Below are 72089 nucleotides of genomic sequence, written 5' to 3'. Positions count from 1 at the left end.
ATATTAAAGTCATTCTTCCGTGGCAGTGTTCGACTTGCCGAACAACGTAGAAGTATTGATGGAAGTCAGTCCTGATAGTAACACGGAAGCTTCTTTGGGAAGCGAACAAAATCAGACTGGTGAAAACAATAATAATAACAATGCTGGCATGTATCTTTTACAGATACTTTTTGGAAAATTACAAAGCTAATATATAGATATACATATATATATATATATATATATATATATATATATATATATGTATGTATGTATATGACATTTCTAAACTTCGTATCATTGATAGGAAGAACAAATGGAAATGGTGCTGGCATATTTCCTTGGGGTTCGGCACCCACGCCTGACTTTTTACGAAATTTGATGCAAGCAGTCGCTGGACATATGGCGCAAGGTGGTATAGCCACTGTTCCAATAACAACACGCACCACAGCTACGACTTCATCAGGAGTCCAACAAACGGTTGCCGCAACCGTGGATAGTACATCTACTAATGCTGCTCAAAGCACACAAGCTCGGTAATGCCAATGATAGTAAAGTATTCAATATTTATGTTTTAGTCGTGAGTACGTTGTACTTTGATGATTGCTAAATAATACATTTTTTCAATATAGAAGTAATGTAGGCACTCATCCAACTACTGCAACTCAAACACGCAGTACCTCACGTCCACATGTTTTCCATCCATCGCACCCGCTTGGTGTTGGAATGAGCATGGGTCAAGGACTCGAATTTGATCCTTTTCTTCCTTGCAATTCTCATCATGTACGTCGTACACCAACTAGTACACCGAATGTCACGGCCACTTCACAATCTACCCGAGCCAGTCAAACGCCTGCACAAGAAACTCAACCTCAGGCGCAAACGGGTAAATACGTATATTAAGTATGGTAAAGGTGATGTCAAAAAAAAAAAACAAAAAAAAAAAAAGAAACTCACTCATGTATATCTACAAAGTATTTGAATTCGTTTCTATATTTTACAGCAACAACATCTACCGCAAGCAGTACCGCTAGTTCTACGAGCACAACTTCAGCAACATCGAGCCAAGGTGCCGCAAATAATCCTTTGGCGAACTTATTACGTCAAATGCTAGGAGGTACCAGTGGACAACAACAAACCAGTATAAGCATTAACAGTAACAGTAGTAATCCAATCTTTTCATGCGAACAATATCGCATACCAAATGTAATAATAATAGTGAATGAAAATATTTTTTACTTTAGGCCCTGATCTACCGGAAAGCTTTGGAAATATAATGCAAATGGTTGGCAGTGGAAATATTCATATAGGAATCATGGGAGATGGGTATGTTTCCTTGCTTTTCAAATGTACCGTATTAAAGAGAGAAAGAGAGAGAGAGAGAGAGAGAGAGAGAGAGAGAGAGAGAGAGAGAGAGAGAGAGAGGTGGGGGGGGCGGGGGAAAGAGAAAAAAGAATTACATAAAAATAATTTTATTACAGGGGTACTAATGTAGTTGGTGGAAATGTAACTCTTGCTAATTTATTAGAAATTGGCTCTCTACAATCTCGTGAAAATATTACGGAAGAAAATTTACTCGCTGAACTTGCTTTGCTCATTGTAAGTATATATGTAAAAATCGTTGCATTAATAAAAAAAATAATTATGTGCCTAGAATAATATAAGTAATATTGTTCTAGGCACGTTATATGACTTTGGAAGATTTAATTCGACTAAGACGTGGAAGATCGGGACCGATCGCTAGGCTTCGAGTACCGTTAAGATTTTTATGCTGCGTGATCATGAACAATTCGTCTATGCCCGAAGAACGAGATCAAGTAGTAGAACGTTTAATATTACAAATCAGACCACATCTTCAGCAACTTTTGGAAAGGGAAGAGGATGCCAGTGGCAGAAATAGTTCGTCCATAGACATTTGTGCTACGATCGAATCATTATTGTCACGTCATTGCAAAGACATGTTGAGACTAATACTCGATGTCGGTTAGTTCATTATTTCTATACATATAAAATATAGCGTATGAAATTTTTTTTTTTTGTATACAATATTAATATATATTCATAGCTATCGACGACAGAAGATTCGGAGAAGAGACATTAACTATCATAAATAATTTGGGAAGACAATTGTGCGCTGTACTTCGATACTCTCTTCGTGGAGGACAAGCAGGTTTAGAGGCTGTTGCTTGCAGTTGTATGGTTAGTTATGATGATAATATTATTTAAAGATAAATGTAATTATAATTTTATATCCATAATTCCTTTGCCATTCCTTTAGTGCAATATGTTGGGTGCCGTTAATCCCTCTTTTCGGCAATGGATGTTGAATAGTTTTATCGTTCACTTTCGCACTTACTCGCTACGTATTCCGCAACCTCCGGATTCAGAAATTCTTCCACTTCTCATATATAAAGAAACTAATGCACAAACAACATCGTCATCTTCTACGGTATCGCACGAATCGACATGTTCAACGCAAGAACAGTCACAGCAACAGCAACAACAACAACAACAACAGCAACAACAACAACAACAACAATCGCAATCGCAATCGCAATCGCAACAGCAACAGCAACAATCGCAACATGAGGTAAATTATTTACCTTGTATAATAAAAGTAACATTTTGTAGATGCGTATGAAAAGATGTTAGTACGAAAAAAATAATTCGTGTTTTTTTTATTTTTTTTATTTTTTTTTTTTTTTTTTTATTGACCCAGCCAATGGAAACAGAAACTGTAGAAGAAAAGTCTAACAATGAAGCGTCCGCACCCGATGAAGGGGAAGATATTCCAGAAACATTTCCAGGACACGAGGCATTACCTTCGGTAATCTATTAAATTCTAAAAATAAATAATTTGCTAAAAATAAAAAACAAATTTAAAAAAGAAAAAAAAAACATAAAAGGAAAAGAAAAAAAAAGAACTTTGATGAGAATTAAAATTCTACTTTGGGGTGATTAAAATGATAATTGTAGGAATGGATACCTATAATCGCACGTGATGGAGTAAGACAACGACGACAATTACAGATGCAAGGAATGGCGAATGGTGCCGTAACAACTTTCAGTGATGCATACATAGGTGGTTTACCAACAAAACGGCGCAAACTTATCGAACAACAAAAACCACGATTATTAGTCAGTCCTACCCCTAATCATTCGGCCATAACTGCATCGGTCGAACGTTTAGTCAGAGAAGGCGTTAGTCGCGCTGGTATCGAGGAAGTCGAAGGGGCTGCCGTTGCTGTGGCAACAGATCCTGGAGTTAGGCGTGCCTTTGGTCAAGCTATCAGAGACTGCTTAAATCCACGCAGATACGGTACCCCGGACTTTCCAGATCCATTACGCTTTCCGAATGCAACTAAATATTTTTCAGATCAAGAAAGATCATCGAAGTAATGACAAAAAGGAAGATACATATGGCCTGTGTTTGTGACTTAGAGTATCTAGGAGGACTTAGGTAGCATAATAATCAATAACCACGAAAAAAAAAAAAAAAAAAAAAAAAAAAAAACCATATAAACTATAACACATTGTATTAGCTCTGTCACGTTAATATTTCAAATCTACTTATGACTAAGACGAAGATTCGTTAATGTATAATATCACATTTTATTTGAAATTATAAAGGTGTTTCAATATTACCTAGTATTTTACAAAGATTTTCATTCTTATTTTTTTTTTTTTATTTTTTTTTTTTATTTTTTTTTTTTTTTTTTTTTTTTTTTTTTTTTTTTTTTTTTTTTTTTTTTTTTTTTTTTTTATAGAGAAGGATTTCTTTAAATATTATTTTACAGGTGTGTAAAGCGCTTTTTCATTTTGTAAATATGTTCAAACATTATTGCTGTATTTGTGCGACATTAAACAACAACAAAAAGAGGAAGAGTATATAGTCAATTTGCTACCATCGCTCTACCTTTATACTCTAAGCATTAAGATGTAATACATCTTGTAAGCGTACCGATATAATATCATCAATACATTTTTAATAGTGAAATAACTTTCTCGCTAGAAGTATTGTTATTATGACAAAATTAAAGTTATTATCGATTAGAATCTTATACAATTGTAGGTGTAGCAAATTCATCTGATGTACCAATTATAATTATTATCATAATACTCTCATTGTCATCCCTCTTATTAGTATGATTATTATTATTATTATTATTATTATTATTATTATTATTATTATTATTATTATTATTATTATTATTATTATTATTATTATTATTATTATTATTATTATTATTATTATTATCATTATTATTATTATTATTATTATTATTATTATTATTATTATTATTATTATTATTATTATTAATATTATTATTATTATTATTATTATTATTATTATTATTATTATTAGAGTTTCATTATCATAATAATTATTACAATAATTTTATATATATATATATATTATATATATATGTATATATTATATATATACTATATATTATATATATATATACATATATATAAAATTCTTCTTAAACATATAATCTTCAATCATGCATAATTATATTTAAAATTGATTTTCCAACGCTTTATACAAATAAATATTTCCTTGACGTATCTGATGGCAGTGTAAACGTTGATATCGAAATTAATGAAATCTATCAAATGTTTCGATTTTTATCGGTGTACTCGTCGGTAATTTCTTCTGTCTCGTATAAATTAATATTAAAAGTAAGTCATATTAAATGTGTGTGTTCTATAATTATATACTGTATATGGGAGATATTAGTTTGTAATGCGTACGCTTTGTTAAATAATGCGTTATAAAGTCCAAGAAAAAAGAAACCTTGAAATGCGTTTGTAATTTTTGTAGATATATATTTTCATTATCTCAGCCTTGAATCATTTAGGAAATAACTTTTATACAGAACAAAGAAGACACCCCAATCCAACCTGGCCCCTGTCCGCCTATCATCAATTATGTTATAGTAGAACAAGGTTCATATAAGAAATACAACTTTGTGTGTTAATTAAACGAATGAATTCATTCTCGTTTTCTATGATGTCACTCGACAAAATTATTATTTGTCTAACAACGATTAGTAATATATCTCTTGTATATGTATATAGTAAAAATTATAAAAAATATTTAACAAGTATTATTTAAAACAACGGAAAGAATTAGATTAGATCAATACGAATTCGTATTTATTTAGGACGCCACTACTTTTACATCGTTTTTGAGACCATCAAGTTTAAACTTAATGGAAGAATATAAACTAGTAATACAATGGAAAACATTTTTGAATAGATTTCTAACAAGTATTAATTTCTTATACATTCTAACAGTATGCATAAGTAACAAAATGTTAACAGAAAAATAAAGAACGTATGTATGTATTTAAGTAATTCAACTTGGACTTCGAGAAATTCCATTCTTAGAATTCCGGTAATAGTTCTCTAGCCAATTAATTTCTATGTTCTTTAGTTCGAATGCAAGATAGAAATCTTTCGGTTTGCCATGTAGTACAAGAATAAGATCGCAGATGGCACGATCGTGTCTTCTTTATAATACATAAATAACAATTTCGATGAAACTATATAAATAAAGAGGATCCGTACATCTATCTCTCTAATTATATCTAATTATAAATGAAAATCGTGATATATATATATATATATATAACGCAAAGATTTATATCATATTTTGCTCGAGTACGTTCACATTTCTAATTTAATTCAAATCCTAGCTTTCACTTTCACAAGGTTAACATTCGTCGGAAAGAAAATCTTGTAAAAAAAAAAAAAAAAAAAAAGAAAAAGAAATAGAAAAAAAAAATGGAAAGAAAAAAGATAAAAAAAAAAAGAAAAGAAAACTACAAGTACCGTTTTGTTAATTCGATAAAAATTTTGGGTCGTTGAGCTTGGAAGGTCGTTCGTTTGTTCGTTCGATAAAATATTTCGTAGAAAATAAATTTGCAAAGGTGTAAGCCGGAGTTTGGTGCAGTTAACGCTGCAACTCTAAATCACAATCGGCCATATTGGATCGTAAGTCACGCGAAACAAAAGTCGTTAAACGAATTACCATTGATGTTAACGAAATTAAACACCCTTGATATGAAAAGCTGTCCTCTCCCATCCTTTTCTGTCTCATTCCGTGTTATCGCTGGACGACAAGTTGATGCATGGAACGATAACGAGATATATTTCTCGTAAAACGAGCGAACCGACGACGCGTGAATACCAATGTCCAGGAGGCTTGTACGCTTAAAAACTATCAAATCAAATTTTCGCAACGCTCTTCAAGCAATAAAAATCAATCAATTTTTCAATAATTATATTTTTCTAGAAGGATTATATATATATATATATATATATATATATATGTGTGTGTGTGTGTGTGTGTATGCATATTTTTGTTCAAAGTTAGACGTACTAATCTATCCAAGGAGAAAAATATCTTATTAATAAAATACTTTCGAAACGTTGCAAGTAAAATAATAGAACTTAACGCACGGTATATGCTTATACAATAATGATATATAACCGATTATTATGAAAGAGAATATTTAAATTATTTAAAACTTATATTTCTACAATGGCAAACGTTAAGAAAAAGTAAGTACGCACTGTAATATTATTTTATTGAAAAATAATTCTCTTGATGCAATTTAACAAATTTTTAAGAACAGTATGTGCGAGAACAAAAATGCGTAGGATAAATATTTGAATTATTGTTATACCACTTTCATAATCATCGGGCCCATATATATATATATATATATATATATATTGCATACATACGTACATGTATATGCGTGCGTGCAAATAGATATATATCTGAGAGCGATCGAACGAGCAATTTTTCGGATATTTCGTGAAAATCGAATGACCGTGATGGTAAGCCGACGCGCTCTTTGGCGCATTCGTAAATACGAGCGTAACGGTATAAAATCGGTAGGCGTGTTGGTTACACGAGACGAGAGCTCGAAGCCGACGGACTCCCACGGACAACGGTGGCAGCAGGGCAGACGATTGTTTCTCGGCTTTTTTGCCAATGCACTATTTTTCAACGAACTCGACCGAACTCGAAACGCGTGGTAGCCAAATTCACGGTACGCGGTATTTCGTTGTTTCGCGAATCATCATTGGACGACACCTATCGTTCCGCTTCGCGATTTAATTCCTCGACGTGTACCGCGCTTTTCTAATTGATCGCTCGACGAGTTAGCTGCCTTTGACTTCTTTCGATGAACCACACACAATTGTCTCCTCGCTTCCCCCCCCCCACAGGCCCCCTATTTCGTTCCAACTTAACCTATATATATATATATATATACATCTATGTACGCACGCATATACAATAATTAAATTTGACGAAAATTTACAAGATTCTTTTTTCTTTCCTTTCTTTTGGTTGTCTTTTTACTCTATTTTTCTTCTTTTTTTTTTGTTTTTGTTTCTTTTGTCATCAATTTCCAAGCGTTAATCCCTTTGAACGGATTCGCAAGAGAGTAATTTTTTAAGATAGTTCGGAAAAAAAAACTGTCAAATGAATAAGCCGTTGTAGATCGAAAAAAAAAAAAAAAAGAAATAAATAAATAAAAAGGTGTCAATCGAAAAAACTGTCGATCAGAAAAACTCGATCGAAACAAGAAAGAAAGAGAAAAAAGAAGAAAAAAAAATTCGTCGATCGAAAAACCGAATATACTTTTTATGAATAAGCGAGAGGAAAAGAAAAGAAAAGAAAAAAAAAAAGAAATGAAAGACCGTTTACTTTGCTTTGTCTCCTCTCTCGTACCTGTATCTAGAACACGTTTACAATTTTTTATTCGCTACAGTCTCATATATACACGATGACCGTCGGTTCTTGGGAAATAAAAAGGACACCGATAAAAAAGAGAAAGAATGAGAGAGGGAGAGAGAGAGAGAGAGAGAGAAAGGAGAGAAAAGAGTTTTCGGAAGTCACGAGGGATCGAAAGGCGGTGTGGTATTAATTGGTCGAAGAAGGAGAGTTTGGATCTGTAAGTGGCTGGGTGCCGCTATCCCGTCGAACATTTTCTTTTCTTTTGATTTTTTTTCTCTCTTCGCGGTTCGTGCTACGGAAACGTTCGTTCGTCGTTTCGCGTCGTCCTTCTCTCTCTCTCTTCTCTCTCTCTCTCTCTATTCCTTGTCTCGCTTACGAGAAGAGGAGATTCCCTCCTTCGGCGTTTCTCAACGTGCAGGATCTCTCCGTATTGAAGAGAGAGCAAGCGAAAGAGAGACAGAGAGATAGAGATAGAGAGAGAGAGAGAGAGAGAGAGAGAAAGAGACAGAAAGAGAAAGAAGGAGAGAGAGAGAGAGAGAGAGAGAAAGGAGAAGAAGGTATAGCCACCTTGCTCTCGGTTATAACCGCGTCTATGCGCGCACGGTACACGGGCCCACACAGCGTAGGAAAGGCACATAATAAAGGTCGTAGCAAGCTTGGGTGCGAGGGAGATAGAAAGAGACGGTAAGAGGAGACGATAAGAGAGACAGAAAGAGTCCGCGCGGACTGAACGAGCAACGGTCTGGATTGCGATCGGAGTGCCGTAGTTGGTCGACTGGTTCGCCTTCTTCCGGCAGGATTGGCCTTTTTCATCGTCGACGACGCCTCTTTATTCGTGTTTGGGCGTTGCCCACTACTTTTTCCCGTTACGAGGTTGGCCGCGCGAACGTACAAGCGATTCTTATAGGCCGATCTACGAACGCACTACGTACGCTTTCGACGAGACGAGAAGATACTTGGGTTTCTCCGCGCGGACAAACGTTCGGGGCCGAGGTTAAGACGCCTTGGCAATCAAGTAGAACTTCGGCCAAGCAGACTCGCTTCTCTCTTTCTCTCTCTCTCTCTCTCTCTCTCTCTTTCTCAGTTGTGATGGTGATGGTAGTAGTGGTGGTTATCGGAACGGGGGTGAACCAGAGCCCCCACAAAGGACGGAGATGGTAGACTAGGAGAGTGAATCAGATAGAAAGAGAGGGACTGGATATATGTCGAAGGCAGCCATATTTAGAGAAGGAAATCAGTGAAGAGCATTTCGCACCGTGTACCAGCTTCCTCCGCTCTTCGGCTTCGTTCCGTCTTCGTTCCTTCTTCTTTCGAGCGCATCTTCTTGCCTCTCGATTTCCCGACTCTATTCTCCCGACTCTTCTCTTACTCTCTCTCTCTCTCTCTCTCGCTCTCTTCTACCTCCTTTATTCTGACGGATAGGAAAAAGTGAGCGGTTTCCCGTTTACTCTCTTGCGGCCCGTTTCCACGCCGCTCGGGAAATTATGCTCCCCGTCGATAGATAGTACGAGGACCTACCTATCTATCTATCTACCTACCTACCTACCTACCTATCTACCTACCTACCTACCTACCTACCTACCTACCTATCTACCTCCTCTCGCTAAAAGTCCAATCAAATTGACGAAGGTGCGCGCGCTTATTCCGTCCGAACATTCTCGTTTTTTGCTTACGTGAAAACGGCTTCGTTTCTCTCTCTCTCTCTTTCTCCGTCTATCTGTCTCTGTCTTTTTTCCTTTTCTTTTCCGCTTTCGACGTCCTTAACCAAAGAGGAACTCCGGATATTCGAAATACGCGCGCTTCGGCAAATTTGATCTTCCATCGATCGGCCATTTTCCATTCTCCCTCGTCATACGCTTTAGCGAATTTACGTTCGCGCCGTTTTTTCTTTTTCTTCTGTACTCTTTCTTTTCTTTTTATCACCGTTCTATCCCACCCTCCTCCCCATCCTCCAATTCTTTTTTCTCGATAGATAGAAGATCCTTACGAATTGTTCTAAATGAAAAATTTACGACGTATAAAGGTGAAACCAAAATGTTCGTACAATCACGTCAATGTCAATTTCTATTAGAACTTCTAACCTGGTCCAAAACATTTTTTATTCAAAGATACGAAAGAACGAAGAAAAAGTGACGAAAAACTGTATTAACTAAAAAGCACCCAGTCATTTTCAATAACTATTCTCGCCCGTCCAGACGGTGTAACGAAAATTTGAATTTTTTTTTTTTTCTTTTTTCCTACCAAGAGAGGGGTAGCATCTGTCGAGAAAAATTTGTCAAACTAACCTGTACGCGGCACACGCATGTAACACGGAGGTACGATGGATGAGGAGGAGAGATGAGGGAGAGAGAGAGAGAGAGAGAGAGAGAGAGAGAGAGTGAGAGAGAAAGGGAGAGAGGGAAAGAGGAATATAATCACGAGGCTCGAATCCGGGCGAGAGCGTTCGAGCTGGATAGCGGAACTTTTCGAGCGCTTTTTTACCACCGTCGTCGTCGTCGTCGTCACCGCCATCATCCTCCCCGTTCCTCCACCACCCTCTCCCTTCCCCTCCCTCACTCTCTTTCTTTCTCTCTCTCTCTCTCTCTCTCTTTCTCTCTCTCTCTCTCTCTCTCCATTTCCTTCTCTTCGTTACCGTCGACGACGACGACGACGACGAAGCGTCGCTCGAGGCTCGAGAGCTTTTTCTGCATCGCGCCTTCGCGGTACGTAATGTCATTTCGCCCCGCTTCGATGCAGCGACGAAAACCCTCGTCCTCGGCTTCCACCGACGTTCCACCTTCCTTTTTTTCCTTTCTTATAATGCCTTCTCTCTCTCTCTCTCTCTCTCTATCTCTCTCTCTCTTTCCTGCTCGTTCGCTCTTTTATATTACACTCACCGCTACGGTAGAGCGCCCTGTTAAGAGTTTACCGCATGGCAACGTATTTTTTTCGATACACGACGCATACTACGTTCCTGAGAGTAGAGTTCCAAGCCTCCGTTTATCATCCTTGGCTCATCACCAAGTATCTCCCTCTTGCCCTCTCTCTCATTCTCTCTCTATCTATCTATCTGTCTGTCTGTCTGTCTATCCATCTATTTATCTGTCTGTCCGACTGTCCTTTCAAGAAAATATTAAGAAAGTATTACAAAAAAGATAATGATTTATTTCCCTCAATGTTATATATTCGAAATTATAAAAATCTATCGGTTTTAATAGGGTCGCCGTTCGTTCGATAAATTTAAAAACAAAAAAGAAAAAAAATGTTAAAGAGCAATACTGATAGAAGAATATTTTTATCGTGTCGAGCCGTTTCAGAGCTACGCGACAGTGGAACGACAGAGAGAAAGAGTTAACGAGTTTCGTTCCGCAAAAGCGACTTTAGAGATACGATTCGAGCGACTCTACTCTATACAATATATCGGATCGTTTCTCTCCACGAGGTTTTCCATCCGTCGTGGTGGAAGGCTAACGAACTATCGATGATTAATCGTCAAAGCTACCGACCGATATTCCTACACGTGTATTATCCATGTAGAGAGAGAGAGAGAGAGAGAGAGAGAGAGAGAGGGAGAGAAAGAGAGGGATACTCTCACTGTTCACCAAAGATTTTCCCTCTTCGAATGTTCGGATATCTGTTATTCCTATTATACCTTTCGATAGAGATATCATTGTGTTACTACGATCTTCCTATCGAATATAATGCCTTTTGATTCGCACCAATATCATATGCCTCTTACGCATAACAATTACGATATATGTATATATTTACGTATTTATGTAATCACAAAGTTGATTATCGAATAGAAAATAGAGAATTAAACATTTATATATATATATATATATATATATATATATATATATATATGTAGTATAAAAATAATTCTCTCTTGGGGTATCGAAGGATCGACCTATGAAACTTCTTTAATCTTTACAAGGCAGATATATTTCGAAATAAATCGATCCTTATCGTAAGATCGGAAACAAGAATATGAAATATCGATGACGTGGAATCTACTCGGAGGAGAGAAGAAGTCTCTCCGCGAATAAACTCACGTACATAGTTGTCGGTAGTCCAACGTTTTACGATAAAATCCGCAAACGATCGATCTATTAAACGAGGTAGCGTGTAATCTGATACACTAGCTGGTACTATCAAAAATTCACGAGGGTCTTCTCTCGTCCTACTTCGAGGACGATTACATCTATCGAACACAAGTAAATAATACGATCGCCTTCAAAGTATTTCTCTTTGTATAATGTGTATCGATGAAACTTTTAAAATGTTCTATCGTCGAGTTTAAAAGGGATTCTTTTTCAACGTTAAGTTTAAGAAAATTAAGTAAAAGAACGAAAATGGATATATATACATTGAAAAATAATAATACGTAAAAAGTATATATCTATATAAGACTAAGTTAATAAGGGTTTAATAAGCTTTATGCTCTTAATAGATCTTGATTTTTGTTAATATCTTGGTAAATTATCGACGATCGACGAGCATCTCTCGCGCGTGGGCGCAAACACGATCGAATACGATCCTGACGTCTCTGTAACGCGAAACGCTTTCGTCGGATATCGAGCGGACGTGTACCTACCACGCACCGATTGATGGCCGAGCCAATTGGCAGCCGAGCACTTGGCAAGAATGATGCAATTAACCAATAAACACGCTTTCCAACAAGGCAACTGCACGTATGTATCTCTCTCTATAGTACGTACTATACGTACGTACGTACGTACGTATGTACGGGAGCACGATGCGGAGCACAATGACGCTGCCAATGACGCGCCACCCTACCTACGTACATATACATACATACATACATACATACATACATACATACATAGATGAATGCGTACATGCACATATACATTGGTATATACATTCTCTCCTACACGTCCTACGATATTCCACATATGCGTGTATACAAATACGGATACAACAAGAGCGAGCCGAACATAGGTATATCTGCAACATATTCTCATACTGGGCGAGATGAAGTTCATACGTTTGCCACGTTACGTCGGTCCATCGAGTTCGACGCTCGTAACGACGATTCTCGTTTACATTCAAACGTGGCTTTACGAACGAATTCATCCTTTCTAAAGTTACCATCTGACATTTCCGAAACGTCAAGAGTTGTTTCAAATCATACATACCTTCTTGATCTTCGAACGTCATTCATTTCGAACTAAGAATGATCAGTATTTTGAACAAAATTAGATACTATTATAAAGTTATATTACCATTAGATACTCTTATATCATATCACTTATAGTTATATATTATATTACTATTGCGTATTATTTTTATATATCATTCGTCGAATTTGATTTTATCCACCCAATGATAGCACGCGCGTGCTATCCTTTTGTCCAAGGGTATATGGATTAATGTCCGACGAAATTTTATGACCGTCGATGAAATTTCTTGAAACAATTTCTATTCCTTTCTTTTTCTTTTTCTTTCCTTTTCTTTTTCTTCGTCATACGATAGACCTTCGAACCGTAACCGCAAAGTCTAAAAATTTCACACAAATGAACTCCGTCGAGAGACTATGGATAACCACCGGGTCGATACGCGCCGGGCTATCAAAAGTGTCACGTAAACTTTAACATTTCTCTTTCGAGCTAAGATCGTGCATTGCGCCGGATTGAAATGAAATGTTTCACGATGAAAATGATCGTCGTAATAACGCTTTAGAAAATGTCTTCATTCGGATAGAGAAATGACGTATTTAAAAGTGCGATCCTTTCTATTTTCTTTATGATTTATCACGCATATCACCATCTATTAGATGGCTCTTAAAGAACGGATAAAGATCCATAGCGGAATTTTGCGGAGTGAATTACAAACGTAAATAGTCGATGACTAGAACGATCTACTTGAACGATGATATATCGAGAAGTCGTTCGTTCGGAAGTCAACAATCCGATAACTCTTATCTTACCTTTAATACGTCCTCTATACGTGTCTACGTACATACCTACGTATATACATATGTATTATATGGACAAAATGTATATATATATATATATATATATATATATATATCTGATAGGAATAAAGTAATTCTTTCGAAGCTTTATCCGTGCGACGAGTACGACACGTCGATAAGTCGTGGGAGAGATATCGAGGAAGAATTTACGTGACGATAGAGCTTCGACAGACGGCGACATTTTTCCACGACGATATAACGATCGTCATTGTCGTTGTTGTTCTCCTCGAGTACTAGCCTATCATTACGTTTACGATATGTTTGCGAATCCTTGTAAACTTACGTGATCTTATACACTGTTTCTATCCATTCCAAGTAGAACGCAATCAACGCTATCGTCGTTCGGGTTTAACAGTGATGAATAACTTTGACGGAACTATGAGTGTCGTATAATTATGATGACGTTGAGAAGAAAAAAAAAGAAAAATGAAAAAAAAAAAAAAAAGAAAAATGAATTTGTCGAACCTAGAAAAGAGCGATAACAAAGTGGTTTTTTGATGCAAGGTCGAACGAAACGCCGTTTTGTTTAGACTCGTTCGCACACGGCTAAGATAAAAATATACGATAACGACCACCCAACTATTATTGTATAAAACTTAGAAAAAGAGATCTACATATGTACATACGTACATACATATGTATGAACGTAAGTACTCGCAATTTATTTTCTCGTAATGCGTGGAATTTTTTTTGAATAGCTCAATAAATGGGTAGTACCTCGGATAAATTTAGAAAGACGACGAGACGAGTATTTTAGCTTCGTTGGTTTCGTCCGTTTTCTTCTCGCGTTTCGTTCGTGGCGATGCCACGAAATAACCGGCAAGATTAAGTATCACCGTGTCGAGCGCAGGAAAGGGCAGAGTGATAATAACTGTTTGTTGAGGGTCGAGACAGAAAGGTCGTCGAAGGTTGCACCGTACCAAAGAAGAGGGTTGAATTACACTTTCTCTCTCTCTCTCTCTTTCTCTCTTTCTGTGTGTCGTATATGCGGGTAGACTCCTCCTAACGTAGAAATACGCTTGTCCCTTGTGAAAGAAACAAGAGTAGGAAACGGGGGTTGAAAGAGAGAAGGAGGAAGAGTCTCGGTCGTTAGCGAGACAACGAGTAGGGTGAGTGAGAGTTGCAAGAGAAAGGGGAGAGAGAGAGAGAGAGAGAGAGAGAGAGAGAGAGAGAGAGAGAGCGGATGAAACGGTTGGCCGCTTGTAAGAGCGAAAATGAAAACGTGGTAAGGCTGCTGCAGGCTGATACGGATGAGAGAGATCCTAACTTGAATACGGAAGATTCGTCAGCGTGAATGAGATAGATTCGAGCGTGGAAAAGGGCGAGCTCTCCAATGGAATGACGAATTACTTTTCGTAGGGGAAAGGAAAACGAAGGGGAACTGCGATAGAACCGGATTTTCCTTTATTTTGACGTCAAATCTATTTCCCCTCTCTCCCTCAAAGGGCAAACCTTCGCACGAAATAAAATATATTATTATTAATTGAAATTACGGCTAATAAATTCAAAAGTGTTTAGAAAAATAATGATTTTTCTAATAATTCGCAATTCCATTGATTACGTCTAAACTTACATCTATACTTATATCTAAATCTTATATCCAAACTAATGTTTAATAATAATAATTAAATTAATAAAAAAAATGTAACGATAATGATGTTACAAAGGAAGTGTAGTGAATAGAGAGAAAGAGAAAGAGAGAGAGAGAGAGAGAGAGAGAGAGAGAAGAAGAAAAAAAGAAAAAGCAAAAGAAGCGTAGGGCACTCGTCGAAAACGATCCGCGTCTGGTTAGGGTTAGCGAGTGAGTGTGGCGTAGCTGGAGAGCGAGAGAGGTAGGAATAAGCACGAGACCACGTGGTTCGGCGGCGAGCCGTGGGGAGGGGATGAGAGCGGCGCGATGGTGGGGAGGTGCTTCTCGAGTCTGCGGTTGATTAGTTGATACCCGTCCGCCGTGGAGGAAGGATCGTTACGTTGATCTCGCGTTTCTTGCGCGTAAAAAAGATACTCGCGTGAGTACAAACGACTTTAGTGCTTTACGTTTAGGTGATTCATCGTCGTAAACGATTTCTATTTCGTACGTTCGAAGGAGGGATAATACATATTGGAAAAGAAAAAAAGAGCACATTTCATTCGGTGATATCCCGTGAAACGAACGGGACAAGTGCGTTTGTGTGAGTGCTTCGCGTACGGGAGCATCTTCATTTCTTTTTTTTTTCTGGTGAAATAAAAGAGAAAGGAAAAAGAGAAGGGAAAGAAAAAAGAAAAGAAGGAGAGCGATTACAGTGCGTCGTCGTGTGCGATCGGAACGCGTGAAAAGGAAGTAACTCGATCGTTTGTTTATTCCGTTTTTCCTTTAGATATTTTTATACCTTGGTGGAATAATAGTGCGTACATGCTATGATCTGGGATACAATTGGATATACTTGAAGAGGATAGATAGGAACGGTGATATAAGAAGAGAAAAACGATCGCGTACACCGACGGCAACGACGTGGAGGCACCAAGGAAGGCCGCGGCCTCGTCCTAGCCTCTTTGAGGAATTCTCGCGACAAGATGTACCCCAGTGCCGGTATAAATGCGGCAGCTGTGGCCGTGGCAGCTGCGGCACGACACCCGGTAAGTGCTCGAAACTTACTTTGCCGTCTTTCTTTCTTTTTTTTTTCTCCTTTTTTACTTACGTCCTTTTCTTTTCTTCCTTCCCCTCCCCCTACTCCTTCCACCCTACCTTCCATTCTTTGTCTCTTTCTTCGATCATCGACTGTGGTTTTAAACGATTATTAAAAGATAGGACGCTGGTTGTCGAGAAGCAATTTCGACCTTGCTCATCGACTTGAAAGAAATAAAGAAAGAGAGAGAGAGAGAGAGAGAGAGAGAGAGCAAATCGTTTATCTTTTCTTTCGATCTCAATGGGAAGCATACTTACGTAAAGTTCCGATACAGGTGGCCGCTTGAAAATCTAAAGCGCAGAAGATAGAAGGAGGCTATTTCGTTAAGAAATTTACGAGCCCGTCGGCTAATAACTCTCGTCTATCGTATGAGAAAGAGAGAGAGAGAGAGAGCACGAAGCTCGATGATTAGCTAAACCGTTGTAAACTTAAGCAATATATCTTCCGTAATACGTGTGTCGCACTTTCAAAGGCGAGATTCCCGGAGTAGTCGTCATCGTCGTCGCGAGAAGCACAAAGTGGTTCGTACTTTCTAAAATGTATATTATGTTCGTTCACGTCGAGACTCCGAGAAGAACCGAACGATTTTATTCCAACTGATTTTTCCTAAACACTCGAATCAATTTATCAGACGACAGAGCTGTTCCACGTACATACATATGTTTTACATGCACGCGTACGTAATTATCTATGAATGGTAAAAGACATTTTATTATCGTCGAAATGATTAGACGTATTTTCGTAATTTTTAAATTTTAGAAGATCCGTCGTCGGAAAAAAAAAAATAACTCGAAAAAAATATTATTCAAGTAGTAAACTTTCAGTTCTGTCGATAATAACAGGAATAACACGGGAAGAAACATATCTCGTATTGTACGTTATGTTGTTAATGTGTTCGTCCAATGTGAAATTATTTTCTCGAATTGAAAGTCTTAGAGAAATTGGGAAAGAGGAGGAAAAATTTGTTGTTTTTATTTTTCTCTCTCTCTCTCTCTCTCTCTCTCTCTCTCTCTCTCATTTTTTTACTTCTTTTTCTTTTTTACAACCGAAGAAGGTTCGTTCGGAAATAATATTAGAATGGGGGTCTCCGGTATATATCGTGGGGCCGGTTACAAAGCGTCTAGCTCATGACCGAGCTCTTCTCTCGACTAATATCCAGCGATTATCGATACAAAGCAACCGTGAAAGTATCCTCGGCGTTCTACTCGGGATCGCAACGTTCTGCTTCGTAGTCTGTGGTTTCCTCCTCGGTATACCGCCTCGTCGAGCATAGAGATTACAAACGGAATTTAAGCCGTCCTCCTCCTCCTCCTCCAACGGCCAATTTACGTGTACACGAAGCAGCGCGTGCACAACGACCGACAACACAGTTCTTCTTCTCTTCTTCTTCTTCTTCTTCTTCTTCTTCTTCTTCTTCTTCTTCTTCTTCTTCTTCTTCTTCTCAGCAGTCATTAACTTGGGATAATTTTATCGCGCTTTGGCCTTTTCCTACGTGATATTCTTCTTTTTCTCTCTCCTTTTTAATCTTTTTTAATACCCTTTTTCCCTCTTCCAACTTTATTCCATTTTATTTTTGAGTCCCTTTTCACAAATAGATCCACGGGTGTGATCAAATCTTCATCTCGTTCAAAGACAAACTAGCATAAATGTATGTAATTAGGTTACTGATCGCTAAATCGAATATCGAACTTTTCAGAGATACGAGGATCCGATCGTACTCGAATACTCGAGTATTATTATAACGGCGTCGAAGCGTAAAACAATCTCTACACTTCACGAAACATTTAACTTGGTGGTGGGTCCTTTCGAAACAGGATCCAAATACCACCATCACACGATTTTATTAACGATCCATGATATAAGTTAGTACTACTTACGTTGTGTTACGTTTCGATAAGGGACACGAAGAGAAAGGAAGGGAAGGATCGTCGAAGAAATTACAAGCCTTAACTACAAGGGGCTTCTTCGATCTAACCGATCAGTCCTACGACGATTATTCTCTTCTCTTCGAGGGAGATATAGTAGTAGTAGTGGTAGTAGTTCTATATCTTTACGACTATTTTCTCGTAAGTCAATTATCTTACAGAGGGATACGTTTACGTAATCCTTTTACATTTTCGTCCTTAAATAATAAACGTTCCTTTAACGTTACATCCATCCAACGTGTCTTTACACGTTTTATTCTCAAACGAAACTTTCGCGAATACATAGCCCGACTCATTCGGTAAATATTTCATTGAGAGAAACGAGACACGAATGTGAATTTTTTTTTTACTCGGTAATCTCCCTCCTCTCTCTCTCTCTCTCTCTCTCTCCCCCTCTCTCTCTTTGTCTGTGTCTGTCCGTTTGTCTCTCTTTTATTTCTATCTCTTTCTCTCTCGAGTTCGATGACCGATAGTTTACGTTTCCTTCGAGCGTGACGTTTCCAAACCGAAGCACGACGGACCGGTCTGGACCAGTACGCGAAGGGCGATATGAAGAGGAAGAGGAGGGTAAGAGTGGTAAGAGGGGCGGGGGGAGGAAATATAGGCAGTATTGTCGGAGCGGAAGCTACACGTTTTTTTTTCTCCCCTATCGATGTCATTCCGCTGAAATAAAAACGTCGATCCGGCAAATATTGACGATTTTTCGTGTGGCGCAGGATGTCTAGAGAGAGAGAGAGAGAGAGAGAGAGAGAGAGAAAGATGGACAGACAGTGGGAAACGAGCAGAAACACACAGAGCGATTCTTTTTTTAGATCGTTAGGTATTATGTACCAACGAATTCATCGGGCGTATTTATTTTCTCCTTTCGCTTCACTCTTTTTAGTTTTTAAACTCACGTTCGGCTATGGTTCTCTCAACGCACTCGAATCTTTTTTCTCGCGTCGACGTCGAGACGAGACGAGACGAGACGAGACGAGACGAGATGAGAGTGCGTGCGTGCGTGCGTACGTGCGTGCGAGCGTGCGTGCGTGTGAGAGAAAGAGAGCTCGTTCCGTTTTTTTTCTTCTACGTCACGTTTACCATAAACGCGATATAAAAGGACTCTTGCGACTAACTAACGAGATCGAAGCGAGTTGTCATTTTTTTTCTTTTCTTTTTTCTTTTCTTTTCTTTTTTTTTTTTTCCATTTCATTTCTCGTCTTTCGAGAGAATAACTAGAAGAAAACGCGACGAAAATAAGTTTACGTATGTACGTATGCGTGCATGTATACACGTGTATGTTGCATAGGAATATGCGTGTATATGCGTGTGCGTAACCAAGGGTGAAGAAAAAGCGATGGCGAGAACGAGCGAGGGCGACGACGAAAAAATATTTGGCCGGCGGGCAAATTTTTATTCGACCGTAAACAGCATCCCCCTATGAAATGGACGAGGGAGAGAGAGGGGGGGAGGGGTGAGTGAGGGGAAAGAGCGTGGAGAGAGAGGACGAGAATAAATGTATAGGTCGCGAACGAGCTTCGCACGATAACAGCACCCCCTCTGGTACCTCTGGTGTATCCGCAATTACGTTATATCCGTGCACCGCGTTGCGCGTCACCGCATATACAAACGCCGTAGATGAACGATTACCCGTCTCTCTCTCTCTCTCTCTCTCTCTCTCTCTCTTTCTCTCTCTCTCTCTCCGTATATATACATATATATGTATGCATATGCGTACGTACGTATGTACGTATGTATACATATATATGAATATGTATGTATGTATGCATGTATGTATGTGTTTATATGCACAAATAATGTGGAAAAAAAAATATATATATGTATATGTATATCACACTGAAGCTGTATAAAGTATAGACGGATGACTGGATAGATAAATAAAAACATAAAAAAAAAAAAAAAAAAAAAAAGATACAGAGATAACACGGAGGAGACAGATTTTAAATTTGATTCTGTCGCCGTGATATATTTGAAAATGGCGGGTAGCCCACTTTCGATCTAGGTACCTTGCCGATCGACAAAATCGTTTACGTTGTACTCTGTCCGTCCAGGATGATAAAAGCATCGTAGTGTCGTTGTGTCGTCGACGAGAAATGTGAATTAATTTCTATTAGAGATAAAACGTTATTTCGTTCATTATTAGACGAGCACGTTCGGGTTGCACGGGTTATAAATAGTAAAAGATATAGTGCTCTCTTAACTTTTTTACAGATTGATACGATAATCCCATTAACTCGCACGAAAGCCCTGTAAAATTGACAGTGTCCTTTTGTAACGCGAGGGGTTATGGCTCTAACTCGGAACAGGATTGGGGAGAAAAGAGTAGGGGTGGGGACTCGAGTCGGAATACGTACGAGGGAAAGCGCAGGGTGCATTGTTGACAAGTGCCTCCAATGTAAACACAGGTGCACGCTCTTTGGAATAAAAAATGACCTGGACTACGATCGGCTTCGACATCGTCCGCCATATTTGCTCGCCATTGTCATCGCGTTTCTCCGCTTGTTTGACCTATCGTTACTCGCTTTTTTCTCCGCCTTTTTCTCTTTCCCTCACACACATTTGTATTCCTCATCTCCATACTTGGGTACTCTCGTCGAAGAGAGAAGATTTGATTACGTTTCGTTAGGACGAAATTTTGAGAATTTATTTATTTATTTATTTATTCTCGTTTTGTATTCGTCCCGATCGACAAGAAATACAGATGCGTATGTAACATCGTACGCCATCGGTTTCGGAGTTATTTGGGGAAAAAAAAAAAAAAAAAAGAAAAAATAAATAAATATATATATATAAATATATAAAAATTCAAGTCGTAGTGGGTATATAGCGCTTCGTCGTACCATGTGTGTATCTACATGCGGGACGACGATTTCCCGTTTCGAGCAATTTCGAACGCGATGAAACGAGGATGGAAAAGCATAGCGGCACGTAACTGGCACGTGCAAACATTCCCGACGGTGAGATAACATACCGAAACGCGATCTTCTCGCTTCGACGAAATTGGCACGATAATTGAAGGACCACGAGAGGGAGCGAAAGGGAGAGATTTCCGGTGCTTATAAAGGTACATAAAGTTCTAGAAAGGGTGCATCGGTGAAGTTCGTAATTGTTCGTTGGTGATACGTAGATAAGGGAAAAGAAGGAGACAGATGTATGTGTATGTGTATATATATATATATACATATATATATATGTATGTATGGAATGAATATATATATATGTATGATCGGTGAAATGAGAGAAAGACAGAAATAGAAGTAGACTCGGAGAGTATAACGGAGAGAATATAATCGGTAGGATCAGAACGAAATTGAAATCGAGAAAGGGGAGAAAGAGAGAGAGAGAGAGAGAGAAGGAGAGAAGAGAGAAAGGCAGAGAGAAAGAGAGAGAGAGAGGAGAGCAATAGTGAATAGCGGAAAGAGAAAGAGAGATGGAGAGAGGGAGATGTATATATAAAGAGGGATTGAAGGGGTAGTGAGGTTTCACGAGAGAGAATCGCACGAAATTCGAGGCCCGCGTGGCCGCAAGCTTCCGCACGAGACCGCAATATGCATTGTTAATTACACGGGATGAATCGTACCGCGGAATGAAGCGAAGCGCGTCGCACGTAATCGTCGGCTATTGTAAATCTCGCGTACGTGAAAATAGCCGCGTCGTTGCGATCTCGAACGGAGATCATCGGCTATTCGCTCACTTCGCTGTATTTCTCTATTTCTATATTTATCTCTTTTTGCACGTATCTATCACTCTTTCCCCTTTTCGCGCGTGCGCAAACATCACCGTTCTTTGAAAAGCTTCGGTTCGTTTTATTAATTTCATCGAGGAAGTTTATCTTTTAATTTTCGTTACAAATCGTGTTACAAATTTTTCGTCGCGAATCAACAAACGAAATAAAAGATTGATTATCATAAGCTGCTTTTTAATCTTTTGTTTGTATAACGATTTTGTATAAGCAAATATAAGAGGCTCAATAAATCGTTGGTTATTCCGAGAACGAAGTGAATTCTTCGCCGATATTCGACGATCGATAGCTGCTCCGTTTGCTTTCTTTCTTCTTCTTTTTTCCCTATTTCTTTTCTTTTCTTTTCTTCTTTTTTTATTTTTGTTTTTTTTTTTTTTTTTTATTTCTATTTTTATTTTTAAGTCTTCTTTATGCTTCTCGATATCGCGTTGTTTTAAGCTACGTTTTATCTCCTATCGTTTTCTCTCAACTGTCACGAATTCGAATCGATGCGCGTTTATCGAACGACTTCGTGCTCGTGCATAATCTTAACGCGCTTATCTTAAAACAAGTCGACTCCGAAAAATAACTCACGACAACATCGAGATCAATCGAATGACACCTATATAAATAAACGTGCAAATACAAGTATATAATATGTATATACATATATGTCTATATATACAAAAAAAAAAAAAAAGAAAAAAAAAATAAACGAGTGTTCCGAGTGCGCTCAACTTGCTTGTAAAATCGAAGAATATACTGGCACGCACAACTGTTCGGATAAATTGTCGAGTTTAATGGACGAGAAGGGGAAGTAAAAGAAGAAGAAGAAGGGAGGAAGAGGAAGAAAAAAAGAGAGGGAAAAACGATCTCGAATCACCGCTGTTCGTTAATCTCGAGACGAATGAACGGCGATAACGATCGTTGTTCGTCGATGATAACCAGGCTTTAATTCTTTCCTAGTTTCACGTTGTATATATATCAGACAGAGAGACGGAGATACTCACATACGCACGCGGCCATATATTCGCATACACGTTTAGTTCATTTTGATCGAGTTATCGTTATTATTGCTTCTCACGTATCTCGAATTCTTTAGAAGAGGATCGATCGCGTGATCGACCCGATGATCGATGGGATCTCGAAAAAAAGAATATATATATATATATATATATATATATATATATATATATATGCACATACACATGTACAACGCATGTACATACATAGATAGTGACGGAAAGAAAAGTGTTCTTTATCGTTGTTACGTGTCATCGAAAGGTTTATCGCGATAAAGACTTCGTCGGGTTTATCGTACGAAAAGGAAATGAGAAAGACTTTCTTCTTTGGTATGGGTACGCGTTCGATTTGAAAACGGGAGCGTCATAATAACCTTTTTCGTCTGTTGGCATCGTCGTGACTCATTTTAAGGTCGCGCGTACTCCTCCGTCTCCGGTACTGCTTGACCGAGTTGACACAGGCGGTGTTATTGGCGCTCTGGAGGGCCGCCAGGGTTGTTTACGTACAAGCTGTACAAATATTATTTCCGGACAAACCGGTCCGTCGATCATTACGAAACTCCAGGCGGAAAGTTTCAACGGCTCCTCTCTTCTTCTCGTCCTTCGCTCTCTATCAAGTCTACTTTTTTTTTTCTTTTCTTTCCTTCTTTCTTCTTTTACTTCTTTTTTTCCCTTCTTCTCTCTCTCCCTCTCTCTCCCTCTCTCTCTTTCTTTATTCTCGCCTCTTTTAAAAGTGCCATCACCACCAACATCGAGAGCAACCCCCATCGATCTCTTTCTTACGGATAGATAGATCCTCTTCTCTCTTTCGAAGTAGTCAAGATTCCGTTTGACTTTCCTGGAAAATAATTTCATTCCAACCGAGTGAAAGATAGAAAGGAAAGGTAAATGACTCAAACAAATATTTTACGTGACTCCTTCTTAAACTCGTTTCACAGTCGATTATCTTTCACCGCTAAATGAATCATATAAATATCTGTCAATGATTTCTTCTTCTTCTTTTTTTTTTTCTTTTGCTTTTCAATGGAACGTGTTTGTGTATTTAAAAAAAAAAAGAAAAAAAAAAGAGGAAAAAAAGAAAGAAAATAGCAACGTTGAGAAGAATGAAAATTTTAGTTGTTTCGCATGAAATTGGTAGCGTGAAGTCAAGGAATAAATTTATAAATCGGTTATATATAATTTTTTTTACAAAATTCGAAGGCAGATTCTTAAGAAATCTCATTCGAGTAGAGCTTTTTTCTTTTGTTTTTTTTTCAATCTCGTCGTCGTATCTCTTCTCGCGAAATCGTCGAGGCACTCGATCAACGTACTTACATACATAAAATAATATAATATAACATAAGTAACGGCGTATATTTCTATCGCCTTTTGCTGATACTCGTAGGCATGTGTATCTCTGAATCTGGAGTGGCACTCGTTTTATCTATCGTTCGTCGAAATTGGCTCGATCGTAAGCGATCGACCGGAAGAACGCTTTTCACTGACCAAACGAGAACTTTTCGATTTATCTAGTATCGGCAACGTGTTTTTCAGATAATCGTCTTTCTAATCATCCGTTTAATCGTTAGCTCTTCTTCTATTACAAGTAATTTCAAACGATTAGACGTATTTATTTTACTCCCGAGTTTCTTAATTTCATATATATATATATATATATATATACACACACACACACACACATATATATATGTATTATTCTTTTCCTTATCATAACGTTTCTATTTTCTTTTTCTACGCGTTCCATTATACGCTCAAAAAGTTACGATGGAATTTATTTTTTAACGATCGACGTCGTCGACACTTTTAACGACACGATAAACACATACTCAGACGATAGCTTGAAAACGAGAATGAGGGGCAAGATGGTTTCTTCTTACAAAAAAAAAAAAAAAAAAAAAAAAGTAAAAAAAATAAAAAGAAAAGAGAGAGAGAGAGAGAGGAGAGACAAGAAGATAACGCGAGTCTAAGTAACTTTAAAAGAGGAGATAGGATATATAATAGCTAGAACAACTTATAACGCAAAAATAGGTGACCGGAAAATAGAAAGATAGTTTTGGAATTCCGCCAAATAATTTAGCTTTAAGACCTAACTCAAACGAACGTAGATGAGAAGTCGTCTACCTCTCTTTGATCGTAGACTTCTCTTGCTAGTTTAGTCCCGACACTCTCTTTGTGGCTCGTTTCATAGGAATTGTGACGATTCTATGTATTTCAAGTCTTTCGTTAGAAGACTCTTCTAACGCGTAAACAGTCATCGAATGGTTTTAAGTGGGTTTTACCGAAATAACATTCGTACTTAACAGGAAACGTCTCTAATTCTTTGATAGAAAGAAAGAAAGAAAGAAAGAAATAAACGAAAAATAAAAAGAAAAGGAATATTGAAAGATAGCTTTTGGTATTGGTGTTACCTACGATCGTAAATAATTAACCGGAATTATTATGATTTATGTCGGTACACAGTTTCGTTAATCTGCCTCGTAAAAGAAAGAAGGAAATGCCACCAAACTATTTTATATCATAGCTTATATTCCCTTCTTATCTGTTACTTATTCCATTTATTCATCTTTAATAAACAACTTTTGTGGTGGATTTATTTTCTTTCCTTTTCTTTTTTTCACAATCGATAATTTATATTGCACTGCAATTTATGTTGCAGCTAATAATGGAAATCGCTTAAGTTAATAATAATACTTTCCCTTTTACTTTTCCTTTTTCTTTATACCTCTCACTATACATAAACATTGGAATAGGATCGACAGGTAAGAAGGATCTATTCTTCAACTAATATCCCCCATAGGATCGATTCTAAAATATTCTCCTAAGCAATAAATAGGAAGTCTATCCATGTTCCCTTTGTAGTTTGACAAGGCCAAAGAAAGAGAGAGAAAAAAAAAGGAAAAAAAAGAAAGATTTCTAAACAAAGGTTAAAGGTGAGGAAAGAATGAGATACAAATGTATCCGATCCACGTTTCCCTTAGAGTAAGAAATTAGTTCGTCAATAGCACGTATATGCACGATATAAATACATATATGTATACATACATATGCATATATGTTTATCGTAAGAGAAATATCGAGAAATTTTAGGAAGGTAAGCGAGACCGTACGCGGCCATTCACCATCGTCAGAATCAATGGTCCCATTGTCACATCGTGGGAGACCTTCCTTCGTGGTGAACGTTTCGACGAACAAAGGAGTGCCTGGAACCGATTCGTAAGACTTACCTATACACTGTACCAACTCCGTGGTCCTTCTTTTTTAGCCAAATGCCGGGCCTCCTTTTTCTTTTTCTTCGCCTTTCCTTTCCTTTCTCGATGTTTGTGTCGGCTCTTCTTCTCTCTCTCTCTCTCTCTCTCTCTCTCTCTCTCTCTTTCTCCTCTTTGTAAGTAGGCGAATGCCGACGAAGAAACTTGTGTGCGAATATTCTCCTTGGCACATTCTCTTTTCGTATCTTTTTTCTTTTTTTTCTTTTTCACGAGATTTAAACACAATGTTTCTTTCTCCGACTTGTACAATGAAACGCGATAAGAAATTCGATTCCGTGTTTCCGTGGGTGTATGTTTGTATATATAAATAAATAAATAAATATATATATATACATATATATATATATATATGATTTGTATACATAATACGTACGTGTGCATACCGAACTGGAAAATGGATCTACTTTAATAATATTGACTATCCTGTATCGCGGAAACAAAGAAATGTAGTTTTGAAATAAAAGCGATATCTAGTTCTCCGAATTGATTCGATATTTATTCGTTGGGAGAGGGGAGGGGTCATGGATTGGGATAGCGGGGAGGGGAAGTGGAATTTTTCTATTTACTCACGTCCTCGATGTGCACGCGCGCATGTGTGTGTGTGTGTGTGTGTATGACCTGTGTACATACGAAAGATTAATCCCCACTTTTCTTCAAATTCGAGAGATTACGTGTGACAAACAATAGAAAGAACGACGTTAGGGGGTAAAACTTATTTGGAGACTCGTTATCAGAGCACATATTTGACACTCGTTATCTTTCCTAGGATCGAATGGTTACCTTACCGTTCGTTGATTCTCTCCTAACTCTTCGTCGCGTGTTTCTCTTCTCTTTGTTTGAAGAGTTTAAGCAAGAGGAGATTAGAGACGAAACTGTGATGGTCGTCAACGTTACGTGAAATTAATTTATAAGGTGCGAAAAGCAACGACGGTAACTATATATTTACACAGATAACGTAATACTTTCATAATTTTCCTTTGGTCCATTTAATGGAAGGTGAATGGCTTTGATATCAAATTTTTGGGAACGTTATGATTCTATTTTTTTTTCTTTCTTTCTTTTTTCCTTTTTCATTAAATATCTTGGATACGTAAAAATATCTATATATTTCTTTTCCTTTTTATTTTTTTAATAGTATACACATCGAGTGTATTTTTGTAGGAAGGGTAGGAGAGAGAGAGAGAGAGAGAGAGAGAGAGAGAGAGAAAGTGAGGGGCGAAAGACAAGGGGAAGATCAGAGTAGGGGAAGTGAGAACAAGAGGGTCGCTTTGTGAATAGCCAGGAACCCCTCGGTCTCTCTCTCTCTCTCTCAGACATGGGCTTCACGGTGTGGATTATCGCCAAGGGGATAGAATTGACTACGAAATTGAAGGGCTTTCGCTCTGGGCAATTTGGAACGGACCGCCCTAAAACTGCCGCCAATTTCCGCGTTAATGGTTAAATTCGAGAAACGGTACTTGGACCCTCCTTAGAATCGAACCCCTTCCTCTTTTCCCCTGCGACCTCCTTACGAGGAAAATTACTTTGGGTAACCGGTGCTTCTGATTCTCGATGCTATTCCAAAGGGAGAGAATCCCTTTTTCGTGGATTAGGATTTGAACGAGATCAAGATCGGTTGGTTCCTCTCGTTTTGTGTTAAGGGGTTGGGGCTTATCTCTTTCAAATATCATCTATACTCCAGGGAAATAAGATATATTAGATAAAATACCACAAATATATATACGTATATATTTTTAATATATATTACAAGTACAAATTGCATTTTACACCAGACACGTTTTTTTTTTCCCTTTCAAATTCGTATCGCAAGATCGATTATATATACTTGCTGCATGTCGTATTGGGTATATGGAATACAGAATTTTCTTTATTTCTTTCTTTCTTTTTATAAGATAAAGTTGAAGATAGAAAAATTTTGTCGAACACGAAATAGAGAAAAGATCGGAAGAAGAGATCGAGAAGGATGAGAAAGAGGAAGAGGGGGAGAGGGCGCTTGTATACGCACGAACGCACGCGCTATAGCCGGTGTACACTGTTCGCAATAATGAGGAGTTTGCACAGACCGGGATCCCGACGTTCTTCAAACAAGGAGAGCAAGGACAAACAGTCGTATATGGGCGGACGGACAAACACGCCACGCCACGAATCACACAGCGTCTATTCGCGTCTCTCGCCCACTCGCATCTTTCTCTCTCTCTCTCTCTCTCTCTTTCTATCTCACACTCACATACACACACACACACACATGCACGCACACGCAGACAGAAGTCTGGCTGACCAAAGAGAGCACGGGAGAGGGAGTCGTAACGAACGAAGGTTCTACAATACCACCCTTCCCACTATACGGACTATCGACCATCACCCTCGCTCAACAAGCACCATAAGCGATATGGTGGCTAATATTTGCCAGGCTAAGCACACAAATACAATACAGTACTGTTTACTTGCCGTCAGTGCCTCTCAACCGCTCTTTTCGGATCACGACCATAAACCAATACACGTCTTACTTTCTCCTTACTCTTATTGGTTAGCTTAATTACTGTTATTTTCAATTTATGACATTCTACAGGGCTGAGAATATAAATTTACTTTCTACGTTTTTCTTCCTTTCTTTCTTTCTTCCTTCCTTCCTTCTTTCCTTTCTTTCTTTCTTTCTTTCTTTCTTTCTTTCTTTCTTTTTTATTGGCGTTGTAAATCCGTTAAATCATTTTTACGATACTCTCTTTCTCTCCATTCGTACGAGCGATGGAATTTTTGTCTTTTCGATTTGTCACGGTAAAAGATAGAACGTTCGTTTTTATCTACTCGACAAACATATATCGAAACCGATAGACGAGTGGATCGTTTGTATTTGACTTATTGATCATCCGTTCAAGTCAAGTAAGTACGAGTCGTAAAAAAGAAAAAAAGAAAAAAAGAAAAAAAGAAAAAAGAAAAAGAAAAAGAAAATAAATAAAAAAAAAAAAAAAAGAAAAAAAAAGAACGATAAGATTTTATCTCCTTTGTACTTCGATCCTATCTGCGAACGTGTATCTTTTGAAGTTCCTTTGAAATCTTTTACGGAAGCGATTTGAAGTATCTGCAAAAATATGGGTTTACGACGATTTCTTATTATTAAGCGTTGTAAAATGTTTTTACGATATACGAAGAATTTTCTTATTGTTTCGTTTGTTTCTTTCTATTGTTTCGTTGTCGAAGAATATCAGAACGCGTGTCTCTTTAATAAACGTAAATGCGTTCGGTTCGAAAGAAAACTTGACGAGCGGGGTGAATTTGGTTAGGTTGACTTATCCGAGAGTCACTTCCTTTTCTCTGTTCTCTATCGAATTAGCATAAGTAAGCTGGTGTAGCGAGGCAAGGATACGCGAGCTAAGTCGATGTAACTAAATTAGAGGTAGAGCCTTCTTGATCTCGTTAGAAACTCGATCGGTGGCCCGTATTTTCGTGTCCTCCGTCGTAGGTACTTACTTACTTACATCCTTGTCGTCGTCGTCGTCGTTGCCGTCAATGTCTCCTTCGTTTTACGACTACTGGAACGTATCTTCGAGATCGTCAATCTTATATCAAATCTCATTGGATCGTCCGTAATAAATCTCGACACGCGTACGAGGAACTTAGAATATCGATGTTATTGAAAATTGCTAGATAGGTAAATACCATGAATTATGTTTAGATATGCGCGTATATAATATCGTAATGCGAAATGAAATTTCATGGGCAAGTCGATATATATCTATGTGTATATATATATATGTATATATATATATATATATATATATATATATATATATCGATTAACCTGACCACAAAACTACGCATCCGTCTACATAGATACATTTTTTATATTATTATTATCATCATTATCATCATTATTATTATTATTATTATTATTATTATTCCCGTCCTTTTCTATCACGAAACCGCAAACTCCAGGCATAACCCTCTCTCCCAAGCTCCTTCTATTCCTTGACGAAGTGATGCGTATTAATCGTTTCCTTCTCGACTGCGAGATCATCTCCCAGTAGAAGCGGTCGCGGCATTCTGGCATTACGGTGTAGGGGTCAGCTGCTCGGTGGTTTGCGAACTATCTCAATTTGCCTAAGCCGCAACCGCGTGGCAACCACGAAAACCGCAACTTCCCTCGTCCGTGGGCAGCTTCGTTCCTCTTTCTCTCCTCGCCCCGTCACCCTAACTATACTCCCTACCACCTCTCTTTCTCTTTCCTCCATCCTCTCATCCTCCACCTTTCCTAGCTATTGTCTCGCCCATTCTCCTACTTCTCCGATTCACCTCTTAGTCTCGAGAATTTAGCAACTGCTCCTCGACAGCGTAATCTCCGACCACAGGATCTTCTCTGTTCCGAAGCTTGGCCAAAGCTTTACTGGAAAGCCTCTGACTTCGTTGTGTGTGCGAGATATATATGTATATATATATATATATATATATATATATATATATATATAAAGAGGGAGAGAGAGAGAGAGAAAATGGAGGTAACAAGAGGACAACCACTCTAGTGTTGTACTTTCCTTTCTACGAGAGGTCCAGCGATTTTAACGATAGTATCAGCGCGACACAAGGATTCTCTAAATTCCACCGTGGATTTGCGAGTAACCACGAGCCAAGTGGAAAGCCCAATGACTCCTTCAATCTTATCTGCTTTTACTCGATCCCTTCTACTGCGTCTATTATTATTATATAACGGTTCTAAGACTTAAGGATTAGTGATAATCTATTGTTTAAGAATTAACTGGGAATATGAAATTTTCTTCTCAATCGGGATAATCGAGGACGAGATCCATACGAACGGATTTACATGATTACATGGGATAACCTAACGACGAAATCGATTTATACATGTGTATTATCGATGGAAATCTTTCAACAATGAACGAAAGTCGATTACATTATATTTCCCATTACAAATTTTGACTTATTCATTTTTCCAATCCTTTATATAAATTTCATCGATCCTTTTTCAAAATTATCGAGTAAAATATTTTAGGGTCGAAACAACTGTTGTTCAATTCTTTCTTTTTTTCTTTTTCTTATACCGTTGAAACTTTTGATCACTTTTTTCTCCTTTTCATTTTTATTTTTCATTTTACATTTGTTTATAGAGAGATATGTGGGTTGGGAGATGTCTGTTTACGTGTGTATGTACGTCGTAGCAACGAACGGAAAGAAATACGCTTTGAACCGTGTAATCCTTTGATCATGTAAAAATTGGTTCGTCGAACCTGAAGAGGAAGAGAGAGAGAGAGAGAGAGAGAGAGAGAATACGCGTCGACTTTCATTCTTCCTTTTACCGTGGACTTTTGATCCGAAGGATCGATTATGACTCGATCAGCACGGGCCAGCTGGCAGGTTCCATTTAGAAAAGGAAGAGAGAAGTAGTAGAGAGGAGGTGGTGGAGGAGGAGGAGTAGAATTCTTCGCTAAAGAGGGCAGAACCAAACACCGAGCGAGAGAAGGTCTTTTTGTGTATATCGAGAGTACCGGACTTCTTCTATGGATTTTTAGTCTTTGTCGGTGGTTGAACCGAAGTAGTAGTAAAGGAGGTAGAGGAGCTGGAGGAGGAGCTAGAGGAGGAGGAGGAGAAGACTTCCATCTCATTCGATTACAACGGCTCGATTGTGATCGAGGTCACTAGAGGTGCAGAGGCACCTCCCTCTTAACTCGAGGGCGATCTTCTTCCGTCTCTCTCTCTCTCTCTCTCTCTCTCCCTCTCTTTCTCGACCCCCCCTTCCTTTTTTTCTTTCGACTATTCGACACGAAAGTCCTCGAAAATGCTTATAGCAAGCAACTTATCTTTCAACAGTTATCTAAACGCGCGTTTAAAAATTGTCGATAAAATAGAATTTTTTTCTTTCTTCCTTTTTCTTTTTTTTCTTCTTTCTTTTTCCTTGTTGAACTCGTTCGAACGATAGTTTAATCGGAGCTTCGAAAAGTCGAATAGAAACGATCCTACAGGTCGTCGAAAATGCGTTTGTAAGCGCGTCCAAGTGGTCGCGTTACAAATATACGTATATGTATGTATATATGCAAACACACACACATATATATATACACATATCTATCTACGTATGATGCTTTTGTATATGCGTGCATGCGCGCATGTGTGTGTGTGTGTGTGTGTGTGTACTCGCAAGCACGTGCACGAACGAGCGTCTATATACAGTCGAGAACCTCATAGTTTCGGTTGTAGCGTGTAATCCTCCCGGACACCGCAAACGTGTAATTAACACTTGCTCCGTCTCTCTTCTATCTCTCTCTCTCACTCTCTCTCTTCCTCTCTATTCCTCTTCTACTACTCTGTTCTAGCTCGTCGTACCGCGTATACTACATACGACAGTGTAGTTTCACGTACGGGGGAGGTAATCGTGCGTGCACGCGTGTTCACGCGCACCTACCATCATCTCTCTCTCTCTCTCTCTCTTCCTCTTTATAGTAGAGTATACCACCGTTGGATCTCGTGTTTCCACTTACTATCTCTCTCTCTCTCTCTCTCTCTCTCTCTCTCTTTCTCTCTTGTACGTGTTCGTATCGCTTTCTCCTATGTAACAGCATATAGATATCGCGGTGAGAGAGTCTATACGTGTTTATCTCTCTCTCTCTCTCTCTCTCTCTCTCTCTCTCTCGAACGAACGAACGAACGAACGAACGGGCGAACGAGCAAGTGAGCGCGCACTCGCGCCCACGCTTACTCCTCGAGCGAACAGATGTACGGAATTAATTATTCGACGTGCAGGAAACCACCGACGACACGGCTGCTTCTTCGTTCGTACGCGCGTATCGAATTATGTCGGACAAAGCGACGCCTTCATGGAGAATTTCACTGGCAAGAGGAAAGACCGCCCATCTTGCGTCATTCCACATGTACAATATTTCTTTTTGATTTATTTATACATTTTCTTTGACTTTTTTTTAACTTTTCTTTTCTTTTCTGTAATTTTTTTTTTTTCTATTGCGTCTTTTTTTCGTCTTCTAAGCCCTTTTTTCCTTACTTATTAGTTCCTTATTTATATATAAAAGAAAAGAAAAAGAAATGCTGGAGAAGGTAGTATACAAAAAAACAAAAAAAAGAAAATAAATAAATAAATAAATAAACTTTTGTTTTTTATCTTCAGGGTCCACCACAACCAGGGCAGCCATTCAAGTTCACAGTGAACGAGTCTTGCGACAGGATCAAAGAGGAGTTTAGCTTCTTACAAGCACAGTATCACACGTGAGTTGTTCCCATAGTTTCTTTCTTTTTTTTTTTCTTTCATTCTTTTTCCGTCCATCGTGGATCCTCATCCTTTATCCTTATAGAGAGCGAGTCAATAACTGGTTATAAAAAGAAAGAAAAAGAAAAAAGAAATTATTCGCTTGGTACGGTTATAGAAACGAAATTATAGAAACGAAAGTTTTCACGAAATTTCGTAGAAAATGTAAGCTTCGTATAATTAATTTCAATCGATCTTTTTCCGACTTGAATGAAAAGAGGGGGAGAAAAAAAAGTAAAAGAAAAAAGTTAGCTCAAGTTAGCTTGGCTTAGCTCAACATAGCTTTAGCTAGGCTAGCAATGGTAGGTAGAGAAGGTATATCATCGTCGGGAGGGCTCGCTCTGTATTATGGATCGTTCTTTTGAGGGCGCTCGCGCGCTCCTGGCGCATGAGAGACTGGGAACAAATGCAGCTGGCGGCGGCGGCGGTGGCGGCGGTGGCGGCAGCAGCAGCAGGAGGCTTCTTCTTTGAGGTGCACGCGACGCGCGGAAGCCATAAGTGATTTACGACGAAACGTGGCTATCGGCGAACGCTTAATGGTACTCTTGCGTTCGCGATATTCTTTTCCTTTCTTTCTTTTTTTTCTCTTTTTTTTTTTTTTTTTTTTTTCTTCTAGACCTATATATGTCGCTATACGACGGACCGACCTATAGACAACCTTCTCTCTTTTTCCTTAGGTTACGCGAGTGACGGTTATACTCATCTATCTATCCCTCTCTCTGTGCGAATACGAAATCGAGGAAACCTTACCACTTGTCTTTGCATTTTTCAACGTTCCCCCGTAGCATTCGAACTTTACCTTTTGTCTCTGTCCTTTTCTATTTTTCCACTATTCGATATACGCCGGAACTTCCGCGACCTTTTGCGCGCTATGTCTCTCGCTCTTACATTTTCCTTTTCCTTTTTCTCTCTTTTTTTTCTTTTTTTTTTTTTTTTTTTCGTATCTTTCTATCGTCGGATCGTACGCGTCATATCGGCTAGACCCTTTGTTCTACGTCCAGTAGCGTTTAAAAAAACAAAAAAAGGAAAAAAAAATTATAGAATGGAAAAAGAATCGATGAAGAAACGTTCGAACGGAAACTTTTCAACTTTTCTTTTCCTTTCTTTTCCCATTTTTTTTGTTTTCTTCTTTTTTTTTTCCTTTCCTTTTTCGTCACGTTTTATTTCTCCGTACGATTTCGACGTAATTGAGCTGTTAAACATTTTTGATTATTTCTGTTTAGATTGAAGCTGGAGTGCGAAAAGTTGGCGACCGACAAGATCGAGATACAACGGCATTATGTGATGGTAAGGAGTAGAAAAAAAAACAAAAAAAGAAACAAAAATCATTATTTAAAGTTAATTTTACACGAGCACATGATGATACTTCCTCTCGCTTTCTCCATTTTCGTCCCCACACTCCCCACGCCCCCGTCTACATACATTCTATTCCGTGCAATTATGCTCGCTCGACCGCTAAACCACCGAGACTTTTTAACATTAATTGCGTTCTCACCGTGCAGACTTTGCGTTGGGGTCTCCCTTCTGTTAGATTTCTCTATCTCTTTTTCTCTCTCTTTCTCTCTCTCTCTCTCTCTCTCTCTCTCTCTCTCTCTCTTTCGCACGCGCGCGCGCGCGCGCGTGCTGTATTCTACGTGTAACATATATACGTAGGTATATCCATATCTATAGACACATATCTATATGTATACTTATTCTAGCTTACACACGAGCAAGCACGCGGTACACTCCTATCGTGCATAGCTAATGATACTAAGAGCCAGTGGTGCTCATCGATTTACCGAAGTCACGTTGCTCGTGCTTTGGGTATCTAATGACAAACTAATACGTAGTAATGGCGGACCGTTGTCCAACGGCTGGTTAATGCCTTTGGATTACGTGGTCGTTCTCATTGGCTTGCTATCTCTCTCTCTCTCTCTCTCTCTCTCTCTCTCTCTATATATATATATATATATATATATATTTCTCTGTCTCTCTGTCTTTCTCTGTCCCTCTGTATTCAACGTTCACGCCGCGGTCGATCGAGTTCAGGCAGAGTCAGCTAATTACGTTGGACCTGTTCGGCTATCGTGCTATATTGGCGTGACTTTGCGTGGAAACTTGTCGGAGATAACGAGAACGCGTAATTAACGAGTTTCTTTTATCATGGCCATCTTCGGAAACGTCTTTCTCTCTCTCTCTTTCTCTCAATCGCTTTAATTCTTTTTTTTTATTTTGATCGGTCGATGTATCGATTCAAAGTCGAAACGACTCTCTCCCTTATATCGAGTACTCTTTCAAGGTGCATTTTCTGTCGATCGATAGACGCCGTTGGAAAAGCTTCTTCTAAAGGGAATACGTTTTCGACGAATTGGATGCCGATCGACAGAGTCGAATTTCGGTCAAGTCGATAGCTTCTTTTACGAGCTCGTAAAATCAGCTTTACGAAAATGGCTATGCTATTTCTGTTTCTCTCTCTCTCTCTCTCTCTCTCTCTCTCTCTCTTTCTCTCTCTCTTTTTGTATTTACCTCTATCTCTTCTTGGTTAGCCTTTGTCCGCTTAACGTTAATTACAATTCCACACGTTCTGAGATTTTGTGCTTTGATGCCAACGAAGAGATAGTAGAGAGAGAGAGAGAGAGAGAGAGAGGGAGAGAGAGGGAGACCAAAGTGCGATCCGTTTGACTCGCTACACGCGTGTCAAGTTTACCAAGTTCGAACGAGCCACCAACAACAGGGATCGCTTTCGTGCAAGTTGACCTGCCAATTTCGAAAGGTTATTCTCGTGGCCAGAAACGATCGACCGAGACTCGACGTTGTGCCCGATCTATCGCGTTGAATTCTGATCCATCGTTCTATTTTAGATATTTTCTCTCAACGTCGTAAAAGTCGCAAAAGTTTCTTAAGAAAATAAAACGACGAGAATAGGAAAATCATCGATAATTTAATTTAAACGATGATTTATAATCGATTTGCCGTTAAATTAGAAATTATTAAAATTAATTCAATTAAATGCTATTGCGTTTTTTTTTTATCTGCATATGATCATCACGAAATTTTGAAATTCGATTTCGATAGATCCAGGATTCCAATGAGGATCCTAGATCCTATAGAGGAATATCCAACTTACGTGGACGACGGAACAATTCGTTTATCAAATTTCAACGATAGGAGAGAAGGCAGAAGGCAATTAATACTTTAGTTCGGGTCGAGGGTTAATGGTTCATGCGTAATTACTTTGCAACGTATTGCGTTCTATTTTACATTCATCGCGCGAGGATATGCGGGACGCGTTTCAACGCGCATCCCCCACCGCTCTCGCGAACTCTTTATCTCTCTCTCTCTCTCTCTCTTTACTCGAGGAACGCATGCATGCGCGCGTTCTCTTTATCTCTCTCTCTCTCTCTCTCTCTCTCTCTGTCTCTTTCTTTGTCGTGTCACACCGACGGATATATTTTAAGCGCGTGTACGTGATCTTGTTAGCCACCACGTGCACATCGGCTCGATACTAATTTATTGTTGTCCCTCACGGGCCGGTGGCAGGCAGCAAGCAAGCAAGCTAGCTAGCAAGCAAGCAAGCAAGCAAGCAACCCAACCAACCAACCAACCAACCTAGCTAGCAAGCAAGCAAGTAACATTGGAACAACGACGTTGCGTTGCTGTTTTGCTTTCGGTTCACGACGTGTTCCTGTTTTGTGTCAGGAAGAGTCGATGCCGATGGGGTAATAGCTATAGCGTAGGAGGAAGAAGTATGGTAGAGAAGGGTGTCCATCGTCTCCAGCCCTCCTTCACTATCGTTCACTCTCTCGATCTTGTTTTTATCGTCTCTCTCGCTCTCTCTCTCTCTCGCTCTCTCTCGCTCTCGAACACGAACGTTGTACGGACTTAATTGGCGCGCGGAGGCGACTAGTTTAAACACGATTAATCAAGCGGACGAGCCGACACGGCCGACACGACGACGAGGAGAAGGAGGAGGAGGCGCAGTAGTTAAAGGAAGTCTACGTTCGGTGCAGAGATTTATCGACGCGAACCACGAACGAGAACTCTGCTCTTTCATCCTCACTCCCTCTCGTTCCATTCAATCCTTCGCCTTCTCATCCTCTCTTCCCTCTTCTACGAGTCCTACCGACACACGTTGTATCTCATAATTCGTATCATTGCAAATCGTGCCGTGGCTTCCTCTTCTCTTCGTTCCCCTCGACACTTAGGTGCATCCATGTAATTTCAAATATCGATCAACGTGCTCGACACCTTTCGCACCGATAATTATCAATTAATTACACCAGATACCTGGTTAATGATCGTTCGAAATTTTCTAGCATCTCTCTTTCCTTCTTTTTCTTTTCTTTTCTTTTCTTTGTTTTTCTTTTTCTTTTTTTCTTTCATTCTTTCTTTTTTTTAATCGATTGCCATGAGAGGTCGACGAAGATGATTCTTTACGCCTACAAGATCCGCCGACGTCGACGTTAATCGATAGTTTTGCAATTGGAAGAGGTTGCCTCGTTTTCTCGCATCTTTCTTACTCGATCTTAACTACCTTCGTTCTGCTAGCTAGTCATCGTCGTCGTCGTCGTCGTCGTCATCCTCTCTTTATCGGTTACACCCCTTCCTTCCGTCTACTTCCCTCCCATTTCCCTCCTCCTCCTCCTTCTTCTTCCTCTCTTAGATTCTCTCACGAGAGAAATAACTTACTTACGACGCAATTAATTCGTCCGTGTAATTACCGGGCTAATGGCCCGTAAGATTAAGAACCTGTAAGCCGAGTACTCGAGAGCGTGCATTGCACGCGTTTTGCTACTTGCTTCTTCCTCCCTCTCTCCTCCTGTTTCTCTCTCTCTCTCTCTCTCTCTCTCTCTCTCTCTCTCTCTCTCTCCCTCTCTCTCTCTCTCTCTCTCTCTCATACACACATAATACTTCTCTTTATGGCACCAACTGCGAGCACCGCTTACGTTTATCGCGATTAAAGGATAATTAATAACGCGTTACCGCGGAAACGGTCCAACTAGGTACTACTGCTACTACTAGCAGCAGTAGTAACTGCTACTACTACTGTTACTACTGCTACTGCGACTGCAACTGCTACGTTTACTACTACCACTATTATCCAGCTATATCTCGTTTCTCTGACTAATGACCTCCGTGTGTGAGACTCGGTCGAGTTCGGTGTGGAAAAGAAAGAGAGAGGATCGCGCTAGGAAAATTTTTCTTTTTTCGATAAAGAAGCTCGGAGGCTGGGACAAATCTGGCAAACGATGCTAAATTGCTGACTCGCTTGCTAATGCTCGCCGCGTTAAACGGCTGAGAAAGAGATAGAGATAGATAAATAGATAGATAGATAGATAGATAGATAAAGAGAGAAAGAGAGAGAGAGAGAGAGAACATAAAATAGTAGAAAGTTAAACAAGGACGACCGCAAAAACCACGGCCAGCAGTGGTGCCGCCGAAGGCTATCCTTGTTGTTTTGCGCAATTACGCTCGCGCAATTGAGAAAAGAAAAGAAAGTATTCGATCGAAGGACATTCTTCTACTCTTCGTTAAATATAAAATTCTTTGGAAAATTATTATCGTTATCTCGCGCTTACTTTAAGTCTATTAAATTCGATTTAATTAGATGAAAACGTTATGTTGGTTATAAAAGAGACAGAGGCATATCGAAGAAACAGAGAACAGAACCTCTAACTAATCAGAGATTCGAGATCTTGGAGATATCGATTCGGAATCCGCGGCGAGTATCTTTTCTCGCGTCTTAATTAAGCCATGAACGGCTGCGCTACCAAATATGTCGTGTTGCAAATGTGAAACGAAGCCAGGCAATACGTAAGTACGTACGTATATTTTACGTAAATACGTACTTACATAGGAACGAAGGAACGAGACACGAGTCGTCGTATCAATTTACATGGAGAGACCGAGAGAACGCAATTAGAGGCGAACGCCACAAATTCCTGAAAATTAATTCGTACGATCTTTTTTTCCCGACGTTCTATTAGTTTATCTCTTGTGCAGCTTTGTGTTTTAAAGAATTCGATCGAAGAAAATGATAAACATGTCCTTCTTTTTTTTTTTCTTTCTCTTTGTTGCAGTATTACGAGATGTCGTACGGCCTAAACGTCGAGATGCACAAACAGGTAAATATCTTTTGCATTAAAAGTAATTTTCCCATTTTTACAATGACGCACATGTCAACGTCGAGTCGCGAAGAAAAACACATGTGTCTTGCTCGAAACAATATGACGTCGTTTTCCTCATATCTCGCAATCATACATACATACGTGCATACATACATATATGTATGTAGCGTGAATCGCATAACGAATTCGAGCTTGGCTCCTCTAACGTTTTCATCGTTGCTACGTTTTCCAAATTAAATTTCATTTTTTTCTTTTTTCTTTTTTCTTTTATCTCTTTCTTTCTTCTTTTTCTTTTCTTCCATTTTTCCGTCGTTTATGAAAATTCGTTACAAATTCAATTTATTACGTTTCTTTTTTTCTCTTTTTTTTTCTTTTTTTTTTGTCTTTTTTTCCTTTGTTTCTTCATTTCGAAAAGAATTAAAAATGGTCACGTTATACCGTTCGGCTTGCATATAGACACTTGTACGTTCTCGCAATATCCTCTTTTCACCGTCTCATTCCACTTCCTCTTTATCATGATCCTCTTCCTCCACCTCCTTCTTCTTCTACTTCTCCTCCTATTTCTCCTCCTTCTCGTTTTCCTCATTCGAGTGGCGTTTTATTTTCCGACTGCGTTACCGCGAGAGGAGACGTCGCGCGTCTCGTCGAACGTCGCATGTTTGCCAAAGTCATTAAGGTGAGATAAGTTTGCTCCGAGTATATACCGGCGAATAAACATTTGCCGCGATGACTCGACGACACGAGTAACGATTTAACGAAAGGAACGTTGGAACTTAGGGTGAGAAAGAGAAAGAAGAAGGATATTCGATGCATTTTTCTTTTATTTATTTATTTTTCTTCTTTTCCATTTTTTTCCCCTTTTTTCTTTCTTTTTCACACGCTACGCTGGCTTCTCGATTTAACGCCTCGAGAAAAAATGTTTTTAATTTTTTCTCCTTCCTTCCTTCCTTCCTTCCTTCTTTCTTTCTTTCATTTTCTTTCTTTCTTCTTTTTCTTTTCCTTTTGCTTCCGATCCGTGGTACAAATCATGCGGATACAAATCATGCGGAACAAAGAATTGACATTTTTATGCGATCTTTTTTCGATATTTATATCACGTTAAAGGATTCGTTCAATACATGTATTGCATATTATATCAGCGTGTATATATGTATGTATGTATGTATGTATGTATCTATCTATCTATGTATGTATGTATGTAATACTCGAAATCTCTCAGGATGTCCTCTCACATGTTTCTCGGTTCTTGTTAAACGTTTCGCTGTACTTATTCCGACAGCTTTATCTTTAATCTCTTCTCATTACTCGTCCAATTCGGAGTCTCTCCACCTCGCGTGGCTTCATTTCTGCGGCGTTGGCACGAGTTACCCGAGATTAAAATAGAGGAAAGCGCACCCCTCTCCTATCTCTTGCCAAGCCTGTCCTTTCAAGCTTTCAAAATACGAGCGCTCTTGACTCCAAGGAAACTCCAAATCTCTTTGCTTCTTTTTTTTCCTTCTTTTTTTTTTGCTTTCTTTTTTTGGTCTTCAAAAAAAAAAAAAGAATTTAGCTACGTAATCCGAAGACACCTCTTTAAGATCTTCTTTTAACTTGCATTAATATCGGTCAAACCAATTAAATGAATGCAATTTATAGTAGAAATCTAGTTGCTCGTTAACTCCTATCTATTATAGCATAGTACACTTTGGAATATTACTTCTAAAGTATATACGTAAATACATGCATACATACATATATATATATATATATGTATATATATACATATATACATATATATATATATATATATGAATCGAATGAATATCGAGCATCGATCCAGCAATAGAGCCGTTTATAAAAATTTAAAGACATTTCATAAAACGTCCTCGTTTAACATACATAGTATACGCAAAAATACACATACGTATCTCGTATGGCAATGTATTAATATATGAGAAGAGCTATCGTTCGCAGCCATCGAGCATCTCGTATATAATGGCGAAAAATGGAAGAGGATGGAGAAGAGAGGTATTACGCTCTCGCTAAGCCACGATGTTTTTTTTATTTTATGCCGTCTGCGCTATATAATACGTATAAGTGCTTTATAATTTCTATAAAAGCTCACAGAGCGTGCAACGCGATACTCTCTCTCTCTCTTCTCCTCTTTCCCTCCGAGTTCTTCACTCTCTCTCCTTGCTGATTGTAGCGGTTGTCCTTATCGACGACTGCATTTTCGTCGAAAAAGTCAAAGCTATCGTCTTTTTTCTTTTTTTCCTTCTTTCTTTTTTCTTCCTTTTTTCTACTCTTTTTTCTTGTTTTCTTTCTTTTTTTTCCTCGACCCCCATCTCCTTTTTTCTTCTCACAGCTCAGAGGCGCGATCATCGTTTACGTTAATGGACGTTTTAATTACGATGCGCCTTTTTTTCTTTTTTTTTTTTATATATATATCCGGCAGACCGAGATATCGAAGAGACTGAACGCCATTATCGCCCAGATCCTGCCGTTTCTTTCTCAGGAACATCAACAGCAAGTTGCCACGGCTGTCGATAGGGCGAAACAAGTTACCATGACGGAACTCAATTCCATAATAGGGGTAAGTACGATTAAATTTTATCAGAAAGAAAAAAAGGAAAAAGAAATAAATTTACTCTTATACTTCAACATAATTCCTTTGCAATATACTCTCTCACTTCGTTATAATATTCAATATAATTCTTATCTCAACGATTTTTATTCGACGACACGACACTCAAATAATTTTGATAATCAGCTTTGCCATTCTCGTCGTCATTGTCGTATCTCTCGACTGGAATTGAAGTCGTTCCATCTACATTCGAGCGTCGTAAGTTCGCTAAAGTAAAACCGGTTGATCACGAAATAACTAAGAGGGAGGTGTGAAACGTTTATTATACGAGTCGACAAGAATTTTATTAACTCACGCATTCTCTGTTTAATTCAAATTACACACACACACACACACACACACACACATATATATATATATATAAAACGATCACGATAAAGAGAAAAAACGGAAAGGTTCTCGATGATAATGGACAATATCGAGGATATATACTTTGAAGCAAAATAAATTTCAGAAGCGTATCAATCGAAGCTATCGTGGATGTTAATTGCAATAAATAAATAAATGGGTTATTCTCCGTTAACGATCGATTCCGTTCATACTTAATATCATAAGGAAATTTGTATTTTTGTATCGCGATGATAAAAACGCTTACTCGTTTGAAATTGGCATGCGATCGTGTGGCGACCCGTCGCGTATAATTGAGTTCCAAGTTGGTACTCTACTTTCTCTCTCTCTCTCTCTCTTTCTCTCTATTTCTCTGTCTCTTCGTGTACATGACTCGAATAATTTTCCAATCGCCGGTGGTAAAGCTTAAACGAACCTGTACAGAAAATCAAAGTCTCGGTGTCGTCAAATATCGAGAAAGACTACGATTATTTCTTCGATAAAACGAATTGGGACGGGGAGAAAGGGTTCGCCATAAAAAAAAAAAAGAGAAAAGAGAAGTAGGAAAAAAAAAATGTGTAATCATAATCGAAAGGGTAGTAATTTTTTTGGAGGAGATCGTTGTTTCGTAACGTGCACGTTAAAGAATGAATAAGAGTTAAAGAGGAGAAGACGGAGATAGAAAGGGAGCAAAAGGAAGAAGAAGGCTACCTTCGTTTGGACAAAAGGGAAGAAAAAAAAGAATGATAGAAAGAAGGAAAAGGAGAAACGGAAGGGTGGGCAGGGTTGAAAAACGATCATGTAGTTCTCCGATAGTCAGGTGGTGTATCGGTAATAGGGTAGACTATGGAAGAATTGAGAGAGTGAAAGAGAAGGGAGGAGAAAGGAGGGGGCTTGAGTTTGAGAGGGGAGACGCCGTTCTGGAGGCGATGAGGGCAAATAGACAGAAGCGCCAACCCTCCATGAATATGTATTACTCGGTAAACAGGGCTTGAATCAATATTTCGTTTAATAATACTGCACACGGAACGCAGCAGCCCTTCAAGCTCCCTTCTCTTCCTCTCTCTCTCTCTCTCTCGCTCTCCCTCCTCTATGTCTGTCTTCATCGTACACACGCGTTCGTGCTCTTACACAATTCCATATGGCTTTTTGTCACGTGCTCTCTCTCTCTCTCTCTCTCTCTCTATCTCTCGCTCGCTTTCGCTCCGTTGGATTTAACACGCAGGTAAGGGGTGAGTCTCACCTCGAGACTTAACCATCTTTACTTTCAACGTGACGCAACCCCTCTTTTGTAGTTCTTCTTGAGGGATCGTTTATCTATCTCTTTCTCTCTTATTCTTTCGGCTTTGTCGCATTTTTCTCATAAATATCTGTCTATCCGGTCTTACGCGTTATTCACGCAGCGTTAAATCTCGTTTAGGACTATTACGTTCCGTTCGATCGTTTTCTATTTGAATACAAATCGGTGTGCACGACGATTTACATCATGGAAGAACAAAGTTTCGACTTCTTGATATTACCAACGATTTAACTTTCAAGAGCGAAATAGAGCGAGAGAGAGAGAGAGAGAGAGAGAGAGAGAGAGAGAGAAAGAGTGTATGTATGTGTGTGTGTATGAGAGAGAGAGAGAGGATAATAAAGTGGCACGTGATGAATCCGGACGCAAAGCCGAGGAAGGGAGTTCTCTGGAGGGGTAGCAGGAAACTCGAGTCGGTGTGGCCCTTAAACCGGAAGTCGAGTGGCCGGGGGGCAAATTGCACGGTACTTCCTCGCGTACGTGCCGGTAGCGGGCCGCAAATACGTCCCCGGAGAGATAAACGTTGGCTGGTCTTGGCACCGACGGGAATCTATGTACCTATGTATATATACCTACGTGACCTTCTCCTGGCGACTCATTCCAAGCAAGGAACCTACATAGAGAAGGCAATCCGCAGCCCTTGGGGCGAGTTCACTGGGCGGAGACGGGGAAATAACTATCGCACACAATCGGCGCGTAGCCCGAGAGGGATTATTTCGTATAATCCACCCCTAGTGCTGGCGAACCCCTCAGGCTCTTCTCTCTCTCTCTCTCTCTCTCTCTCTCTCTTTGCACACCCCTAAGTGCCTAAAGTGAAATCCACGATAAGCACGATTCGCACGCGTAACGAGTTTATCGGGATTCCCCCTGCCTCCCCTTTCACATTTACGACCTTAACACGCACACTATCGCACACAAAATTATACGTATATACAAATGTTGCAATCCCCAAGGCTCGACGACCGACCGTCCGATCCTCCCTCCTATTGGTCTTTCTTACGCTTTCTATTTCTGACCCTTCTATATACAACACACGCTCGATATTCTTTCCTTCTCCCTTTTCTATAATATATACCAGGAGTTACATACTTATGTATGAACAAGGGTTACGTGTCCCTCCTCCTCTACGGTTTTTCGAACGTACACTATTCGATGCTATCGGCGTTTACGTTTCTTCTTCGGTATGGTGGGTAATATGAGAAAGGCATTTGAGCATGTAGACAAATATCCGTACCTGTTTGCGTTTTAGAAGGGGTGAATGGTAACGAGAGAAGGATCACTTTATTGACGCATCCTATAAATATATTTTATTTAGGATATTAAACGTACGGAGGAATCACGTTTCGATTTCTCAATATAATTTTTTTATTTATTCGTTTAGAAAATTCTTAACTCGAGTTCGCGTCTGTGGAAAAAAAAATGTCATATTTACATTGGAAATATTCTTTTTACCGTAAACACTGGTTATTTTACGTTGAACGTCCTTGTGAGAATGTATATGCAACATATCGAAATAAAAAAACATTGACACAAATATACCTTCTCGCTCGTTAAGTATAATTATGTTTTCCTTGTAGACGTTGCAACAACAGAGGCCCGATATTCCTCGATTATTGCAGCAAATGCACGCTCAACAACTGCCACCAGGAGCGACTATAGGCGCGCATCCAGGAATCCCCGGTCTACCCGGATTGGGACCAGCTGCTGGTCTTCCGGTACCGACATCCGCTTCCGCGGCTTTACTAGGTCTTGGATTGACTCCGGGCGCAGCGACGACACCCGGAACGACGGCAGCTCATCCGCTTTCGATGCTAGCTAAACCGGAGATTCATCGTGGTCAACCGGACGATCTCAAAAGCAACGGTGGTCAGTTTCTTTTTGTATTTTTGACTTTCACCGAAAATTCAATATATTCTATATCGATTTCTATAAAAACGTACGAAAATATATGAGAATTTTTAACGTAAAACGTTAAGCACCCCGGGTATGGCAAATGTTCCATTTTTTTTCTTTTTCTTTCAACATTTCGACTGTATTCGTACGTCTTTAATAATTCGATCGAACAAATATAATGAGAAGGGGTTGAGAGGATGGAAATTAAACGATTAGAGAGGTTAACGTTTCCAGATATAAATTAGAAGATACTCGTCTCGTAGCGTGGAAGGACAATTTCGTTATACATTTCGAGATAGGAACTAGGTATCTCTAGATAGTATATACTACCGTCAGACGCGGAATAACGAGAGATCGCGTGTTTAATTTCTTCCGCATAATGATCGAAAATGTGGGCCGCGTTGAGTTGAGTTTAGTTGCGCTATGTTGCCTTGCCTTGCGTTGCGTTGCGTTGCGTTGCGTTGCGTTGCGTTGCGTTGCCTTGCTTTGCCTTGCGTTACATTGCGTTGCATCGCGTCGTTACATGCCTCACGATCGTTCTCGCGTATCGCGTTATGTTGTCGAGCGAAAGTCTCGATGGGACATGATAATCCACGATGTTACCGGCACACGCGAACCTTATCACGTCGAGTTGAGAAAAAGTATATGAAATTATTTGGTTATATATATATATATATATATATATATATATATATATATATATACATACATACATACATACATACAGGGTGTACCTTAACACGCGTTCTTATTATTCACCGTGCATTACACTATGAGGCACGAAAACAGTGAAGAAAGAAAAAAATATATATAAAAAAAAATATATATATAAAAAAAAAAAAAGAAAAAAGAAGATAAAAAAGAAAGAAAGGAAGGAAGGGTTAGAAGAAGAAGAAGAAGAAGAAAAAATACGTTCACATATTCGTGCGTGATCTTTGACCATTTTTCCATTCCAATGATCCTTATCGCAAACCGAGTTGGTATAACCAAAGGACAACGGTGAATGCGCTTATGCCATTGTATAGAATAAACGTCTGAAATTTGTGAATAGATAAGAGACAATATGCTACGGTAATTATAGGTTCGGACGGTATACATGCACGTTTCGAACACTTCCTCGTAGATAAAAGGTAAGGAATTACATATATCGATGTTAACCGATAAGAAAAAGACGATTTTATGAATTTCTTTCATTGTTTTCGTTATCTAAACGATCGGCACGTTAAAGGAAGTCCTTCGCGTGTTAAAGAAATTCAATCTATTTATATCATTACCGTTTAAAAGACGATTCGCATAAATACTTACAAAACGATGTATGTATTTTAAATGAGAATATTATTAACACGTAATTACGATTCATTCGTTTCTCGACGAACGCTTATAGTTAGAAATACCAACTTGTTACTACGTATTGAGGACACCCTGTATATATAACAGGAGATTTTCGAAAAGATTTCATTCGACCAGAGGCATAGAAAACGAAATTTTCTACTCTTTTGTAGACGAACCTCGTTTGATCTCGTGATACTCGACGCGTATGTACATACATATATCATTTCCGTCGAATGAAAGCCCGCGACCAGGCGTGGTTGGGGGTGTGGTGAGGTGGGGCGCAGAGGTGCGGCGTGCAGGACGCTGAAAAAAAATATGTAGTATCTAGGCGACGCAAAGGGAGAAGGACGAGGAGAGTGACGAGGAGAGACGAGAAGGGATGAGGAGAAAGAGGGAGAGGAGGAGGAGGAGGAGGAGGAGGTGGAGGATATGATGGGGATGGTGCACGAGTCGGTTCGCTTGCCCGGAAATTTCCAAAGCGCTTTTCGGGTATCCGCTTTCGAGAGACGAGAGCGTGTTGCGTCACCCTGTTAGCGGACACCGGCGGTTTTCAGCGAAAAGCGCATAAATATGCATGAAGATCATTTATACGGGTGCCGTTTTCCCTCTCTCTCTCTCTCTCTCTCTCTCTCTCTCTCTCTCTCTCTCTCTCTCTCTCGCTCGCTCACTCTTTTTCTCTCTCACTTTCTCTCTCTCGCTCTCTCTTTCTCTTTCATTCTCTGTCTCTCATTCTCTATCTTTGTCTCTCTCTTTTCCATAGACCACCTCGCACATCCCTTTCTATGTTATTAACATTTTATCGACGCGTTTCGCGCGTGTACGTTTTCCGGCGCTCGCTTTTTCTAGACTCTTTCCACGCTCCGTCGGACGGAGTGAAAATCGTTTTCGATGATTAAAAGGAATAAAAGGGAGAAAGAAAAAAAAAAATAGATAAATAAAAAAAAGATAGAAAAAGTAGTTAAAGGTGAAATATAAAAACGAATACGTCGGTAGACTTACCATTGAAAGTCCGGGCTAACGAGATACTTTTTTTTTTTTTTATTCTGTTGCAGGTCTTAGCTCGACCGAGGAGAGACACGTGAGTAGGCGAACGATTTAAATAAAAAAAAAAAAAAAAAAAGAAAAAAATAAATAAATAAATAAAAGAAAACAAAAAAGAAAGAAAAAGAAAACGTTCGATTTCTCCGCATCTTATTCTCCAAAAATGGGAGATCGTAAAGGAGTCACGCGAGCTACGAATTTTCCGATCGGACAATGCATCTTTACGTAGAGAAATACATATACATATTTGTACCTATACGAGTGTACGGGGTTAAACGATTCTTTTTGGTTTTTTTTTTCTGCTCTTTTTTTTTCTTTTTTAAATGTTCCCTCGCGCTGCAAGCGGCTCTCGATCGTAACGAATTTCCCCATTATCCGCGTCGAATGTCGGCGCGATGAAAGGCGATAAAACTGTTTTTTTTTTCTCTCGCGGTCGTAATCAACGCTCGCGCGGAACGTTCGCCTCGGATATCGCTGTTATTGCATCGTTTATATGCACGTAGCTACTTCGTACGTATCTACATACATAGGTGAACGCATCGTATCTATGTATGCATGCGTGCATGTATATATGTGTGTATGTATGTATGTATGTATGTAGGTATCTACACGATTACGAATCTCGCATCGAAATTTATAGCAACGCGATCTCGCGCATCGTTAAATATTTCTCATTCGGAGAACTGGGCATATAAATTATTTATCGAAACGTCAAATTAATAATCCGATTAACCGTGAAATCGTGGCAATTGGACTCGTTGATAGTTGTTGGTGGTGTGGACGGTAAGCGACAAGCGAGGCCGAAGACGACGCTTATTGCCAAAAATTTCATGAAAGATGAAGATACGAGGGGGAAACGGTTAAGTTTTTTAACGTTTCCGCAACTCGTCCAACGCAATTAGCATATTTTGGCGAGGGTGAGTTCTCTTTGCAAGAAGAAAGGAAAGAGAAGAGAAGAGAAGAGGAAAGAAGAGAAGAATGGAGAAGAGAAGAGAAGAGAAGAGAAGAGTGCTTCCGTAGAGAGACGCACAAGCACACATAGTCGAGTCGTAAGTCAGAGAGAAGCAGCGCGTGCAAGCGTACTCGAGCGTGCTGGTACTCAACGTAGCCTCGTGTATAACACGCAGATTACACGCGTGTAACTTTTCGTGCTCGCGAAGGGTGGTAGAAACGAACGGCGCGCTGTGGTGCCGGCTGCTGCTGCCGTTGCTTCGCGTATACCCGCACTCTCTACGGTGCAATTTATGTTTTCGACGGACGCTCGAGAGCCACGGAAAGTGGCCGCATGGAAAGAGAGAGAGAGAGAGAGAGAGAGAAAGTACACGAAGAGGAGTAGTAGTACTAACAGCGAGGGCAGCCGCTATGTTGTGTAGTAGTTGCTAGTAGTCGGGGAATACTGGTGGTGGTGGTGGTGATGGTGGTGGTGGTAGGGGTAAAGTTCAACTACTACGTTCTGGGATTAAGCACGAAAGTGAGAGAGAGAGAGAGAGAGAGAGAGAGAGAGAGAGAGAGAACAAAAACGTAACAAACGCATTTTCCACCTTTCTTCGTCTCCGTAAAATTACCTGTCCGTTTTCACCTTGTCGAGATGAAATTACGAATTCAAATATGAATTTTAAGCGTACTTCGCAATCTCTTTGTTATTCTAAGAGAAGGAAAGAGAAACGTAGAAGGTGAAGCGTTAAATTTATGCCCGATATATCTTCCGTTCGCGTCCTGCCGAGTTTGTAGTACATACCTACCTATATACATAATTCCCATGTTCCGATTCGATCGTTAATTTAATTCGGCCGAAGAATTAATTATCCTAGCGACGTGAGCCTTCGGTCAATTCTCGGAGAGAGCCCGCCAGCGTTGTTTATAACGTGCTTGCGCGAACAGCGAATGCATTAATATGTATTACGTGAAATATGTAAATACGTATGAATGTATATACGTTCGTACGTATATACATTCATACCTATATATAATATGTACGTACGAATCCGTTAAGCTCTTTTACATGTTAAGAACTCGAATTACGGAACAATAGAGGAGGGACATGGTCGAAAGTACTTTTCAGACGTTTACGATGCCGCAAAAAAATTGTTAAATAGAAGCGAAGTGAACGGGCTATCGCGCGTGAAAAGCATGATAGGTAAATGGAGAGAAAGAGTGGGAGGGTGAGAGACGAAGAAGAAAGAGGACAGACGGAGGTGGGGATAGTGGAAAGGAGTCGTTCGTGAGACAAGAAAGAGCAAACGAGTGGGAGAGATAGAGATAGATAGAAAGAGAGAGAGAGAGAGAGAGAGAGAGAGAGAGAGAAAGAGAGAGAGAGAGAAAGAGAGAGAGAGAGAGAGAGAAAGAGAGAAAGGAGAGAGACGGAAAAAATAATGGAAAGAAACGAAGGTAGGCCATAAAGAAGGGCGAGAAGGGAGTGCGGAGCGTGTATTATAGGTTTGCCGAGTCTGTAATCATCGCAGGACCGCGAAACGCCCACCGACGCCCTCTCATTCCGCGTCTTGCCATTCTATTTTCCTCTCTTCTTCCTCTCTTCGTGCCCGAGGCACTTTCCGTTCTGAGCCTTCTGCTCGTGTCCTCCATCCTTTTCTCTTTTTCTTCCTCTCTCTTATCCTTTTTTCTCTCTCTTCCTTCCTTTCTTTCTTTCGTTTTATATCTCTTTTTTCTTTTTTTTTTCTTTTTCTTTTTCTTTTTCTTTTTTTTTTCTTTTTCTTTTTCTTTCTCCACTCGCAGCCGTACGTTATGCATGCCCACTCTATAATCATTATCGGCCCTACCAGACCGACCCCTTTCCCTTCTCCACCCCCAACCCTTTTCTCCTGTCCTTTTTCGTCTCGCAGCTCATTTTCTGTTCTCTTCTCACACTCCTCGAGATAAAGATAGATAGATAGAGAGAGAGAGAGAGAGAGAGAGAGAGAGCCTCGAGCCACCGCATCCTATCTTTTCCTTTTTCTACCCTTTTACCTTCCCTCTTGTTCTCCTCCCTTCCTGCCATGAATTCCATTATACTTCATTACAGCTTGACCGATGGCCGAGGACGCGTGCCACCTTGTGATTCGAGAAATTTCACTCGAATATCGGCAATCCTTTTTTTCTTCCTCATTTTTCTTTCACCTCGCCATCCCGCCGTCGATTCCCTCGTTGAAATTATACATCCTACGACACATACAGTTCAACACTAGTTTTATGTAAATACGTAGATGTAAAAAATGAAAAGCACGAACGCGTAATAATTTCAAATACGCGCGCGCGTGTGTATATTTTTATACAAATGGAAAAAAAATTTTCGTAAAAACCGTCAGGTTGTAAACGTAAAATTGAAATTCATCGATCGGTGGATGACGAGCACGGAACGCGAGCGAACGCTCTCCGACGATAATAAAAGTGGACTCGACTAGATCGTTAATAGTGCGGTAATCGCGCTGACAGCCAAAATTACATTTTAATATCGTCCTCGCGGGCTAAACGAGTACGCTCTACCGAACGTTCCACGTTTCATGTCGCCCGCTAAAATCGAAATCGATTACCGCGAAAGCTCGTCTGACGATTGTTAATAACCATCGACGTAGATAATTATGGTTTGTCACGTAACATCCTGCGTGTAGAAAACGTCTTGTTTCTACTATCGTGTATTATGAAAATTGGATGTGTATATATATATATATATATATATATATATATATATATATATATATATTTTGATTCGACTTAAAGACGAGCGGACTCCTTTGAATCTCTTTTCTTTTCTTTTTCTTTCGGTTTTTTCTCTCAATTCTTTTCCTTATTTTTCGTAAAAAATATCATCGTCTAATTGGCAATATTTTTGTATTACAGAGAAGTTCCATATCTCCCGGTGACAAGTACAGTCGACCACGAACGCCACAAGAATCCCATCACGGTCATCATTCCCAGAACCATCACGATCACTCGATTCACATAAAGAAAATGAAGAAGGAACAGGACAAGGACATCGGACACGTAAGTTTGATATTTCTTGGTGTAAGTGCGTTAGTTACGTAGGTAGACGCGTAGGTAAACGATAAATATCTGGTACTGGAGAGAACTATAATTTAGTCGTTACGAAGAAATCCACGATTAATCGCCGTCTCTAATACTGCTCAGATCTCTATCGCTAATTAGATTCCTATCGAGTGTCGCTAGGTACATTAGAAAGCCGATACATAATCTCGATTAGATAATCATCGTCGCGGTGGAAGCAGTTAATTAAGGAGAGAGAGAGAGAGAGAGAGAGAGAGAGAGAGAGAGAGAGAGAGTCGAGATCACGTTTTCCTTTTTTCTTGACTCTAATAGAGCGACGGGGAGAAGAGCGATCAGGATCTTGTGGTGGACGATGCGAGCGAGGGACCGACGAGTCCGGTAGTCAATGGAAGGTCGTCTCCTCGAGAAAATGGGATCGACAAGGTGGTAGTGGCGCCATTGGGTAGCAGCGTACAAACGAAAAAGGACATAACACCGCACTCGCCTAGAAGTGGGACGAGCAGCAACGCGAGCACCCCTTCGGCAAAAAAAATGGAAGAACGAGAGAAGGCTACGACACCGATCTCAAAATCTCTCACGCCAACATCCGGATCGGCGGTAATCGGTGGTGGCGGTGGCGGTGGTAGCGGTGGCGGTGGCGGCGGTGGTGGCGGCGGTGGCGGCGGTGGCGGTGGAGGCGGTGGTCTGAAGCCATCGGTTTCGGCGAAACTCTTACAAGGTCCACCTACCGGCGGTGCCGTTCCTGGCCCTTACCCTCCTCATTATCCACCCGGACCACCTCCCCATCATCTCGGGCCAGCTGCCCAACATCCTCACGTCGACATGATCGGTTACAACGGTTACGCGCCACCTAGAGCACCGCCTTCCCTTCAACAGCTTTACGATCCCCACGTTACGATGAGGGCACCCATGGTTGGCTCGGTCGGTGTACCTGGTGGCAAACCGTAAGTACGAATTAATCGAACGTTATACTCTCGCCTCTCACACTAAAGGAAAAAATTAAATTTTCCCCATTTGACTTTTGTTTAACAGGGCGTATAGTTTCCACGTGTCGAGCGAGGGACAGATGCAACCAGCGAATTTCCCTTTGGACGCTTTGATGGGAAGCGGGATACCGCGTCACGCGCGCCAGATTAATACTCTCAGTCACGGCGAGGTCGTGTGCGCGGTCACGATCTCGAATCCAACCAAGTACGTTTACACTGGCGGCAAGGGATGCGTCAAGGTCTGGGACATCAGTCAGGGCGGGACTGGGAGCGCGAAGCCGGTTTCGCAGCTCGATTGCCTGCAACGTGACAACTACATCAGGTTCGTGGAAATTACCTTTCTCGACGACGATCCTATAAACGCTCTTTCTCCCTCTCCCTCTCCCTCTCTTCCTTGTGTTTTCGGTCCGACCAAATTTCCTCTATTTTTCGTAAATTCATCAAACGATGGATACGCAAAAATAGAACTTTTATCGCGTGAAATATACGATAAACGATATTCGCGTATATTATGACGTTACATTGCAAAATTAATAACGACTCGAAAAGCGGCAGTGATTTATAATGAAAACAAAACCGCAGGAATCGAGCGTTAGCACAAACTCCTCTCTCTCTCTCTCTCTCCCCCTCTCTCCCTCTCTCGATATTTTACGAACGTCAAGCGTATTTTTGCATTGTAATAAAATTCCAAGCGGCAAATTGTTCGCGTTTCGCTCCTCCGCTGTGTGATCGTTAATGCTCGTATGTTAATTAAATTTCATACACGTTTCTTGCAATCACGTTTCCCGTTCCTCTCTTCCTCTCCCCCATCTCTCTCTTTCTCCCTAGAACCTTTACCGGATTTGATATATTTTAGCCCCGCTTATATGTAAATTCGGTGCGCTATTGTTCGATTAAAATCTCCGTGAGCATGCATTAATTATCGTTGAAAATACGATCTCGCGATGAACGAATTTTAATACGAGCGTCTACATTATCTCTAAAGTATTCTCTTACAGTCGCGTTATTTAAATGATCGCACTCGATCCTGTGATACATTATCAGAAAACGTCATTCGTTTTGACGAGCATTATAAAACCATTGTTTCCCCTCATACGATACAGATCGGTGAAGCTATTACCGGACGGTAGAACATTGATAGTTGGTGGGGAGGCAAGTCAATTGAGTATCTGGGATCTAGCCAGTCCAACCCCGAGGATCAAAGCCGAATTGACCTCGTCGGCACCGGCGTGTTATGCTCTCGCGATCTCCCCAGACTCGAAGGTCTGCTTCAGTTGCTGCAGCGACGGAAACATCGCCGTCTGGGATCTTCAAAATCAGGCGTTGGTCAGACAGTTCCAAGGTCACACTGATGGTGCCTCTTGCATAGATATATCTGCGAACGGCTCGAAACTCTGGACCGGTGGTCTTGACAACACAGTACGCTCTTGGGATCTCCGGGAGGGTAGACAGCTACAGCAACACGATTTCACGTCGCAGATTTTCTCACTTGGTTACTGTCCCACCGGCGATTGGCTCGCCGTCGGCATGGAGAATTCGAATGTCGAGGTACTCCACGCTCTAAAACCTGACAAGTATCAATTGCATCTGCACGAGTCCTGCGTGTTATCCCTGAGATTTGCCTCGAGCGGTAAATGGTTCGTCTCCACGGGAAAGGACAATCTTCTTAACGCTTGGCGTACCCCTTATGGCGCCTCGATATTCCAGGTAAGAAAGTTTCTCTCTCTCTCTCTCTCTCTCTCTCTCTCTCTCTCTCTCTCTCTTTCTCTCTCTCCCCCCTCCCTTCCTCCCTCTCTTTCTCTTTTAGAATCCTTGGAAAACTTATAAAAAGAGAGTTATTATAAAATTTCGCGAGCGTATCGCGCAATAAAAATGATTCACTTACGGCGAGAATGTTCCATCGATCGACCAGCAAAATCAAGCGGTTGATCTCGTTTCGATTACACTTTCGAATAAAAATTCAAATTTCGTTCGAATCGCGATATTTGATTTTTAGAGGCAGACTCTCGCCGCGAATTCGAAAGATCTATAGCCTTCCATCGTCAGGCGTGTTTCCAAAAATGTATTTTACATCCCGCTTGGCACTACCTCTCTATTTGTTTTGTTCCGCATAAATCCGTGCAGTTGGGAAACCAGAATACGTTTTTTTTCCTTTTTTTTTTCTTTCTTTTTTTTTTTTTTCAAATTTTCCTTGATAATATATAAACTGCGCGCGATCGTTGTAACCCGCAAAGCAAAATTCGTAGGTACCTATGTAGTACTTCCATACGTACATACGATACTTCAAGAGATAAAATCCAACGTACTAATGTTTCGATGTAGTAGTTTCGATTCCACGATGAAATTGGCTTCGCAAACGCAAAACTCGCGCGTCTGCTTTCTAGGGTGAAATATTTTTAGCGAGAAATGATGTATCGGCTAGCATATTTGTTTTATTCCTTTATATCGTCAGTCTCATTCAACGCCTCAGTATATTTTTTTCCCCTTCTTCTTTTTGTTGTTTTATTTATTTTATTTTATTTTATTTTTTTTTCTCTTTTCTTTCCCCATGTCCTTCACTCTTCGATCGTATTTTTACTATTGGACATATGTCGATCGATTGATTTCAGTCGAAGGAATCGTCATCGGTGCTGAGCTGTGACATCTCCGCGGACGACAAGTATATCGTAACCGGTTCTGGTGACAAAAAGGCGACAGTCTACGAGGTTCTTTATTGAAGAAAATCAAAAGGAGTCACCTCCGTCATCATCGAAGACCACTTTTCAAGCGTTCGTCTATATAATTCGTGTGTTATGTTATTTACGAGCAACTTTGTTGCCGTTGTTGTTCTTGTTATCGTCATCGTCGTCGTCGTTGTTGTTGTTGTTGTTGTTTATACCGATGGAAAGAGAGACTATATGCGAAGTTGCAGGTAACAAGTGGATACATCTCGAAGAGAAAGGAAAGGAAATTTCGAAAGGAATTAAATGGTCCGAATTTGATAGCTCGTTAAATCTGATCTGTCGGTGGCGATTAGTATAAAATGCTCGAGAGCTTGGTGAATTTATATACACGAATGTAGATAGATTTTCACTCGAATTATTCGAAACGAAGCAGGTCTTTACAATTTTTCGGTAACTGCTTCTAATTCTTTTTTCCGGCATTTCCTTTTCGACCTTTTTCCTTTTCTAATTTTTTTTTTGTTTCTTTATTTTCTTTTCTTTTGTTTTTTCTTTTTTTTTTTTCTTACGGTTCGATGGACGTTAAAATGACATAGTCGGACCAAATCGCGAGTTTCATAAGTTCTCGAATAAGTGACTCGAAAATTCGAGCAAGCCTTACTAAAGTTTTAAATTATCGTAAAAGAAGGCGAAGGACGAGAATGGGAGTACGGCGAGGATAGGACTCGAACAATGAGCTCCGATAAGCTCCCTTTAATAAGCGATCTTGAAAAGCGGTTTCGTTCGTTCCGTTTCTCTCGACGCGCATAAATGAATCGCCTTTGGCAACGAGATCGCACATTAATTCTACTTAGGATTAGAAGGTATAGTGACGAGCGTAAAGTAACGCTTTGCTCACGCATATCTTGCCTATCTTGTAAATTTTGTATATACCATAGATATACATATATACATATATATATATATTCATATATATATATATATACATATGTATATACATATATATATATATATATATATATATATATATATATATATTATAGAGAGCATCACGAGCATACCGTCATATTTTTCTACGTCTACCGAGAGAGCTCGGTGGCAAACACGAAAAGGATAACTCTTTGTAAATATTAATCGAGATTTAGAGATTATTATACATAAACGGATAAGAGTCGAAATAATAAAAGAGTATAAAGCGACGTATTAAATCAATGTTACTAACTATTCATTCCTCCTCGAATATTTATTCACCGATCCGAAGAACAAACATTTTCAGGTAAGTTGAGTAAACGTATACATGCCATCATCGTTGCCTAACGTAATAACAAAAATTTTATGCATGATCACACGAGACATTATAATCCTTATCTTATATATTCTCTTATATATGATAAAATGGTAATGGGTAATAGAAAATATGTCGATATCCGTTAATATCTGTAGAATTAGACGATCGGGAAGAGAGAGCAATTTGAATTTGAAACTGGTAGATTGGCGGAGGAGGAGAAAGCGGAGTAGTGGTAAAGAACATGGCAGAGATCGCGGTGGCCGTGCGAAAGCCACCACCGAGTAGGTAATTAGCGATGCCATGCATGCACACGGTTCAGCCGTATTCAATGGAAGGTTCATCGACGTAACGTTATTATGATAGCAGCACATTTTGCATATGTGCCCGCTATCGGGATATAGAAGAGTATTGCGACGAGGGTTGTATTATAGTCTAGAGAGGGAAAGAGAGATAGATAGAGAGGGGTTGGATTTGAACGGGGAAAGGATGATTTTACGCGGGATTTGCCGCACGCCGAGTCGTATTTGCATGGTAATGATATGCGACGCGGTAGGAATGACGCCCGGGGACGTTGTCGGGGAAACCTATTGGGAGTCGGGCGTGGGGGGTAGGGCGAACTTTACGTGGGTTTACGGGGGTTAGAACTTGGAGGGGGTCGAGTACCAAGCGCGACCGATGGGACGCCCACGGCATTTCGCGGATGAATCTTGAATATATCGCGCTAGCTAAATACAGATCGGTTATTATGGATAATTCAATGGAGAAAGAGGATTTATCGTATCAGGGAAGGTCCCGTCGATACGATGAACGAAGGAACGTATCAATTTCATTCGATAATATAACGAGATTAACTTATAAAAAATTTATACATTCGATTAATTTATACCGAGATATTAATGGGAAATATATATTGGAATAATCAGATATTCAAGGAGAGAATTGTAATCGATACGGAATGGAAATAATGGGAAACAAAAAAGGTAATTTCAAGTGATACGTAATTATGTGGCACGAAGGTAGTTATGAAATAAAGTTTTTAAACCATACGTTACGATACTTGACAGCACAACCGAGCGTTTCCGTCTAACAAGAGAACAGGGGGTGAGAGAGAGAGAGAGAGAGAGAGAGGTTACGAGCTCTCATAATAAAAAGGAAGAAAAAGTAAAGAAGTCATAGGAAAAGAATGAGGTGGAAAAGAACGCGTCTCTATTTTTCCCCAACGAAAAGCAAACGTAGCGACAACGCGTATCCTCTCTTTTATCAGAACTTAATGTATTCTCATAACGAATTCATGAAGCGTGTGTCGGATCGTATATGCGTGTGCACGTAGGTAGGTAGGTGGGTAGGTAGATAGGTATATAATATATATATTTGTGTGTGTATATATATATATATATATATATATATATATATATATATGCGTTGTATATTACGTAGGGAAGACGGATGGCTCTGTTGATTTTCAACGTCGGTAGAGAAGGATATTTTACGACTTGCCGATTTTTATCCGTTTGAATATACGAGCAAAGGAGTGCGAGAAAGAGAGAGAGGAAGAGAGTGAGTATGCAGAGTTTGGGCCAGACAAGCGATGCAAAGCGCCACCCACACGCGAGGCACTAATTTTCCCTCTGTCCGTTGGCGTCCCACTGCGGCGGCGGCGACGGCGGCGGCGGTGGCGGTGGTAGTGGCGGCGGCAGCGTCGACGGCGGCCGGTGCGCACACAAACGTGGCAAATTAACAGGCACGCAAATGAGCGAGTTCACGCGCTCGCTTTCGTGTTTCACCGGTACCTCTCTCGTCACAATTGGACACTAATAAACGCGCGCCAATGTGTTCACCCTCTCCTTCTCTCTTCCCGTCTCTCCCTGCCTCCCTTTTTCTCGTTGTTTCTCATCCGCTACCGCACACCGAATGGGAAAGTACAACGCTTCTTTTTTTGTTTTTTTTTTTTTTTTTTGTTTCTTTCCTTTTTCTCTCCTCCCCCATTTTACAGTACGAGAGAACCGAAGAAAATCGTCCGTCCGGCAAAAGCGAAAGGAAGAACATCGACTCGCTTGGTTGCTCGTCTAAGCCCGTACAAGAGAGAGAGAACGGTGTTACCCGACACGCTTCGATGCACGGAGAAAGAAGACCGGGGATAAATTTTCGAAGCGATTCAATTGCTCGTGGATGAGTCTATGTATTTTATCGGATGGACCCCTTTATCGATAAGGGACGGTTCAACTTATTTACGAAAGACTTATTGTTCTTCTTCGGCAAATAAATCCTTTTCAATTTCGAAAGAGTTTCGTGCAGATACAGATGCGCCACCGTGTTTTCCGATAAATAAATACATCCACGTTCAAAAATTTCTATCGCTTTACGATATAAATTTACGATATAACGCGATTATGTTTACGATCGTTTTATTTCTATACTTGCCTGTTAATCGTCTACACAATCGTATCGATTATCTTCACGATAAATGTTTTATTCCCTCCCCCGCCCCTTCTTTGTTTTCCCTTTTCTTTTCTCCCTTCTTTTTTTGGGGGGGGGGGGTTTTGTACGACCAAGGGTAAATTTATATTTGTTTTAAAAATTATAAAGAGCGCTTGAAAATTTTTGATCTAGGATGTACAGCAGTATATCACGTGAAAGCGTTCTTTCGTATATATCGGAAAAACAACGAACGGTAAGATAAAAAAGATGGTGCCTTTGGCGATTGCGCTTTCCGGTTGCCTCGGTGTCTAACAAAAATACGGGATGCCACGAAAAGGCTTGTACGGTGTATGTATGTATGTGTGCGTGCGTGTGTGTATAAATATACACACACGTATATATATATATATATATAGACGAAACCGCTCGAACGAATCCTTTCGTGTTTGTTCGATCTTCGCACAAGCAGGATATGAATATTCGAGGTCGGCTTCCTATCTCACGGAATAGTGGACTCTTTGAAGAAGATTCCATTTTATGATGAACGTGCACGATATGTACGGGTCAATGGAAATAGAAAAAATGATCTATTTTTCTTTTTTCTTTTTCCTATCGAGAATAGTTTGCAGGCAGATAAACGTATCGATGCGTTTTAAAAATGATATTTCATTTAAGGATTAAATGAAATATTACGAGGATCATTGATTATATGGATGAAACGATTGGGCATAAAAATGATCATCCAATTGATCCTTGTTTTTCTTTTTTTTCTATTTTTCTTTTTTCTGGTGTTTTTTCTTTTTTTCCTGTTTTTTATTTCTTTTTTTTTTTGTTTTTACGCGTGAAAAACAAACGCGATCGCACTCGTGAAATCTCAATCCAATCGGAACGCTTTTAAAGCGATCGTTTTTCGTGATTCGCGTTGAACAATTCTATTCGTTTATTCGCGCGAAGCAGGATTAATAAATATCGTCCGAGTGAGAGGTAGAGCGGGAAGAAGAGAATGGCGGGGAATAGGGAGGGTGGAGGAGGAGCATGGCCGAGGGTAGGTCCGTTAGAAATATCCATCCACCCGTCTGGAAATAATTCCTCGGCGATCGTCTGCGAGTTACTACTACGCGTATCTCGGAAATAAATTGGTACGCGTGCGCCTAGGAGCCGTTGGCTGGCGCGAGAAAAGGGTATCGAGGATGAGGCGTACACGGTTATATCGCGAGCGCGAAGCACGATGAAAGTCACGTTTCTCCACCGAGAATCGATCCCGTAGCCCAATAAACGCCGAAATATATTTTTCCAACGCGACATTTCGTGAATATAAATCTTTGAAATCGCGTGAGATTCGTTTCGCGCCTACCATCGACGTTTCTCCGGCTTTTACTCCCTTTATTCATCCTTTTCCTCGTTCTTCCGCGAGAATAACGGCGATATCGTGAGATTTTAATGTCTTTCTTTGAAAAGAAGAAAAAAAGAAGAAGAAGAAGAAGAAGAAAAAAAAAGGAAAAAGTATCGCCAACAATTATCCCGATCTAAATTATCGTGAATCTTTCCAACATTAGTAGACGTTGGAAATCCTTTCGCCGATGAGTTCCGAAGAGAATTTTAAAGCGAACGAAACGGAGATGGGAATAGTCGCGCGGAGGCACAAGGTGGCAGTTAGCGGAGAAGAGTCGTAAACGCGACGGTAACGCGTGTATGTACGAGCGTTAAAAGTCCGCTGCTACCTCCTATAAGCACCATACATAAAAAATATATATGTATGTACATCCGTACGTACATGCATGCATGCATGCATACATACGCATGTGTATACGTATAAATGGAAGAGAGAGAGAGAGGAGGATATATACTTGAAGCCGTTTGCCCGATGAGCTTGGGTACGCTTAAATTTCTCGGTAGTCGGGCTGTAAACGGCAAAACGACGCCGAGAGAAGACAGGATGCGGGAGGATACGAAGGAAGGAAGGAAGGAAGGAAGAGTCGTAGAAATTTATCGTGCGAGTTCACCGCATCTCGGCATGGCGGAATCGCGGTGATTACACGGCGAGGTAATAGCCTCGCATATGGAGACCAGAGATTCTTACTCTCTTTCTCTTTCTTCATATGCCGCTGTATGCCGTCGGCGTTTACGAGCGTTTTCGGCGAGGCCTTTATCCGCTTTAGCGGCACGTTTTTACGTTGCACCTGCCGTCCGACGAGTTCCTTAAATTTTAATTGTCACCGGCGGCGGCCCCTCCTCGACGTTAACGTCGTTTTCTCGGCTGCAATTAAATTGATAAGCCCGCGGTGAGATGTTCATGGTTAAACTCTCGCGAAGACGTAAACGCGAACAAGTATCGGAGTCTCGAGTGGCTTTTCCTTTTTTTTCATATACATATACATATACATACACGTATATGTATCGCGAGTATATTGTAAGATCGTGATTACGTAGTAGATAAATTAAAAAATATAAAGTCGAGCCGTTTATACGTTGTAGAATCGCTACAAAGTAAACGAGCAACGATGTTTTTCGAACGATTCGAAAGTTTATCGAGGCGAAGAGAAAAAGGATATAAAAAAAAAAAAGGAAAAAAAGAACAAGGGGAAGAAAGAAAGAAAAAAATTGAATGCAAAAGTGATGGCGAAGTCGATATCGAAAGAAAAGGGAAAAAAATTGTAGAGTTGTTTTTCTAGCTAGGCTCGTATCGAGGACTTATCGATCGGAGAGGTCGATTAGCGAGATAAGCTTTAGCCGACGTAACGCGGTAGCGTTTCCGAGTCAGTCGCGAACGGTGTGCGTGGGGCCGCAGCTCCCCACCTCGCCGAGCCCACGAGCGGCGGTCGAGCGGTGAACGCGAGGGGTGCTCGGTGGTGGCGGTGGCTGCGGTGGTTATCCAGATAGCAGATAGCCAGGACGGTGGTCTCGTTTGCGGTTTGACCACCCTTGTGGTGCACTGCCCTAACCACCATACCGCACCATCCGCAGCCGCACGGTGTGTGCAACCGGCGATAATGTCGCCCTTGCTGCGGTACGATGCACGTCGTTGCACTGCCCTGGGCCGATCGAACCACCCTTCGACCTCCTCGCGACTTCCCCGCCACCTTCCTACATCCTTCCTACAAACTCGCCGTTCAAGCTTTCACGATAAAAGAGAGAAAAATCCGTAGTTGCCAAGAGCTTTCGACTCGAAGTAGCTACTACTACTGGTAATACGAACGCGAATACGCCTGGACGAACTTCTTCGAGGATTATCCCGGATTGCAGAGAGAGAGAGAGAGAGAGAGAGAGAGAGAGAGAGAGAATAGAGAAGGAAGAGAGCAAGGCAGACTCCTTCTCTCCCTCTCTCTCTCTCTCTCTCATACTCTCTTTTCCTTCGTTCGATCTATCGGATCTTTCGGTTATCCACCTACGAGATCTTTTTCTTTCGATACACTCTTCGAACCTTTCTTCTCGAGAAGCTTTTTTCGAAGGGAAAAGGAATTTTGTATCTCAGAAGCGAGCTAAGATCCGTTCGAAAAATGCAATACGCTAAAGGGTAATCTCGTATAAAGGATTCCCTTATTTCTTACAAATTTACATAAATAAATGAAATGACGAATTTTAGCCGTGGAACGACTAGAAGGGCTATGGTAGAGTGAAAAATTGAAAGAGAATGAAAGAGAAAAAGAGGTATAAAATTCAGTGCGATATCTCGAAAAAACATACGGCGGATGCGTGCGTATATGTGCTTGTATGCACACACACACACACACACACACACATCACGAATGGAACTTAATAGCAGAAGATATTTTAAGTCTGCTTTTTAACTCTCCTCTCACAGTGCTCTCTCTCTCTCTCTCTCTCTCTCTCTCTCTCTCTCTCTCTCTCTCTCTCTCTCTCGCGCCCATCCACACTTAATCTTGGCACTCTGCATCACCAAATCCGTTTTACGTTGACGAGAGAATTATCTGCGACGTAGAACGAAAGAAAATTTCTTCCGTAGTTCGAGTAAAAAGATATACTTTATTCTTGCGAGATATTTCGTTCGTGGAATCGATTCGCTTGAATCTTATGTAAAATCGTGGAGCTTAGTTAAAATAAATTCGCCGGTTAAGGCGACTGTCGTAACTAACTAAGTACATACATAAGTAAGTAGGTATACGTTAATCGGTTGAATAAAGAAAAGAAAGAAGAAGAGAAGAGAAGGAAACATGTTAATCCATGAATGAAAAGTTTGTATTGTCAAAATACACGTTTCTGCATCGTCTTCTCACGCGTGCGGATTTTACACATGTATAGTTCGCACCGGACGTTTGTACATACACAAGGTCGCATCTGTAGAACACGAACCGCGCCTAACGAACCGAAATGATACCCACCGCTCCGCGCTCGACTCAACCCTACCGGCCGTGTGTGTGTGTGTGTGTGTGTGCGTTAGTGCGCGTCGCATGCGGATGTGCGCGCGCCAGCGTTCGGGCCAGATCGTCGCGACCAGGGGAGACACACGGACACGTGTTACCGCGTAACCGGGAGAACGCTCCCAAGCTTAATGCTCCTGCATTAGCGCTAATTGATGGATTGTTTTTAATATTTAACGCTTCGCTTCTTTTCTCACCCTTCTTCTTACGCTCTCGCTCAGAAATTATCTTTTTCTTTCTATTTATCTCTCTTTATCCCATCTATAACCGTACTTCTTTTCTCTTTATTTCTTTGTCTCTCGATCTCTCTTATCCGTAATGTTCTCTCCTTCTCTCACAACTTTACCCGTATCCCCCGTCTTCCTCTCTCTCTCGCATTTGTGATGTTATATCTCGGTCTTACATTTGTACCACAGAACGCGAACCACCACCTTCCTATCTTTCGCGGTTAGCCGACCACGCTCCGGATGTGTGTGCTGTGCATGTGCATATATGCGAGTAAATATAACCGTAGGTCTCACTCGTAAACGTTTACTCGGCCAAAGCGGCATGCCGAAGAGATCGACGACGACTACAACGACGACGACGACGACGACGACGACGACGGCGACGGCGACGACGGCGACGGCGACGACGACGTCGTTGACGAAGAAGATGCGACACGACGACGCAACGACGACGATGGCGACGTTCGAACAAGGCGATCGTGTGCCCACAACGACGAGAGAAAGAGCGAATAAGAAGAGAGCATCGAGAGAAGAAAGGAGAGGAGAGGAGAGGAGAGAAGAGGACAGGAAGAAGGCCTCGCGCGAGATAGTCGGCACATACGGTAGTCGCAGATCGGCGAAGCAGACAAGGGGCCCGAGCAAGCAAAATGGAGGGCAGGCGAGCGTAGAATATAAAAGGAGGAACGTGAATTCATATCTTGTCTGGGGGATCTTGCTGCTTTGCTGCTGAGAGACTGTTTTCGAGAAGGTAAAGGAGGAGAGAGAGAGAGAGAGAGAGCCAAAGAAAAGGAGAAACGACCGAGTGCGAAGAAAGACTGCGAGAAAGGGAATGGGAGATGAACGGAGAAGGAAAGAAAGAAAGAAGAAGAAAGGAAGGGAGAGGGAGAGAGAGAGAGAGAGAGAGAGAGAGAGAGAGAGAGAGAGAGAGAGAGAGGATGAGATAGGAGAACTCAAGCAACCGTCCGTGGTTGGTATCATGTCTGTCGCGAGCGCGACGAGGACGTTAAAGCGTTGTACCATGCATAAGAGAGAAAGAGATAAACGTATAGATAGACGGAGAGAGAGAGAGAGAGAAAGTGCGAGCAAGGTGGAAGAGAAGGACGGAGATAGGAGTCCGCGCGGACTGCGGTCGGACCGTTAGGGAGATCGGCCAATGAGCGCGCTCCAGCGACCAATCACGATCGAGCTCTCTCGTCTCCGTGCAACTAATATACCGTCTTCTCTCTCTTAACCGGGCCAGTCGGAGCTGAACCACGTAAGGAGGTAGGGCCTTTTGTCTCCTCGCGGAGCCGTGAATACACGCTACGTACATACACACAATGGCTCGAGCCGCGCTGCCACCAGAAGCGACCGGTAAAAGGCTATATGCGGACCTTCTCTCTCTCTCTCTCTCTCTCTCTCTCTCACTCGTTCGAGCGCGCATGCGCACACGCCGTGAGAGACAGGTGAGAAAGTACCGGCAGTAGAGCGTGTGTACCATCGCGCCGGTACAAAATTCGGTATTAGCACGGCCATAACGCGCGGTTTCCAAATGAGGTTCGAGAGGGCATCCATCTCGCCGCAAAATCCACCGCCGACGAGACGGTCCGCGTACCGTTCGCGTTTTGTTGCTCGTTGCTACCACTGCGAGCTTTTCGATATTTCCTTTCTTCGACGTTGTTATTTACGCGCGAATTCCGCGTCGTGTTTTCACGCAGTCGGCTTCCCGCATATTTTTCCCGTTTCTCCTGTGAGTACTCCCCTTTATCTCTCTTTCTCTATTTATTTATGTCTTTTTTTTTTTCACCTTGTCCGGGAACGCTCATCGAATTTGTCCCATTTATAATGTTTAGGTCCAACAAGAGCGGCTCGATAACAAGTTACATAGATACATCGTCGTTTATAAAAAGGAACATAAACCCTTGTCTCTGAGTCGTCTACTACCTTTCTCCTGCAAAGTTAGATAGCCGAGAAAATCAGGTATACAGTCCTAATCCTCCCGATTACACAGAGAATCCGTTCATTATATCCTATTCTCGAAAGGTGATCCTTCTCGATGAAAATCGATACCCCGTAGCGTTCCTAATTAGCAAAGCGAATAACTTTGGCCGATATCTATCGGTACGATCGACTACGATAGCGATCTCTCCTTTTCGCAAATTGATTTTGCGAGAGGAACAGGAGGAGAGGAATGGGCTCGTCTTTGAATTTTTTGGAAGGGGGGCGGGGTGGTGAGGGTATAAAGACAAAAAAAACGGAAAAGAAGAGAAATCGATTGGATTTGGATGGGGAGGCGCGAGATTCATTCGCCGAAGCCGGAAACGCATCCCGCGGTGGACGACTAAAACGGCGAAGGAAGAAAAAGCGTTGCGCTCGCGAGGATTCCGGAGAACGTTTTATCTCTCTCTCTCTCTCTCTCTCTCTTTTCACTCTTTTTCTTTCTCTCTTTCCGTGAGCTCTCCGGCCGGCTTTTATCAATCGCAACCGACAACGACACCAAATTGCTCTGTTTATCGAACGAAAACGCTCTCCCAGGCGCGGCCGATACGTCGTTTATCTGCCACGCCTCGTCGTATTTCTGCCAGGCCAGCTTCCACTCCTCCTGCTCTTCGTCTTCTCTTCCTTTCCTCTTCTCTCTTTTACATATACACACGCGCGAGCACTCTTCTTCTTATTTTTTCTCTTTCTCTCCTTCCTCCTTTACTCCACCCTACTTCGTTCCTTTTTTCTGGCTCGTCTCTTTCGATCGGCCGACGATTTCGGTCGTTTAAAAGTAACTTCTCTCTCTCTCTCTCTCTCTCTCCTCTCCCATTTGGGGACAAAAGGAAGATGCTGCGACGAATACAAGATGGAGAAGGAAAAAAAGGGGGTGAGAGAGAGAGAGAGAGAGAGAGAGAGATCTTAGGAGATACATCGGGGCACAACGATCGCTGCCGCTTTCTCGGTCTCTCGCGGACAGATTATTAATCCGAAAGTCTTGACCCCTTTCGCCTCTTAATCCGACTAAAGAGAGATATATCTTGCGCGTCTCCCGAATGGATACACCGACAACTCCGACTCGAGTTCTCTCTCCCTACCCTCTTCCTAACCTCGGAGTGTCTCGAAGCAGTTTATCTTTCATTTCTCGACTACCGTCTTTGCTCCTTTAGAAATATCTGTCGTCTAACGTATGTACATAGAAACGAGAATTTTATGAAAAAGCATAAGAAGCTATACGTTCGAATTGATACTATATATATATATATATATATATATATATACGTAACATTGAAAACGCGATAACCGATAATTAATGTTTTCAACTCGATCGATCGATGTTTTATTTCGCCTTAAAGACTAGATGTATAAGCTAATCGATAAGTTTACATAAGTGGGGGGGGGGGGGAGGGTAGAAAAAACAAAAAAAGAGGAAAGATGAGTCTTAACGATGAGAATATTTGCGTGTGTGCCGAAACAAAAGAGGGGCGGGAGGATTGATTAGGTAACAAAAAGAAAGAAAAAAAAGGCGAACAAAAACAGAATAATCGTGGCATCCCGACGGGTTAATCGACGAATTAATCCATATCGTATCTCTACTATGGTTCTCCTGTGCAAGGAAAGAACGAAACGATGGGGGAGATACGAAGGGCGATTATTTTCAAACGAGAGCAGGCCACGATCCGTGGTTGTACGAATATTCGTAATAGGGGAAGGTACGTACATATGTACGTAGGTGCGTACGTACGTACGTACACGTATGTAAGTACATACCTATCGTTTGTCGTTAATCGTCGGTGAGCTTCCCTCACGTTCGAGGTTGATAGAAAGTCACGATACGTAATTAAGCTACGTTTAATTCCTTCGCGCAGGACGATTTCTCTTTATCGTACGTAGAAACGAACATATCGCGGGGAGTTTAGGCGCGTTCGCAATGATTACTACCACTACTGGTCCAATCTAATCTAATCGGTGGGACGCATCGAGAGGGCCCGCTCGTAGAACCTTGCTCGTCGATCGTTTCCTTTCTCCTGGTGAGGGTGCCCGGTATTGAAAGAGGAGGAGAAGGAGAAGGAGGAGGAGGAGCAGGAGGAGGAGGAGGAGGAGGCTCCAAGAGGAAAGAGAGATAAAAGATATCTATAGACGAAACAAGCTACTCGTCGGCTGATTAGGGAGCCACCATCGAACGATTAGGAGTCAGTCGATTGCCGTAGAAAAGTCTAGCGCTTAATTAAACTCGATCGCTTTGTACCAAGACGCGTACATAGTAGATACTTAGCTATGTATTCGGAAGGTACTTATATATACCTCTATGTGTTAGTGTGCGCGCGCGCGCGTGCGTGCGTGTGTGTGGTCGAATCGTGGCGATTCGAACGACGAGCTATCGATTCGTGTTAATTACTGAAACATCGAGCGATCGTTAATCGAGCCGCGTTACGGCACCCCGTCGGGGATAATTGAACGTTTTGAGAAACGACGCGGTTCTTCGGACTGGATTCTAAAGAGACGAAGGTATCGCAGCCGATGTTTAACGAAGAAAAACGACGACGGACGTGGAATCGTCCGGTTTGTCGCGATACCGATCGTGTATCGAGCGAGTACAAATCGATTGTGAGAGGGAATGCATCCGATCGTGTTAAGTTAGTTAACTTTTTTTTCAGTTGATTTCTTCCTTTTTCTTTTTTTTTTTCTTTTTTTTTCTTTTTTTTTCTTTTTTTTTTTTGTTTCCTTTAGAACGAATAGATCGATACGGTGAAATCAAGTGGATACTTACACGCGTACGTACGTCTCTACGTTCTTGATTGTAGATCGAGTAATATACAAGTTACAGCCTCTCTCTCTCTCTCTCTCTCTCTCTCTCTTTCTCTCTCTTGTCCGCTTCCTTAGTCCAGGAAATCGTTTTATTTGTACCGCGTAGGTATACCCTACGGCGTACAGCGTACGGCGTACCCCTGGAGACCGCACATTTCCATTCGTAATTATAAGCTAACTCTCGCGAAATCCGGTCGGGACCGCGAGTCATCGTATTTGGTTTAATCTCGGTCCGAATAACTGAATTTAATCTCCTTCTACCGGGCAGTAAGCTTAACCGAGTTTTATCCGGTCTTTTCTCAAATATTCTGTCATGCATTATAAACAGTAGGACGATGCCTGGAGATGGGAAAGAGAGAGAGAGAGAGAGAGAGAGAGAGAGAGAGAGAGAGAGAGAGAGAGAGCGAGAGAGAGAGAGAGCTTCTTGATCCCTTTTTTCGTGATATAATCAAAATAGCAAAAGCTATGAAAACGATTTATAAAGGATATCATTTGGAGTCTTAATTCGTCAATTTTTCTTTTCGAATTTATGCGCGTAACTTCGAGACGTTCGATTCGTTCTAAGAAAAAAAAAAAGAAAGAGAAAGAAGAAAGAAAGAAAAAGAAAAAAGAGAGAGAAAAGAAAAAAAGGCAAAGGATAACGTACAATCGTATTTGCAAATTCCTATATACGCTAATAGAAGAGCCATATACGTACGCGTACATAGCCGCGCAACCACCTGTCAACGCGAATCAATTCGAATCAGGTCGTCTCTTTCCAACCGTCATCCCTCGATAAAGGAAGAGATCCTGGGCAAGCGGTATCGTGGGGTGATTTCAATATCGAGCGCTAATAGCGCGCCGATACCGTAATCCCATTTCATTCTGACCGTACTTAAATGCCGTACCTCGGCGTTCCTCGGAAGATTCCGTATCGCTGACTTTCGTACCGATCGAACAAGTGGAATAAGTGGCTTTTCGAATAAGAGGGAAAGCGAAGAAAGACAGACCGCTTACTTCGAGAAACTCGAATGCAACCATTTCGAGGTTCTCTCGCTGATCTTCGTTTACCGTTGCCCTTGATGCTCCTGCAACCGGGACGATCATCCGGACTTGGTCTGTCAGTCAACTAATAAACGCTGGAGTTTGAGCTTCCTTCTTCTCTTTTCTTTCTATTTCCCTTTCTCCTTCTCGAGACTTTCCATTCCATCTCTCGGGGTAAATTCCAAGGGTCCAAAGAAGAAGAAGAAGAAGAAGAAGGAGAAGAAAATTAACCCTCGACCCGTCTCTCGCCGAGATTTTCTTCCAGACTTACGACGATGAAAAACTCTCTCTCTCTCTCTCTCTCTCTCTTTCGCGGAGCACCTTCTTCTTTTTTTTCCTCTTCCTCCTTGTCCTTCTCCTCTTCTTCCTCTTTCCTCGAGCGATACCGTCGTAATTCTCCGTTCTCGCATTCGAAATGAAAGAGGAAGTAATTGAATCCGACTTGTATCCTGCTACAGTTGATACGCTAACATTTTTATACGTGGGGTTTATGAGAATTTTTAATGGGATATTAATCATTTGGCGGATAGTATTTAAGGCCGATATTTATTAAGTTTTATTCGAGTATCGATAATTATCAGGAAAAAATTAGTTGAAAATTTTCCAAATTGATACGATAAAGACGATCGATCGTAACTCGTTGGAGCTAGTCGGGCTACTACGAAGAAAACGATCGACGATACGTTCGAGAGAGAATCGATAAGGTAGAGAAGATCGGTGGCACGAGAAAGCCGAGAAATACAAGGCGTGAAATCGACGTCGCAGGTATATCTACCTATCTACCATATATACTATATCTTCGACGACTTACCCGCAAATAGGTAGGATAGATACGTGGTGGAACTTGAGCGTCGGTCTTAACGATCACCAACGCGTAGCTTCTCTATCTTTTAGTCGTTTCCACGACAAGTGGGGATATAGAACCGAGAGACGAAGGAACTTCTTACATCATTCCTGCATGTAATCGACTTCTATCGCGTATCGGGTATCGAGAGAGAGAGAGAGAGAGAGAGAGAGAGAGAGAGAGAGAGAGAGAACGGACCGTAGCTCTCGTTCGTAAATCATAAACATTCCTTAACGAGCCAGCGATACGAGGGTTCACCTACCGCCTCGTAGTAGGTATTAACTTTTGAAGACGTTCCTCGTGGAAAGTGACTCGGTCGTATCACGATCTAAGAAATCGCCTCGTTATTCCGTATAAAGAACCGTAAACGATTCGAGGGATCGATACACGGGGTCTGTGCAACGTAATAACGGCATCGAGGGTACAACATTTTTTGCCGATGATCGTAACACGAAACATCAGGTTCGTTCCTTTGTTTATCGTTGTTATCGATGTTATAAATGTAAACAAAATTTTCGCCAAATTACTTCCATTTCATTCGATACGTTTTCTGACCGATTCTCTCTTCCTTTCTTTTTTTTTCCTTTTTTTCTTTTTGTCCGTTGGTTTGTTGATGTTCTTTTTTTTTTTTGTTTATTTCCTTTATTTATTTATTAATTTTTTTCTAAACTCCCTTCATTCTTCTCCCGAGATAGATTCTCGAAAGGTCCCTCAAAGTTCGACTAACTTTCACAGTTTTTCTCGGTCTCTCTTTTTCTCTCTCTCTTCCCCCTGTTTCCTCTCTATCGTAGGACGAAAGAGCGCCCCCCAAGAGCGTCGATGATTTAGGGCCGCTCTTTCACGAAGGATCTCGAGCGCTTCGTCAGAAAGGGAGACCCTCGGGCTCCCCTCGCCCTCGTTATTTACGACTCGGAATCTTACGAACGTTCTTCTCTCTCAGGACCACTCTCGTAGTTATACGCTCTTGGCTTCGTCCGCATCTCGAGAAACAGAAGAAACGTAAAAGAGTGGAAGGGAGAGAAGTCTCTCGATGTTTCTTTCCTCGAGAACCTTGACATTTTTTTCATCTAAGCAAACACAAACGTCTTTCTTCGTCTACTTTACAGTCGGTTTCATGATCGTTTCCTTTCAGAAAAGGCGTCCTCCGTTTGAGCTTGCTTTGGCCATCGTAAATCTTCAACTAGAAAACGAGAATAAGGCTAATTCTCGACGATATAAGAGAACTTTGCTCAACTTTTCTTTTTCATCCCTCTTTGTACTTTCCTTTTTTCTTTTTTTTTCTTTTTT

The 72089-nt window shown here is 40.7% G+C and overlaps 2 protein-coding genes across 9 annotated transcripts in view; both read left to right on the top strand.

The window, feature by feature from the left end:
• LOC118446093 (uncharacterized) overlaps positions 1–3742 on the top strand; it is a 6932-nt gene extending 3190 nt beyond the window's left edge. Inside the window, exons 11-21 of one of the 7 annotated variants that reach the window (XM_085657075.1) lie at positions 27–150; positions 291–515; positions 612–865; positions 983–1141; positions 1224–1305; positions 1461–1578; positions 1659–1962; positions 2045–2178; positions 2258–2569; positions 2699–2806; positions 2956–3742. In XM_085657075.1, coding sequence (XP_085513201.1) covers positions 27–150; positions 291–515; positions 612–865; positions 983–1141; positions 1224–1305; positions 1461–1578; positions 1659–1962; positions 2045–2178; positions 2258–2569; positions 2699–2806; positions 2956–3378 — 2243 coding nt within the window. In that variant the 3' untranslated portion in view covers positions 3379–3742. Of the gene's footprint in view, positions 1–26; positions 151–286; positions 516–611; positions 866–982; positions 1145–1223; positions 1306–1460; positions 1579–1658; positions 1963–2044; positions 2179–2257; positions 2570–2698; positions 2807–2955 lie in introns of all 7 variants that reach the window. The other 6 variants (XM_035876330.2, XM_035876329.2, XM_035876328.2 and 3 more) reach the window with 6 other exon arrangements.
• Positions 3743–15649: 11907 nt separating this feature from the next.
• On the top strand, positions 15650–56975 carry LOC118446094 (protein groucho-like). Of its 2 annotated transcripts, XM_035876331.2 has the most exons (12): positions 15650–16337; positions 33451–33548; positions 34812–34875; positions 39651–39695; positions 42133–42270; positions 45523–45811; positions 48223–48248; positions 52046–52189; positions 52523–53154; positions 53243–53518; positions 54300–54903; positions 55806–56972. In XM_035876331.2, the coding sequence occupies exons 1-12, from the start codon at positions 16275–16277 to the stop codon at positions 55911–55913; spliced, it is 2487 nt and encodes an 828-aa protein (XP_035732224.1). In that variant the 5' UTR covers positions 15650–16274; the 3' UTR covers positions 55914–56972. The 2 variants fall into 2 exon arrangements, with proteins under 2 accessions (XP_035732224.1, XP_035732225.1); XM_035876332.2 differs by lacking the exon at positions 39651–39695 and having other exon boundaries at positions 55806–56975.
• The last annotated feature ends 15114 nt before the right edge of the window (positions 56976–72089 follow it).

The sequence above is a fragment of the Vespa mandarinia genome, chromosome 1, assembly GCF_050613455.1.
Source record: "Vespa mandarinia isolate Hongniang chromosome 1, ASM5061345v1, whole genome shotgun sequence".
In the NCBI taxonomy this organism is placed as follows: Eukaryota; Metazoa; Arthropoda; class Insecta; order Hymenoptera; family Vespidae; genus Vespa; species Vespa mandarinia.
The sequence above is the reverse complement of the archived record's forward strand: the minus strand, read 5'-3'. Positions and strand labels throughout refer to the sequence as shown.

What these genes read in the sequence shown, in the direction of transcription:
- LOC118446094 (XM_035876331.2), top strand. Translation starts at nt 16,275, where the DNA reads ATGTACCCCAGTGCCGGTATAAATGCGGCAGCTGTGGCCGTGGCAGCT. An exon ending in TACAACGGCATTATGTGATG is followed by an intron (nt 34,876 to 39,650) that starts GTAAGGAGTAGA and finishes TCTTTGTTGCAG; the next exon opens with TATTACGAGATGTCGTACGG. An exon ending in CAACGTGACAACTACATCAG is followed by an intron (nt 53,519 to 54,299) that starts GTTCGTGGAAAT and finishes CATACGATACAG; the next exon opens with ATCGGTGAAGCTATTACCGG.